Raw genomic sequence first — 72,089 nt, forward strand, 5'->3', positions numbered from 1 at the left:
TATCTCAACGAAAAAAAATAGTCAGCTGGTTACAACATGGTGTATTATACGTCAGCTGGTGTCTCGAACATGAATGTTAAATTTATTTTCCGTTATTTCCTCTCAAACAAAAATTTACCTGATGATAGATATGTAACTGTGGATAAATATATATGTCAGCTGGCTGTATCTTGGTGGAAAAACCGTCAGCTGATACGGGAGGCTACAACCGCTCTTCCCCCCAACCGAGCTCCAGCTGACGTTCACGAGGCTTCATAATACTATACTTTGATGCATTTTACTAATTACCGCTTGAGAGGAACTTGGTCATAAAATCTGCTGCTGGCTCCCGGACCATTATTAAAGTTTATTTTATGCGACATTTATGTCTTCATTGTTGATATTATAGTAAATGTTACCGAACAAAATATTAACCCTATACGTATCAACATAATAATTAATGTGACAAATTTTACAAAATAAGTTTTACTAGAATTTAAGTATTTTCATTAATTGATGATGGTAGAATATGAACGTTGATGTCTTTTGTTCGTGGTAAATGCTATAAGAGTGGCGTTATTTATAGAATTCACATGTTCATATGAAAATAAATAATCATTAGATATTTAAATATACATTATGTTTAATAAGAGATACGTTATTTTCATCATTAAAGGAGATTATTTTATTCACACAATAAATATTCAAAAATTTTCTTGTGTACTTAATAGGCACTTAAGATTTGAAAGATATTTTTTGAAAAAAAAAAATATTAATACGATTATGCGTCCGGTATACAATTGTTAATAAAATAAATAAATAACTTAAACCCACTTTACATTAAACAAACCAAAACAATTATCAATTAAACCAACAAATAGATACAATTCACCAAAATAAAAACAATTAGAAAAGCAACATAATGTGCGACTTACCGAAAGATCTTGGAGTGAGGCGCGCGCGCCCATCACAGCTTCATATATCGTCCCCCTCCCCCCCGCAGCACTTTCACCGCCCCGCTCCTGGCTCCCGTGTCATCTGCCGCTTATGGCTGACCAAGGCACTAATGGTGTAACAAATTTAGGACCTTTTAAGGGACTGAGATGAGGCTAGTATGCAAATCATTTATTCGCTGAAATTGTTCGTGAGAACAGCGTGTAAATGGGTCAGACTAAGGAGGTATATAGAAGGATCTAGAAGAGCTTAAAATATCCAACGACGAAGTGATTCTCTGATCTCGATTTCGATTCTCTGGTAGGAATTGCTAAATCAGTTGCCACTACAAAGCTCTAATGATGAAAGCTTCTAAAAGACGATGATTGACGGTCCAAGTTTTTCAAAGTTAACAATTGTATGTTTATTATGCATCAGGATGTTTGATAAGCTTATTTTAGCGTATAGAAAGAATAAATCTGAGGATATCGGAACTCAAGTGCTAAAGTTCTATAAATCTTTTCTCTTCACTAATAAGCTTTTTGTGAGCTTTTTTCTCGCCTAAATTCAAAAATCTAAAATTTATTCTAGTTTATAATCTTGTTTCAAAGCAAGTTCATCTAGCTTGCAATTTTTGTAGTCAAATGTGAACAAAATGCGAACTTATTAAAGAGAAGTCCTCCGAGTGACCTGTGCGCGTATGCTTGTCTAATTACATGCTATTACTCTCAATTATTTACTAGGTAGTCGTTCTAGATTGCAAGTACTTGATATGTTGATACGAATCAAGTCGACAATTATTATGCATTTTTTTCTACGAAGGTGTTTATATAATATTAACTAGCTCTCCGAACGTGGCTTTGCTTGAATTGAGGTAGATATTTAAAATCTCTGTCAAATGTCACTATAGTATATTTTTTAATGAAATCTGGCTTTTTTAGTGAGACCATATCATACAGCTTTTGGATTTGGGAATAATAACATAATATATTTTGATCAGACTTCATAAATTACTTTTTTTTATTCTTCCTTTTTTTACAGATTTGAAAATCCATGCTAGAACCCTACATTATTCACACAGTGTCACCAAGTCGTGTTACTCTCCACCTCCACCTTTTGCTTCGTGGTCACATTGCACCTCTTTCAGCCTTTTTTAACCTTTTTAAATTACATTCAAAACAAATCTGTATCTTTGATAATAATTTACGGACTTTCAATTTTATGATGATGTAACTTTAATATCTTATCCGGTGAGCAAAAAGTAATGTAAACACTATGTATTTAAGAAAGTAATGTATGTGTATTTACATGCACATTGATAGATCTAACCGGTAACTCAAATAATGACAATCGACATAAAAGCGCCATTGGAAAGTTATTTTTATAAAGTAAATGTTTTATTTCGGTGTCGCTTTTGTACAAGACTGTAAAATATTCGTAGCGTGTAGAATATTTGCATGAAAGTCAGTGAGATTTTATTGCAAAATCAAACGTAGGTCACTACACTAACTTTACTTATTTTCATTTTGCATTACTTGGAGATTATTTTTATTGCTCTGTAGTGTTAAATTAACTATATTTCTATCCAAATTTATAATTATTTAAAGTACAAAACTTAAACTTAAATATGTTCTTAATGCAAAAACCTCAATTTGAGAATCTCTATCTCAATAGTATATTATCTCCAAAATGACGGACAAATCCACGAACGAAACATTATCAAATTTTATTTTAAAAGAGTTCCCTAAAAAAATTAAAATCCCAAGCGTCAGGGAGTATCATACTAATCTATATGCTTCTATATACACAACCTATCCAATACTAATACTAAATCTATATACACAACCTATCCAACTGTAAAATGAATACAGTCACATTCAACATGTAACTGGTAAGTTGGTAACATAAGAGGAGCAAAAGTTCAGACGTTACCTTTCTACTGACCGGCGACCGCTCTCCGACCGCCATCTTCCGCGGTCGCAATCGCTTGCGCAGAACATTCCAAATTTTACTGTTGCATTATTTTAGAAATGAAATAATGTTAACGTTGTTCAAGGATTATGTGTGTATTATCATGTTTTCAATTATATTGTAGCTGTAAAGTTTTCTGGCTTAGTAGTTAATTGATTATTGAAGGCAATATTAGCCATAACTCTAAGAAAAGTCTCTACTTATAAATATAAAGTTTCAATTTCATACAAACATATTAACCTCTTGGTTCTTCTAAAATTATTTTTGTATGCAAAACTCACTGGAAATCTTTTTCTAGATTGAATTTATGATCGAAATAATATTCGACATTTAGACCAAATAAATTTAGAAGTTAGTTGATATTATTCAAACTTGAAGATATTTTTAAATAATGGACCAAGACACTTAAATATTGCATTCGGTCAAAACAATGTGGCAAATTGGTTTTAAAAACAATAATGAGTAATGACGAATGACGAGTGAGGTCAGAGGTTGAAGCGCAAGCGCAGCAGAGGTTAGGCAATGTGCTGGCAGACGCTGTCGTACGGCTAACAAAAAAATATTATATGTATTGCAATTTGTATACACTTTGTGTTGACCGAATATTATAGTAGTTATTGTGGACTTAAATTTAATACTTAGACATTATTTGGAGACAGATAGAGCTAGGTACCATAAAAAACACTTATTAATTTCACAGCAACGTCAATAATCTGTAAGCTTTATAAGCCATAACTGTTACACTGCTTGTTAAAAGACCTCCCCAAAGAAATCAAAAATAATTTCCTTATTTCTAAGCTCTAGTAAAAACCACGATATAGGAAAATAAATTCATTTATTATCCTTTCAATAGTAACACAAAAGTGAACATACTCAAAAGATTATAACTTATAGGTATTCTATTGTTTCGACCTCAGTTATGTTGCGTTTAAAATATACGCAAGACTTAATTAACTAATCGATGCGTATTCGTTGTGTGGATATATTTCATTATATTGATTAGAAAGTCAAAGCAGGCTCGTCAATGAAAATATAATATGATATGAATTTATATAACTCACGACTAATACATTTATTTAAAGCAAGGAACTTTAATTTTGAGGTATGTATTGTACCTATATTGGGGGAACTCTGCAATTTCTGCGTGAAATATACTACATACATAGGTGTATTTTGATAAAATGTGACTATGTTTATGTTCTCCTTGCAGCGATGATGCAGTACATATCAATAGATCAGCTACTATGTATATCAAATTTCAGAAATATTTAAATAGTTTTATTGTATAAATGAAAAGTTTCGATGAGTTGTTTGAATTGAAGATTGAAAATTAAATTTCAATACCAGTTTAATGTACTGTTAATAATCCCACTTTGATACAAAATACATGTTTACATAATGTTACCAACTATTCAATTAATGTAAGTTTTCAAAAATAAATCAGAATAGCAATATTTACTCTTACAAAATTGCTAGCGTAATTCTATGAGGCGCAACAACTTCGAGATATTTTTTTCCAATCCATTATTTACATACGTTACCAGTAACACTTCAATAAATTTACCCTATTAAAAAGAAAAAAAATCCATCATAATCATCATCAGAATTTGATTGTCCACTGCTATGCTGGACGAAGGCCTCTTCCAATGCGTGCCACTGAGCCCGGTCGACGGCCCTCTGCCGCTCAAGAACTCCGCTAGTTTAAATATAAATGTATTTTTTTTTTAATTATATGTTATTTTTAGGAAGGAAGAAACACGCTATACAAGAGTCTTTAAATTTTAATGACCTATTAAATTAGACATTTTATAGGTATCATTACAAAATTTTTCTTCCCAATCTTTAATTATTTAAGATTCAAATCAAATTTTTAATACTTTTAACAAGCCAAACGATCCTGCATTGCAGATTGGTTTGCCTATATATCGATAGTTTGTTAAAGTATTCCCAATTTGAAAGTGATAATTCTATTACTGTTCTAATCAAAGATAAAAAATACAATTTGGAATTGTTTTCTAAAATTTATAATATACTTTTAGAAAGTAGCAGTTCTGTAATGGAGATTATAGTAAAATTTTCGAGGATTATTATTAACTAAAGGTTAAAAATAAAAGACACGTTCAGTCTAATTTGTTTTATTTGTAAAAAAACAATCATAATTGAATACATAATATGAATGAGCACGTGCGCTTGTTGCCCCGGAAAAGAAGTGGTCTTCCGGGGCAAGAAGGAGCACCGGCCGACTCGACTTAGCCATAGAGGTGAACCAAAAGTTTAAATTATCCAAAGAGTCATGATTACTTACTATGTATGAAATCACTTTACCAGTAGCAATCGTCCAATAATAAATTAATCATTTAAAGTACGTTAATTATAGTCCTTTGGCAAATCAAAATCTCACAAGCATTAATATTATAACATCGAAAACAAATTAACTCAATGTATTATCAAAATTGTATTCATCACTGGTAAAGTAATTAATGAAGAGTAAACTGTACATAATATTACATTAAAATTACATAATTTATATTGAGCTTGATCATTGCTTTATACGCGTAGAAATAGAAGATTTATTTGTGCAATAATTAGACACTTTGTGCGTTAAAACTACCACTGAATATCATAAGTTATTACTAGCATTTGTACCAAATTTTGTCACATTCACAGGCAATCGGTCACGGGTCGGCTAAGGAGTGTTTAATCTAAAGGAACTAATCTAGTCGGAATGATTCGCTCGTTCCATCGCGTCAGCTAGCGAACATGGCAACATGGCTCCGGCGGACACCCGCCGTCACTAATTGACTAGCTTGGTTAATCGATTCACGTTTCTCACTAAAATAAATAACTTACACACGAAGCTTTTGCAACGACGAACTACGCTTAGCTAAGATTATAAATAATTTGTCCAACTAATATATTAATAAATTCAACCAGCGACTGGCGGCTACTTAAATTATAAATACGCTAATTCACAATTGACGATACGATTAATCTGTAAATGAATAGTCTCTACAATACTTAGTTTCAATAACGAAACTTAATCGATACGAAATGCTGAAAGTTGAGGTTCCTTTAATTATATTTGCGCCTCTCATGGAGCAACACTCGAAGTATCTAAGGCGTGTTCTGTTGTCTCCTCGTCTGCGGGCGAAGACGTCTCTGCTTGTTCATCCAGTGTCGTGTCGCCTGGTACAGCTTTGTCGTCATTGGACGATGGAGCCTTGTCTGCACTTGCGGATGTTTCGACGTCAGAACTTGGTTGATCATTGCTGTTTTCCATAACTACTTTCGTAGGATGTTTATTTATTGTTGGGACATAAGATTTGGTAATTATTTCGAAGTCTTTCTTGTCAATGGTCCCGTTGTTATTTTGCGGGCTATTGTCAGATACGTACAGATCTATAATGGGCCTTTTAGTTGTCGGTTCTACTTTGTCATTCGGTGGTGGTGAGTCAGTTATGCTATCTGATTCTTCATCTTCGATCTCTACGTTCTTCTGTTTGTTAACTGAGGGCTGGCTTTTACTTTTGAAGGGAACCTCTGTAATGGAATTTAAATTCCAATTATTGTTTTTACTTTTGTAACCAGCGTTCACCGGAATCAGTTCTTCAGAGTCCGAAATCGTGGTAGAGCTTGAACCGTGATGTGCGTCGGGTGAGTCAGTATGATCGCTAATTAAAGCCACATCACCGACTAAATTAATTAAATCATTCAACACACTATTTTTCCTTGCCCGGGGAGGTTCCACTATCGCCGCACTTTTTTCGTTATCGGGAACTATTTTGATTAGTTCGACGGCATCTGTGGCAGTCTCTTGGGAACCAAACGAGGTGAGAATAAATTCCGTTGTCTCCATGTTTTCAAGCGAGGTGTCGCTGCCGAGTTCCATTTTAGGTATCGAGTCTGACGATAAATCGACATTTAATGGATTAGCTGTAGAAGACGATAATTTGTCATCTGAGCTATTGTCGGTTACTTCGTGAGGATTTTGATCGCTTGTTTCAATTAGTAAAGAGCTCGGTTGATTTTCTGAACTAATATCAGTGGTTAATATTACTGACCCTTTTGATTCTAGCACATTTTCAGTTGTCTGTGGCGTTATCACATCTGCACGAGGTTCTTTATAACTATTTTGTCCCTCCACTTCGTCTCCCAATATTGCCGCACCTTTATCCGATGATATTTGAGCCTCATCTGTGGGTTTTAAATCTTCAGCAGACTCTGTGGTAGGAATATCTGTTGTACTCTCCATATCATCTGTTGTCTCATCTGAGATAAAGGAGGGAATGTTAAGGATTTGAGTAGGAAGAACTGATCTTAGATTTATCATAGAATTTTCTTTCGATGTAGAAGATTCCGTGCTAGATAAATCATTTTTAGTAGAAATACTAGCTGATGTTAATTCCTGTTCAGATACATTTTCCGTAGAAATAGGCATCCCATTTGTCACAAATAACATCGTTGTTGGTGATTCTTTTATAATAGGTGCTTCAGTTAATATTTTGTCATTCAATGTCATGACGTCATGCATGGATACGTGTTCGTTGTCTAAGTTTTGTTCTTGTATAATTTCGTCATCGTGGTTACCGACTACAGTAAGATCATCGGGTATCGGTGGAAATGCTGGATTATGATCAAATAGCGATGGATCCTCCTCTTCAATCATAGGAGCTTTTGTTGTCAGCGGACTAAGAGATATAGGTTGCGATGGACCACCCATCAATATCAAATTTGGTACATTTGAAGGATATATTTCGCTGTTTAATGAATCTTGTGTGGAAAAGCTTATTCTTGAAGGCGGTGAATCACTGCCCTTTTCGTTATTATTATCTTCCAATGATGGTTTAGAATCTGAAGATTCGTTTAAAGGTGATTCCGTTTTAAGATCACCAGTTGTCTTTTCAGATGTTACTTCGCGTGGAATAAGTGGAGATTTCGATGATGAATATTCAGCGACGTCCATATTATGAGGTGAGGGTAAGATTTCCTTAATCTTAACATCAGTAACGACAGGTATTTCCGAAACGGGTGTGATTTCTTTGATAGTAATCTTTGGAACCGTGGGCTCGATTGGCAAGGAATCAGCACTGATGTTGACCTCCACAGCAGGTGTGCTCGATACAGATGGTGTCATGCCATGGACCGATGTAACTCCTGTAATGAGAAAATGTTCCAATAAATTTTAATTTTTTTTTTCCATGTAAATAAATTATGCATATACCTAATAATTTAGACTAAACTGATATTATTTGAAATTGTTTGATATTTTTAGTCACATCATTCAAATGTTTTTGGCGAAAGACTCGGGTTCGAATCCCGCCTCATAATCGAATTTTGTCCATCATTTAAAGATTTATATCATTTTTTTTAGTAGTAGAGCTTATACTGAAACTCTGAAATACAAAGATAAACTCCAACATTTCCATTCAAATAACCGTTTTGAAGCGCTTTCATTACAATTTGAATAATTAAAGTTTTGCTTCTCTCGTGAACGAGTTATCCCCTAAATCAAGAGCAATTCCTACCTTTATCAGAATATGTAGAAGAATTAAAATATTTACCTCTAAGCGGGCAGTTATCATACTCCGGGCAGCACCTGCCAGGCACGAGGCGCGGCTGGCAGTCATCCCTCACGAAGCACGCGATGCGGCGACAGACCACCTCGCCGCCCTGGCAGTAACACACGCGGCAAGGGTCCTGCGGGTCTACTAGCTTCTCACCATTGCCGTATACACGACCCTCTTGCTCACATTCTGAAATTAGGATTTCGGGGTTTAATTTTGAAACAGACTCAAAATTCAAACATTTATTAGATAGACTTCTTATAAAAAAAGCACCTTTGAATCATCATAACAATTTTTAACATTTACCACAAAAACAACAACAACAGATGTTATATTTTTTCATGTATGCATACAATTTATGATAAGAAATACATTAATAACATGATCTATAAATAGAGTTCTAATTAACTTCTAAACCAATTATAGTACAATAGAAAAACTGGTACAAATAATAGGGAAAGTGTTTAGTAACTATATATACACACCGGCACAATTAGCGGAACAGAAAAAAAAGTGAGACTATGAGATAATAACGCATATATTTAACGAAAATGTAATTAGACACAAAATAACAAATTAATTAACATCTTTTAACAACGACTTTGAGAAGTCTTTCGTTATTTTTATCGAAAAATAAAGAAATTTTAAATAGGTGAAATTTTTAGATGATTATGAACCATCACAAAAAATAATAAAAGTAAGCATTAAATGATTTAACAAAATAAAATTAAAGCAAAATTAATAACGAGTGTTTCCCCCTCTTGCTCTGATTACGGTTTCCATTCGTCTGGGCATGCTAAAGATTATGTTATCGATGATTTCTTGAGGCAACCGCTCCCACTCCTCAAGTAATGCGTTTCCAAGTTCATTCAGATTGTTGGGGGGTGGCATTCTGGATTTAACCCTTCTTTTTAGCAAGTCCCAGACATGCTCTATCGGATTCAAATCGGGGGAATTTGCTGGCCACTGCATCACCGGTATACCTACGTGGTTCAGATATGCCTGTACCGATTGTGCACTATGAGCACGAGCATTATCTTGCATTAGAATAAAGTCGTTACCAATAAATGGGGCAAATGGTACAACATGTTCTTCTAAAATGCCTCTGATATATCGATCTGCTGTCATGGTCCCTCCTGTGACTATCACTAACTCCGTGCGAGCTCCCAAACATATCCCCCCCCCAAACTATAATCGAGCCGCCACCATAAGCCACTGTGTGTTCAAAATTAGACTGTATGTGGCGTTCTCCTTTGAGTCTTCATATTCTTTGTCTCCAATCGATCTGTTTTAAAAGAACTCTGCACTCATCAGTAAAGAGAACCTGCTGCCAATCGTTCAAATCCCAGACGATGTTCTCGCGCATCGGTTTCTGTTCCGCTAATTGTGCCGGTGTGTGTATTTTATGAAATTTGTATTTTTTATACGTTTTATTTATTTTGTATTTTTAAAATAATCGTTCGAATTATGTTAATGACCGTAATTTACAGTTATTCTATTCAATGCAATTACTAACTGTAATTGAACAGTGCAGATAAATAAAAAAGTATTACCACACTGATAAGTTGGACAGCAGTGGTCCGGCCGATGCACAGCTTTACACCCGGGTCGCGGTTCGCAGCGCTGCTTCTCACACTGCACCTCCCCGCCGGAGCACGCGCAGCGCTCGCAAGCGCTGGCCCCGGGAAACTCGTCCCCGGACATGTAGACCACATCACCTAGTGCGCAACTGCCTGGAAGACGGGGATTTCTTTGTCATTGATGTGAATAAGAAATGGTAACGGGCCAAAGTTAGATCCTAGAGGAACGCCACGTTCACTATAAGTAAAATTAATTTAATAAGAATTATAAATCTGAAAGTCTGTATATGTATATGTTGTTGTTTTTTTTATGAAAATTCTGTTTTCCTAGTAGGTAAGTTATTGATGTAACAAGTCATATTAACAAGCATTCTCACCTTCTTTTAATCCCAAATCCATGCTCGTCACATTCGGCAATGGGCCCAGAGGACCTGGAAATAAAGAAAATTTGTTTTAAATCATTTTGGGAAATTTAAAACTATAGAAACACTGTGTTTTGATAAGGTTTTGGTGTATAATTCTTCGGAGGAAATTATAAGAAATCTTTTCAAAAATATCTCACATTCAAATTTTAATATCAAAAAGCAAAGAACATAAAACTCTTAAGTTACAATATTATCAGCAACATACATAAAAAAACATGTTGGCATGTTATAGCCTAAAGCCAACGGTAAAACCCTACAAACTTTTAAGCCCACTTGATTCTCCTCAAAGACTTCATGGAAGGACCCTCAAGCAGAACCGTGGAGCATATAATGATGTCAACTTCGGACCATCCTATACGCTTCCTTGATTATTTCTTATTTGTGAATTACCATAACAAATACTGAAATATATAAACAAACTCATGTTCTAACTTCTTGTATATTACGTGATTTTTGATATTATTAAACCTGTAATAAATGAGGTAAGACAAATAACTACATATTAATCGAGTAATCACATAATAAAGTCTGACAAAGTACTTTTTTCAAAGAGTATTAATCAAATTCAGCAATATTATATTTATAACATACTTATTGCATATCGATTAATGTTCTAATGGAATCTTATTATTTAACTTGACACGTGTAAACTGTTATTTCACATATTATTTGTATTGTTATAATGGCAAAGCAATACTCATATAGTTGATTTGAAATTAATTGCCATCTATAGATCGGTCGTCATCTATTCCTTCCTGTGAATTTCTGATTTCGTAAATTCTTGTACATTCTAATTTTTTTCTAACATATAAGATTATATTTATAAACCGACAGTGCAGTTGTCTAGTCTCAATCGATAAAGGTTACCGTAGCCGAAATTCTTGAGAAGACTCCTCCGAATAAATCGCCACATAAATGACTTTTCTTGTACACAGGACGACATTATAGCAGTATAGCGTTCCACCGTAATTATCAAGCAAACGTAATCACATGATTTCTGCTCTAAATCCGTCGACTGCGAGAGTGAGAGAGTGATCCAAGTCATTATTTTCCCGCACTTTCGTTCCAAAGCCAATTATTATTTTTTTGCAATTAGAACTTATCTTAATCTTTTCATTTTCACGTCAATTTATCTAGCTTTAACAATTATTTACAGTTCACTCTTCATTAAAATTAGACGAATTATTTACACTATGAGAAATGCATGCAATTAATTTGTTTTTCACGGGTTATTAACACTAATGAGTTACTTATATCAATGTATCGATGATATTAAGCACGATATCTAAAATATTCTTGATTCGATTGTAATAGTAATTTCCTAAAGTTACCCAGGAAGCCCAACATTGCAAAGGAAATATTTCCTGCAATATGTTTCAATTGAAAAACTGTCAGCTTAAGCATTCGGTGTATGAGACAGATTGTTTTCATTGGAAACCGAATGATCGGAATAACTGAAGCATTGTATCCATTCAGCTGTTACCAGTTTAAGGGTTCACTAACTTCCCTCGTCGGATTGTGGAAAAACATCGTTTTCCGAATTCATAAAACGCACGTTAGCATACGAGTTACGTAAAGCCAGGCACGAAGGCATGTACAAATGCTAACCCAATTGGATTCCTACTCGCGGGCACTGGAGCGTGAGCTGCGTCAATGCAAGCGCGTGACGTAACGGAGATTGCTTTCGTGTTGTTCTTTGCAAAACGAGAAATGAAAATGCGTGTGTTGTCTTTATATTTAGGTAGGACCAATTTGGTAGGATCAATGGAAATCTTGGAGAAGCGGTAGGTCGGTCCAAGGAATCAATGTCTCGGAAAAACAAGCTGGAAAATACTTCTACCTCTTCTTTTTTATGGCATCTACATATTTGATTTGGAAATTCATTCACAGCAGTTTTTATAACATCTTCTTTATCGATAATATTGATTGGTAATTGCTAGTAAGAAAGAAACGACAATCCGGTCCTATCGGATGTTGTGCAACTACGAAATCTTCCGTTCATATTGAATGCTGAACTTTTTGTAGGTAACTTTTTTATTGTTTGTTTTCAACTTATTACATCGTTCAGAATCTATACTAAATATACTTTAAGATATCTACGAACAAAGTTACTAATTAAGATGAGATATTACAGAAACATGGTAGGCCTTCCTGCAATGGGAACTGGAAACAAAATATAGGATCATTATATACTCAATTGTACATATTAAGGAAAAGGCGTAAAAGCAATAATTAAATTGACCACAATAACACGCAGTAATCGATCAGTGAGGTTTCCTGGAGTATAGCATGTCGGTGTCGGGTGTCTGCTGGTCGCGAGGCATTGAGCCGACCCCGCCCTTGCGTGAACCCTAACGTGCCTGATACAGATGTAAGGTCAAGGGAATGATATTGACACTGAGAGTTCGTATTATTGCAGAATCTGTTATGTACGTAATATTGAAATTAATTTTCGTCTGCATAAGAGGGAATTAAAAAGTAATGCGCAGTGTTAGCGGCAAAATACTGAAGGAAAGTCTAATCCCATTATCTGCTCAGCAAATTCCTATTTCGAAAAGTATTAAAGACGATTGAAAGCAATGTCATTGGTTATAAAAATGAAAAAATACGTAATCTTTATTTTTAATACACATACCTACTAAGCTCGCTCGCTATTTTCCATAAATCCCCTTAATACACCAACACAAATGCCGCATATAAAATAATAAAATAAATAAAAATAAAATAAAAAACCTTTTATTTCATGTAAAGTAATGGAAAAAAAAATATTAAATAATGTAAGTATATAAATTTGTGCAAAAGTTGATTACATGAACCCCTCCTCAAGTGAGGGTGAAGGTCTCCTCTAAAGAATTCCATGTATCTCTGTCTTGAGCTATTTGTGGCCAGCAGGTGCCAGCTGTTTTTATCAAATCGTCTGCCCACCTTGTGTAGGGTCTGCCTTTGAGACGTTTGCCGATAGGGCCTTTCCACGTTGTTACCCTGCTGGTCCATCTCTCGTCCTTTAGCCTCGCTACGTGCCCAGCCCATTTCCATTTTAGTCTCTTAGCGTGGGTTAGAGCATCCTTCGCTTTGGTGGTTTCTCTAATTTTTGTATGACGTATTTTGTATATCTTTTTAATATTGAGCATACTTCTTTCTATTCCACGTTGGCAGGTAGTGATTTTGTTTTTTGTTTTTGTTGAATATTTCCACGTTTGACATGCATAGGTTAGACAAGGTAGGAGGCATGACGTCATGACTTTCGTTTTGATACTTGTTGGCATGTTACTTTTAAAAATCTCTTTCAATGACCAGTACTTATTCCAAGTGCTTTTTACCCTTCGATCTATTTCTAGTTCATTTTGTTTTCTGTTGAAGCCTATTTGTTTTCCAAGGTAGATGTAATTTTCTGTATATTTCAGATTTTCGTTGTCCACTGATATTCTTCTCTGTATACTATTTGTTGTGACCATTGTTTTCGAAAGATTCATTTCCAGCCCTACTTGCTTGCTAGCTGTGTTTAGTGTACCAATCATGTTTTGTAATTGTGTGCTAGATTCTGATAACAGGACTAAGTCATCTGCGAAGCGAAGGTGGGATAAGTACTTGCCATCAATGTTTAGTCCTGTTTTTTCCCAGTTGAATCTTTTTATTATGAACTCCAGTATGGATATAAATAATTTTGGAGACAGCGGGTCGCCTTGTTTCACGCCTCTTCCGATAGGGAACGTAGGGCCCGTGGTTTCCAGTTTTATTTTTGCTGTACTATCTTTGTAAATGTTCCTGATTATATTTATATACTCTTGTTCAACTTGTTGAGCTTGCAGGGCCGTCCAAATACTTGAATGTGACACGGTGTCAAAAGCTTTTTTATAATCGATGAATGCGATGTAGAGCGCTCTTTGCTGCTCTTGGTATTTTTCCATTACTTGCTCTAGAGTATGTATGTGATCAGTTGTTGAATAACGCTTGCGAAAGCCGGCTTGTTCTATTGGTTGGTTTGCTTCTATTGTGACACTTATTCTTTTGTTAATTATAGAGGAAAACAGTTTGTAAATACATGAGAGCAAGCTTATAGGCCTGTAGTTTGTGATATCTTTTGAGTCTCCTTTTTTGTAAATTAAAATTATTTCCGACTCTACCCATTGCGATGGTATTTCAGCAGTTTTTAATATTAGGTTAAACAAGAGTGTTAATGGCGAAATCAGCAGCGGCCAGGCAGTCTTTATGGCTTCGTTTGTAATGCCGTCTGGTCCTGGGCTTTTATCTGTCTTCAACCTTTTAATTTCTTGTAAGACTTCTTCTTCCGTTATAAAAATCTAAACACAAATATAGAACCTACGTCGTAATAAAGTGTAATATGCCTGATTAAGCCGGTTCTACACGAGCTATTTATGTCCGAAGTTAATCCGGCACAATTATCCGGCCTGCTGGGCTATGGACTCATTTCACGCTCGTGTGTACCGGCTTAACGCCTAATTACCTTATGAAGTATTTAGGGAACGTGCCGGGATGTTTTGGGCATGTTTCGCTTAATCACGGTGAAGGTATAAAGGTGATAACTTCTTGTTGGATTACGAAATAGGGTGAAGATTTGCGTTTAAGTACCTATCTTCTTCAAGGCGCGGCATTTTTATGTAACAACTCGCTTTGAAATGTTAAAATTAAAACATTTAAATGAAGAATTACTATATATTATGGCCTATAATCAAAGAATCTTAGAAATAGCTTATTAATTAGTAAAAAGGTACTAAAAGTGATGGTTATGAAGCAACATATTTTTGCCAAGCTACAAGTTATAGAAACTGAGCAATTTATTTAATAACTTAATTAGTCGGTTTTTCCTTTAATAAAAACTTAAGTGGATAAGATGTGGCTCACATGTTTTGACATCTAAAATTATTCTACACCTAGCCTGTAATGTTTTAAAGTTACAGCAAATATAAATAAATTGAGATTCAGAAATTTAAAATGTGTAAATCCTCGTATCCCCGTATAGAGAGCATGGAGCAACTGCAGTCACATCTTATCTGTTGATCAATATACGTTATAGACTTCGGTTTAAGGAGTAACTAGATCAACATCAGCATCTTACATCATCGGGAATCTTATCCAAGAACTCATAGTTCTTCTTTAGTCTTAACCACTGTACCAAAGAAAGGTTCATTAGAAATAACAGAACATGAATACTGCAATGATAAAGATATTGTTCTTATAGCCGGATACGTTCATCTATAATGAAGATAAGCGATGGGGAAATCTCGCGTATGCCACATCACGTCCGACTGTTCACGGCGTGTCAACACTTTCGTTTCCGCTTATAATAATAATTCTATGGATTCTGGACCTTTCTAGAAGCATTTGAGTGAGAAAGTTCATCTGTTTGTTGGTTTATTGATTTGATAGACATATATTCGCTATAGTTGTTTGTTTAATCTCTTGAAGTGTAGTAAGAGGTACCTATGATATGGTATAGTATGTTGAAGTGATATTTTTGATGATATCTGCCCCCCTATGCAAGTGGCTTTCTGTTAGCGTAGCGTTCAATAGAATAGACTACGAATGTATGAGATTGACGTAACCTGTAGATACGTTTATCTACAGCTTACGTCAATCTCATACATTCGTAGTCGTCTATTCTATTGAACGCTACGTACGTAGTCGTCTATTCTATTGAACGCTACGCTAACAGAAAGCCACTTGCATAGGGGGGCTGAGCAACCAATAGAAATCGAATTTCGATATAAATAAATGACCTAAAAGGACCGATTCCTACAAACAAATTACACTGGTCATCGTCTTATTCATACAAAAAAATCAATGTTAAACTCAAACATTTATTAATTTAATTACACTTCTTCTAGAAGCACTTTAAAACATAAAAGAAGGCCTGCAATTTATTGAGGGCGTGGCTAGTTATTGCATACAATTTTTGTCTAAACTGCTTATTCATGTAACCCCCAATATTGGCACATATTGCTGAGTTGTTTTATATTTATCTACTAGCTTTCCGCCGGCGGCTCCGCCCGCGGTTTCAATAAAACCTCGCATAGTTCCCGTTCCCGTGGAATTTCCGGGATAAAACCTATCCTATATTACTCGTGGATAATGTAGCTTTCGAATGGTGAAAGAATTTTTAAAATCGGTCCAGTAGTTTATGAGCCTATTCTTTACAATCAAACAAACAAAGTTTTCCTCTTTATAATATTAGTGTAGATGACACGTGCAACAACAATTTGATGACAACTTAATTCATTATTAAAATATATGAGGTAATAAATGTGTTTAGAGATACATTATTAATTATATTTTACTCGCCTCATAAATATTCAAAAATAAAACTTTACATATATTTTATAAGCTTTAAATAAATATTCTCGTCTCTTGCATCGATTATTTTTTTAAGGAAATCAGAATTAAGATGCGCAAAATAAAAAAATAATGTTTCCCCTTTTTTTGAGAACAAAACTGCTTTCATACGCTATCAGCTATCTTGATATTATTAGGCAGTGCTGGGTGACAATCCTACATACGTAACCGTGAATCATAAACTTGGTTTGTAATATTATTGTTTATTTGAAACAAGTTACAGTCGAACAATCAAAATTAGGTATGTAATAAAGGTTTATCTTTTCATGAACTTTATAGCAGTTTTATGGTTTCGCGAAAGAAAACAACCGAAATGATTCATCAATGTTTGCTCTGACGTAAGTTATTTGAACTATTCTGTATTGGAAATAGATTGTTCAATATAACATTATTCATAAGATAAAGCTGCGTTTACATTGGCTTAGTTACAAAATACAGCACGATACTTAACTGATCCTCATTAAGTTACATTATAATAATAAAAAATTAATTTTCTTAGAAATCTCTAACTTTGCTCATATAACTGAATTTTTAAAATATATAATAATTAATATAATATAGGGTACACGAAAATTTAAAAACCGCAACTAATAAATGTTGGCTGCACACAACACGCTACTCGGAAACAGCGCCTAATTTATTACATTATTATTATATCTTTAGTATAGTAGATCTTTCGCTATAAAAATCAGTAGGTATATTAATTAAGAATTAAAATAAGTTTCCTTATTTCTGATATTCGTTTTAGTTACAAGTATATAAGATTTACACAAACTTTCTTAATTTCAAGAATAGTTTTAAAGAAAAAAATTTAAATTCAGAACAACAGATTTTGAATTTGAAACCACGTTTGAAAACATGTGAATTTATCTAAAAAGTTACACTTAGCTTAGTGACCCAGTGTATACCGAGCTTTATGACCGTCTACATGATTCAGCGCACAGACTCATCTTCTTTACAAAGGTCACGTATACCTAGTATCATAATTAAGGCATATGCTTTGATTCCACATGATAATAGTGTTAAGGTTTCTACTTTCTAGCTAAAATTGGTGTTAAATTATGTTACTTTCCGAATATTTTCTGATATTCTCGGGTTAGTTTAAGATTGTATAACAGTTTGTTTGTAAACAAATATCTCGAAAATTAAATATTTCTTCATAAACTCACATTCAAATAAGAATTATTTAAATCAGTCGAACTATTTTATCGCGTAGCTGTCTATGCATTCTCCCAAATTAAAACTAAAGAAAACTGTACATTTCTACAGCATAAGAATTGCTCTTCTTCCTAAATTCTCATACCCAGTCATCAATGAACACGTGGCAATGTGAAATTGTCGGTTTCCTTGTCATAATATCAAGGTGCAAGTTACAGAGTGGTACGTGGCCGATCAATAGGCCTTCGCCCCGAATGTTTATCCAAATATCTACGCAAGGTTTCACAATATATTTATTTGGGTGAAAGATGACTCAGTTTTTATTGAATAACGACGTCGTTTGTTCCATTAATTGAAAATTAGGTAATCTATTCATCATCATGCATCTTTGTATTAGTATAAAAATATATCAATAAATAGATTGTAGAGAGAAAATCTTACTCCATCGCCTTAATAAAATAATAAATTACTAGCGGTCCGCCCCGGCTTCGCCCGTGGTACCTGCATGTTTAAACTATCCTATCTCAAGTTGGATATTTTATTATAATCGGTGGTTTAGGACACGAGATTTATATATACATATTAAGATAATTCGCAATGCTCCAAAAAGTTCTAGAAAACATGAATGAGTTGAAAATTGGAATTCGCGGAACCTCATTCAATGATGCGTCACTTGGGTCAGTAAATGGCAAACTTTTGTTTACAAGCGTTTTCGAGAAACCCAATCAATCAATACGATTACAAGTTTTTGGTAAATATTTACAAACCAAATAGATTTGGGAATTATTTGTTTGGTTTTCCTAAACTTTATTCTATTAGCTAAAAGAGCAAATAATTTACCAGACGTCATACTTCAAAACTTTTGGGTAAGAACTTGAAAATACTTTCGCATAAAAGTTTGTGCCGAATAAGGAAATTTTTTCATTTAGGTACTTTTTATTTGTTTAACAAAACAATTAAGTGCAATAATACAAGACGTCTCTTGTAAATTACCTTTCAACTAAATGGCAAATCTATAATTATATGATGACAGAATATAGACATTAATTCTACGAACATACATAAATATTCAATCGGCGATAAGCCTCAGCTGATTTAATCATAATGATGCGAGCCATTATTCATTATTGACCCCTAACACTGCAATTTACAAAACAAAATATCTATTATATTGTGGTTATTGTACCTTAGCCCTTTGAGTATAGGGAAGATGCAGATCATGTGTTTTAGATACCTACTGGAGGAATTTCTTTACAAGCATAGCCTAGACCCTCTTAGATCAGTCTTCTGTTCTGACACTTCGAAGAGTTACAATTTAGTGTAAGTTGGTTCAAAAATATTGTAAAATTCGAGAAAAAGGATTTTTTTTTATTCTATTGCTGCTGCTGTTATGAAATAAATAATTTTCGGTAAATGTATGAACCAGGTGTTTGATTCCGTTGAATCTTTTGAGTTTACATTGAGTTTAGAGTATAGTAATAGTTGCAAAAGTTATGATAATCCGATTTATAATATGTTTGAAATTCGTAAAATATTGAAATAAAAATAAACATTCCTCATAAATTCATCTCTCATAAATATAATTTCAGATCAGTCAATAACAGTAAATACGAAAAGCTTATAACTCGCAATATGGCGCCAGACGGCTGTAAATATGTTTAATTACCACCAACAGTTCCTGGCTTCGTTGGAAATCTCTGATTTTCCCCGTCTTGTGTAACTGCGCGTTTATTTCTATGAAAATATTCTGTTCACTTATCAGAGGAAATGTTCATGTTAACAATATGTGTGACAAAAGATTTGTAAATAAACGCGTAATAATTGTGCTGGTGCAATTTACGTCAGAAAGTAAAATATACGTCATATTTAAATAATAAACAATAGTTAATAGCTATTATGAAGTGTTTATGTTCTTTCATAAAATAAAGGTGTGCAAAATTTGTAAACAATGTTAGAAGTCAATTTAATCTCTAAACTTGTAGAACCTGTTGTGAACCTGCGAACCTGTAGTACCTTTTGGGATAAATGCCTCAAAATAAATAGAAAAACGTCATAAAATAGATTTTGTAAAAACAGCATTACAAAATATGTTCTTATCTACAATACATCTAACGGTAGAAGCAATGAAAACTACAAAGTAAGTGGCACAGATAACGAAGGAGGGCGAACCTCACGTTTTCTGCATTACGCTCTTAGAGCCCTCCAGATCCTCTTATAAGAACATACTTATGTTTTTCAACGAGTCTTAAAGAAAGAAGTAGGCATTATTATGTATGAAACAAATACATAAATGCAAATATTAATATCATATCAATATTTTAACCGTTTAAAAAAACAGTAAACCAAAATCCAATTGATAACATTAGACCTGCTTTAAAACTATAGATTTATACATTAATTGAATACTTATGTCCGGTTTTGTTGTGTTAAAAAGTAGCCTGTCACTTCCTGATCTTAAATTATGCGTAAAAATTGGGTCAATCGGTTACACCGTTGGACATACAAAAAATCCTTTCACACACTGCATATTCAGTGTTTGCAAAATGAAAGATTTGTGCAATAATACAAAAAATACCCTAATGCAATATTTTAAAGGCAGAAAAAAGGAATAAATAAATTTAAAATTTAAGCCAATGATACAGATGAAAAACTTTAAGATGATAAAGCTTAGCACTTCGTGTTCATTGTAAACAGGATTGGAGACATCACTTTACAACTACAATATTAAAGAAGAAGACGTATGATACAAAAGAAACAACTGCAAAAACCTGCAACGAATTGATGCAACGATGATGCATTCGAGTAACACTATGTAACGAAAGCGAGTGCAGGCTGGAGGCTGGCATATATTCGATCGCAGGCATTCCTCCAGATAGCGAGATGTCATTATGTAGCGAACCGCGTGGGGTATGTAGCTGTTTGTGTTAATTCATGTTTATTTTTGGTAGTTATGTTTGCAGATTCGAGTATGACGTTTTTAAATGTATTTATTTATGAGTACAGGTTTCTTTGAATTGTAGCAATTATTAGCTTGGCAGAATTATACCCTATGAAGGTTATGTTATAGAATATGGCTATATCAATAATAATTTATATGCATTCTTATTGTTTCATTCAGTGTTGGTTTACTCTGTTTCACTGCATTATCTACACAGTCGTTAATCTAGCTGAGAAATTTTATAAAAAATTAATGTTCAATTTACTTAGACTAAAGAATAAGACGTTACGTTATTGCCTTATAAAGGCGTATACACGGGTCCTGGGAAATATAAAACAGTGTGGAAAGGCGTTTAAATGCTGTCACGCATTAATAACATCGATTAGCGCACAATCAGCCGTCAAATGGCATAATAATCAACAATCGACAATGGCGCAATTAATCACGCACTTGAGACCGGGCGCTTTCAGCTGTTCAAATACTTTCAAGTTTCATTGTTCGAAATCATCTTACGAGGATACTACAACTTAAAACTAGTGGGAGTAGATCCTTGGCAAAAAGTAAATTGTAAATCGAATGGAATTTTTAGTTATGTCAACTAATGTGTGGAATGTAAACCCAGTCAAGACGAATCGGAATATTACTCATCGATATTTAACTAATTAATCTCTCGCAAATAATCCTCTATGAACGCTTAATTCATGTACGGCGTGGTTATTCACAAACAATTTCATTCAATATAAGTGTTTAGATTTCTCCCATTTTTTTATATTCACATACCACGACGCATTTTAATAACAGTTACTATGAAACGGTGCAAACAAATAGCTTCGACATTCTAGTATCTACACAGGCTTAACAAAACAGGCGGATTTGAAGAATTTAAATCCGCCAAACCTTCGAGGTCAAAGTGTAACCGTGAAATTGTCAAATTAAAGACCTGGCAGTAACTGACCACAGCGCGCTGTGAGTCCTAAGTGTGAGTCACGCGCGGAATGCCGCTCAGCAGGACCCCCCCCTCGCCTGTCTAGTACGCATGGGAATCGCATACCTGTGCCCGCAACCGGCGTCGCGCGCTAATCAGCGTGAGGCTATTAGTTTTGGTGATTCATAGATATCCGTTTTGGAAGATACGATGATTTTTGAAAAGATGGTATTTTATTTGGGATTTTATGTATGAAAAATGAGATTATGGAACAAAATTAAAAAATCTGTTATTGCACTACTGTAAAAAGTATATCTCCGATGCTGATGCCAAGGCCACTTTCTCCATTGCACTTTTTCACTTACACCTTCTTCCCTCTTTAGCGGAACGGAACATGTGTTATATGAATATTTATTCGTAAAAATGAATATTTATATGTAAAAGCAACTAGTACTGTCTGTTACTGACAAATCATTTAACAGCTATACATGTCATCTGACCCTGACCCTCCCACGGGGGCGGAATGTGACGTCACACGCCCACTCTCCAGACTAGACAATTGGGCAGGATGACTGCGCTAATCAACTAAATTAACTTGCAAGTGAAGCAATTTATAAACCAGACTATTATTCAAAACGTTATGAAGACTATAGTTTAAGAAGATCAGTATTTGCAAACAATAATGTATAACAATATAAGAAACAAGAGCAACAACAATGAGTAGACCTTGACTCAGGAAATATTTGGGGAAGGGAAACTTTAATAATGTTTAATCGACCAGTAACCAGAAAGGTATCATATTATATTTAATTATGAAATCTAAAAATATAAAAACTTTAAATTGAACTTGTTAATAACTCATGAATTAATCTACAATTAAATACTTCTACTTCCACTTCTCTACTGACTAACAAAAAGATTTAGGAATTTGAAACTGCACCATCCTAAGTAAGACATAGAGTTAAATTATAATAGTTAGCGATACTATGAATGATTTCAGCCCGTGGTTTTGTCAAAATTAGTTCCAAGTTTTAGTAAAAAATATAAATTGATTGCCACGATTAAAATCGCGTGTTTGATACATACATTTATTAATAACTTAAAAACTATCGAGTTATAATAAATAGTTGTTAATACGACCTAAATTAAAAAGAGCAACAAGTGGAAAACATTCCTCACTCGACGAAACCTGATCACTAGACAATGGTGCAATGTGCTGACTGCGACTGTTACAAAATAGATAAATGCTCACTAATAAATAAATAAGCTTATTAAATAATAACTATTTAATTTATGTCTTATACTTGGTTTATAACTTTTTATAGAATTGCAACGATTACAGTATTTATGGCAATTTATGTCATCACGTGGCATGGTTTTAGTTATAACTAGCTGTTGCCCGCGACTTCGTCCGCGATTACGTCGTTTTTCGTCATTCGTCGTTTAAAAAAATACGTGACACTTTATTTTTGAATGTTCTTAATTGTCTCTTATAAAAATAAACTACATTAAAATTTAATACTCTGATAAGAAAATCTTAAAATCGGAGGACATCGAAAATCTGAGGAAAACATGAATTTGATTTAAATTCTACATTACTTAGTAATTCAAATAATAATAATAATGTAGAACAGTTTGAGCGCATCATTATACAGGGTGTAATCGTTAAGTGTGCACAGGCGATTTTTCCGTAAGTATCACAGATAACAAAAAACTTTAAACTGATATCGAAAGTACTTAACCTAATGAGTAAAATGGCGGTAGTAAATTTTTAAAAATAAATCGAGAAATATCAAAAAAATTATCTTTATCCCTCCCATACATTAAGTATGAAATATGAATATCCCATATACCTACATTTAATATGAAAGATTTTAGCTTTCTTTTTCTTTTTTTGTAAATGTCTGGAAAATCCCCGGGAAATGCTCGGAAAATCCCCGGAAAAGCCTGGGAAATTCCCGGAAAATAACCGGAAAATGCCTGGGAAATGCTCGGAAAATGCGTGGAAATTTCCGGAAAAACCGTGGGAAAATCCCTGAAAAATGCCTGGAAAATATCCGGAAAATGTCCGGAAAATATCCAGGAAATGCTCGGAAAATCCCCGGGAATTGCTCGGAAAATCCCCGGGAAATGCTCGGAAAATCCCCGGAAAAGCCTGGGAAATGCTCGGAAAATGCGTGGAAATTTCCGGAAAAACCGTGGGAATATCCCTGAAAAATGCCTGGAAAATATCCGGAAAATGTCCGGAAAATATCCAGGAAATGCTCGGAAAATCCCCGGAAAATGCTCGGAAAATCCCCGGAAAAGCCTTGGAAATTCCCGGAAAATAACCGGAAAATGCCTGGGAAATGCTCAGAAAATGCGTGGAAATTTCCGGAAAAACCGTGGAAAATCCCTGGAAAATGCCTGGATAATATCCGGGAAATGCTCGGAAAATCCCCGGGAAATGCTCGGAAAATCCCCGGAAAATGCTCGGAAAATCCCTGGGAAATTCCCGGAAAATGTCTGGAAAATCCCGGAAAATAACCGGAAAATGCCAGGGAAATGTCTGGAAAATATCCGGAAAACGCGTGGAAATGTCCGGAAAAAGCGTGGAAAATGCCTGGAAAATGCCCGGAAAATGCTCGGAAAATCCCCGGAAAATATCCGGAAAATGCGTGAAAATGTCCGGAAAGTGTGGAAAATGCCACTTCAAATTTGCGAAGTAATTAAAGCAGAAAACCAAAAAAGAAAAATAAAGCTAAAATCTTTCATATTAAATGTATATGGGATATTCATATTTCATACTTAATGTATGTGAGGGTTTAAAGATAATCTTTTTGATATTTCTCGATTTATTTTTAATAATTTATTACGGCCATTTTACTCATTAGGTTAAGTACTTTCGATATCAGTTTAAAGTTTTTTTGTTATCTGTAATACTTACGGAAAAATCGCCTGTGCACACTTAACGATTACACCCTGTATAATATGTACCTAAGTATTAAATTACGTTAGTTTACATAGTAATTTTACTAAAAACACAATGACTTTCTTTCGCGCTCGGTACAACAAACTAAGCATGTTTGTGGTACGTGGCACGCATCACTTGACCCCCCGCGAGTTCCCCTCCGTTACTATGCGAAAATACATTCGTCGCCCTACTGTAGGAAAAATTGTAATATTTTAAATTCGAGAAATATTGATTTCTTGTATTCGACTATTCGTTGTAGTCGAATACAAAATATATTTGAAGAAACTTAGGTTGGCCTTCATGCAAAAGGGATCCTATCAAATGATAAACTTGACCTTGTATCTTAAAAGTAAGCATGAAAGGATCCTCTGATAATTGTTGAGCACCAAAGGATCATTTAAAACGCACTATTATAAGAGCGAATATTGTCTAAGAACTGTTTAGATTGCACATGTTCCTCTAAAAGTAGTCATTTCAAAGGTTCTGGTGTATCTTCAAACGAAAGCCGACTCCTTACTCCTCTTTAAAGCATTACAAAAAGAACATACTACGTTAATATCGCCTATACAGAAGATGATCCATAATCAATTGTGAGGTTATAAGCAAACCCACTTTTATATTTGTCGGACCACACCACCGAATTCGTAGATTGATCTTCTATGTTTACCTCTTAAGTCATTAAGACTGTCGAAATCTGTCTACAGTATGACGGGCCTCTCGCTATTCGTCCGTTTCAAGAGACCAAATAGTTTCAATTCTTAATCTTTCATTAAACAAACTTATTAATCGTACTTGTCTCAAATAATCTTGTCTCAAATAATGGTAATATTCGCGTCCCTACTCTAGTCATTGCTTATGCTCATGTTCATCTTCAAGAGATCGAATAATATTATGGTGCACCCTATCATTTGTCAATCGGTCTTCATATTGAATAAAAGTTTCAGATTATCGAGATAAAATATGCCATTTGCGATCAGCTGTGAGACGTTATACCCTCTCAGTGAAGGTTTCGGTCTCACAGGATAGTACATGCCGTTCGCGGTCAGCTGTGAGCCGCAATTCTCGTTGTGAAGCGGTTTCAGGTTCTCGGCATAACACAATATGTTGTTTTCGGTCAATAGTAAGCCTCTTACCTCTAACGATCCTTGAGAACTCTTATTTCTCATTTTCTTAGCTTTGCTCGAATTTCGATATAAAGATTTTTTAGGTGGCACTGATGCGAGTAAATAAAAATTAAGTTAAAACGGACTGAGAGTGTTATAATCATCAATCATCATCATCATCAATACATATAATAAAATTGTGGAAAAGCGATGTCTGTACAATGAAAATATGTAGAAAAAAATTAGCAGGTGTTATTATTAAATCGATCTTGAACCCAAAACTGTAGTTAAAATTTTTTTTGTCTGTTTGTCTGTATGTTTGTGCACGTTAATCTCAGAAACGGCTTATCCGATTTAGATGCGGTTTTCACTAATGTATTGTGGTAATCTTCATTTAACAGTTAGTGTTTATTTCATGTCAATCGGTTCATAAATAAAAAAGTTATGACAATTTATAAGTAATCACGGCGAACATTTGCTAAGGCATTCTATTGTACACTGTACAGTGTACGATAAAACGTAATTTATCTGTTATACGCTACAGTTATTCCTTTACATGTCCAGATAATCATATCAAAATTCCCCAAGGGTTTGGGGGTTAAGCTGAGGTAGTAGGGGGGGCGGGGTCAAATTAACATTATGGTTACTTCTAATAGGTAAATTTTCCACACAAAATGTCCTTTAAATTATGTCGTATTATATTTTTAACCCCCGACGCAAAAAGACGGGTGTTATGTGTTTGACTGCTATGTATTTCTGTGTGTGTGTGTGTGTCTGTCTATGGCACCGTAGCTGGCTAACAGGTAAACCGAATTAGATGCGGCTTTTTTTTGTTAGGCAGCATATTTTCCGACGCTGGTTCTTAGATAAATTGTATCGAAATCGGTTTATCCACTTATTATACCTACATAGGGGTAAAAGTGGGAATGAAAAAAATGATATAATAATTTATTTTTAAAGATCGTTGGGAAGTTTATGAAATTATTTATTCCTTTTTCTATACACTTTTCTTCGTCTAAACGGTTAAGTTACGTGCTCCCTCTCTCTCTCTTCAGCCTTTAGTTACGTGCGTGAGACAGGAAACATCTAATTTGGATTTGTTGCTGGATTTGATAAAAATTGAGTATCGATTAAGCTGATCAGTGGCTACACCATACATTATTAAAAACATCCATTTAAGAAAGGAAGGAAATAGAATTTGCTCCTCTCCCCCCCTGGTTCCTAAAAAATAATATGACATAATTTAAAAGAAATTTTACGTAGAATTAGTTAGGCATTTCTTTTTTGATTTTCTATATTATATACTAATCATAATTTTTAATTACAATATTATGTAGTAACTATTTGGTATAGGTTAGGCATTTCATTTCTTGATTTTCTTTAATTAGTTGGTACGTAAGTTTTTTAGCTCAGTTTAGTAAGAAATTTTAATAACAATTCTTTTAATTATTTATGGTAGTACGTATTTACTCAATAATTGTATGTTAAGTAGTAATTCAGCATGGGCGTAGCCACGGTGGGGCTGGGTGGGGCGCTTACCCTGGCTTTGATCTGGTAGGTACCAATTGTGAAGGTGTGAACCACTCCGGGCGTGGGCGTTGGCGTGGGCCTGGGAGTGGGCGTGGGAGTGGAAGCATGAAAATAAAAACAATTATTATTGCCCCACCCTGAGCCCATGGTCATAGGTCCCATAGTCACTATTCCACGCGGACGAAGTCGCGGGCACAGCTAGTAGACAAATATAATCAGAAAGCTTTGAACTCCTAAGCTCAACCATAAAAGATAGACATTAATTATGATGTTGGGAGATATTTTTTATATAATATGGAGAACATTTCTTTCATACTAATAATTGTACCAAGTTTCGTTTAAATCCGTCGAGTAGTTTTTGTTTCTATAACGGTTATACAGACAGACAGACGGACAAAAATTTTTGGCGTCAGTGTCGATCCCTAATCACCTCGTGATAGTTATTTAGGAAATATATTTCATGTACAGAATTGACCTCTACAGATTTAATATAAGTATTATTCATATAATTAGATGCCAATTTCCATGTAACGTTAAATTCGACTATACAATAACTAACAGACAACGCAGGTTACTCTCGTTTCCGTAAGTTGAGGCGGCTACATATTCGGTCCTCATAACTTCACTTTTTGTGAACGAAACGACAGCGCGGTTTAATTCGATGCCAACACCATCAAAAAAAGGAAATATTTTTAATTGTGAAAAAATATTATGATTTACACTATAAATACTATTTTAACATTAACACAAAATATAAGACTGTGAGTGTGTAAAAATAAATCCAGCTAGTTTCACATCAAACTTATGTTTTTAATTAGGTATACGACATGAAAATATATTAATTACCAAGCAATAATCATACAGGTAAATACTGAACAAAAGTATTAACAGTCAAAGTAAATTTTTACTTACAACATGTAAATGATGAAGGAATAATAATTATCAACGAACTAACCTTTTTGTATTATTGTTTATAAATATAAATTCATAAACAATAAATTTATAAAGAATAGAAAAAATTCGACCACTAAAGAATGCTGGTTCGAGTCCCGCCTCGTTATCGAATTTTTAAAACACGAAGATTTTTAAAAATGTAACCAATGAACACAATCAATATTAGATTAACTGTAATGGTGTCTAGTTTGACTTAAAATAATAAACATCTACCCTCACTTTTAAAAATGTAGTATCTATATTCACACGAATTATAAGCGCACCTTATAGGGAAGGGAAGATATGGGTTAAAGAGTTAAATAAATAAATAACATAATTATTATATTTAAATTATTAATTTTTAACATTGTGTTCAGTAGTGTTAACATGTAAATTGATTTGATTTTTACGAAATCTCATAGATGGCGCTGTTTCAAATTTGTATACTAATAAATTCATTAAACTGATTCTCTGCCCAAATTACGTAAATGACATAGTTTTTATTGTGTAAAGCTAGATAATAGCATGGCTTACCCGAAACCAACATTTAAACATGAGTCTTTAGATTGTACGCTGTCGTAATACACGGAATACGTAAGAAAAAAAAGGTTCACAGCTCCTCCCCCGGAGGTGATAGCATGATAATATGTTTAAAAAAGCCTCACCCGACCTGTTAGTAATATTCATGCAAAATTTGAAGTCAATCTATGCAGTACTTTTCGAGATTAGCCTGGACAAACATACAGACAAACAGACAAACAGACAAACAGACAAACAGACAAACAGACAAAAATTCTAAAAACTATGTTTTTGGCTTCTATATCGATTATAGATCATGGATTATGTATTCTTTTAAAAAAATATTCAATGTACAGTTTTGACTTTCCTACGATTTTATTATATGTATAGATTTCACGTGAACTGAAATTTCAGCTATATCTTCTGCTTACGAGTTATAAGCATCGGAAGGTAAAACCTTAATGAAAAAAATATTAAGGTTTCTACACTAAAAAACTATTCATTTGCTAATTAATGAAAAAATTTACAAAAATCTCACCTGCATGACTGAAGGCGATATGTAGAGCAATGAAGAGAAACAAGCACTTCGGCGACGCCATGTCGCCTTTCGATCTGAAACAATTACATATTTTATTAGTACTAAAAGTACAATACAAATTTAGTACCTATAACAGAAAAACTAGACAAAAATATTTTTAACTGCCACTGTAAGCGCGTAACTGTAGCGTCAAAGCGCTTTCAATTGAGCTTTCTTTGTTACTGCTGTGCCCACAGACTGTGCCCTAATTTTTAACAATACCTAGTCTAAAGTAAGATTTTAAAACTTTGTATTCATAGTATTTTGTCAATTATCATAATATTAATCCCCTTCATCCATCCGAATGTGTAAACCTTAAGTAAAATAAAACCTAACTTCGTTTGCAGCGCACCAAACGAACAAATTGAACATAGGTTGAAAAAAAGTGCATTTATTTTTAGCTAAGCGGTCTTATACTGGATAGTGGATATAAATACCATGATCGACATAACTACGATCTAGTCGGATGCAACGCAAAAAGCCTGCGGTCGCTGACCCCGCACGAGATGGCTGACGTAACTTGTGGTTAGCTGCGATCCTGTGATGCTTCATATCGACCCCGTAGCTAAATAGACCTCTGTATGGCTTTGTACAGAGGTACTTGTAGAATAGACCTTTGTATGGTCAGTGGTCTATAATCTATATTATGCTATCATACATAAAATAATACTACCAATAGAGTATAGAATTTTAGATGTTCTGTATTGGTGGTTGAAGATTGTGCAGATTCATGAGTTTTAAACTTTTTGTCTGAACTACCCTCTATAATAACAAGTAGTGACGGATTGGTTATAAATGTTGTAATTATAATTTTATGTTGTTCACGTAAATACTGCATTGATTGGTCAAGTAGAGAAATGCAATTAAATAAAATGATACCCCGAAACTGAAAGCCTCAAGGATGACCTCACCCTGCCTTCTTTCTGTATATTTTACATTCCAATATTTTAATAGAGGTCGCTATATTCCAAAAAGCTTTGAGAATGGATGCAATAAGGCTAATGTATGTTTTAATCAAATTATTTATAGAACACTCTCGTTGATAATACACTTGTGTACATAAATATATACAGTCTTACAACTTGAGGAAAACCGTTATTCTTTTTGTATGATTATTCCATATTAAAAATAGTCCATTGAATGAGTCCCTCCAAAGGGGGTCTAGAGTGCGTGAGTTAGTAACGTAAGATGTTTCTTCGGAAACATGTCAAGAGTCCCTAGGTAATAAACATACTAAAACCCCGGGACACTAGGAGGAGCCCCGGAGTGGGGGGAGGGGGGAAATGGGTCCATTTTTTCATTTTTCGCTTAAATCTCAAAAACGGTACATGTTAGAGAAAAACTTTCAAGGAAAAGTTGAAAGGCCATAAAATTATCTACAAGTTGTACCTAAATCATTTTCTCCTATATCCTACCGTTTCTGAGTTATACGCAGTAAAAAATGATTTTGGCTCAAACAATTTCCCCATACTACACATCAATCGATCAAAAAATATTTCCTTCTTCCAAAAAACTCAAATGTGCAACTTGTGACCGGTACTGATAGATTGCTCTTAATTAGGTCTATAATTGGTAAAATAAACACATTCCTCCATGGAAGCTTTTAGGAGGAATCGATTGTCAAAATATTATATTAGGGCAGTTTGAGTTACTGAACTTGATCTTTTTATTTTTTCTTCCAAAAAACTCAAAAGTGCAACTTGTGACCGGTACAGATAGATTGCTCATAATTAGGTCTATCATTGATAAAAATACCAGATTCCACCATGGAGGCGTTTACGGGGAATTGAATTTTATCAGGGTAGTTACGATACGTGAACTTTTTATTTTTTTTCTTTCAAAAAACTCAAAAGTGCAACTTGTGACCGGTACAGATAGATTGCTTATAATTAGGTCTATCATTGATAAAAATACCAGATTCCATCATGGAGGCGTTTACGAGGAATTGAATTTTATTAGGGTAGTTAGTTAAAAAGTTCAAGTATCGTAACTACCCTAATAAAATTCAATACCTCCTAAACGCCTCCATGGTGGAATCTGGTTTTTTTATCAATGATAGACCTAATTATAAGCAATCTATCGGTACCGGTCACAAGTTGCACTTTTGAGTTTTTTGGAAGAAAAAAAATAAAACGTTCAAGTATCGTTACTACCCTAATAAAATTCAATTCCCCGTAAACGCCTCCGTGGTGGAATCTAGTATTTTTATCAATGATAGACCTAATTATGAGCAATCTATCTGTACCAGTCACAAGTTGCACTTTTGAGTTTTTTGGAAGAAAAAAATAAAAAGATCAAGTTCAGTAACTCAAACTACCCTAATATAATATTTTGACAATCGATTCCTCCTAAAGGCTTCCATGGAGGAATGTGTTTATTTTACCAATTATAGACCTAATTAAGAGCAATCTATCAGTACCGGTCACAAGTTGCACTTTTGAGTTTTTTGGAAGAAAAAAATAAAAAGATCAAGTTCAGTTACTCAAACTACCCTAATATAATATTTTGACAATCGATTCCTCCTAAAGGCTTCCATGGAGGAATGTGTTTATTTTACTAATTATAGACCTAATTAAGAGCAATCTATCAGTACCGGTCAAAAGTTGCACTTTTGAGTTTTTTGGAAGAAAAAAAATAAAAAGTTCAAGTATCGTAACTACCCTGATAAAATTCAATTCCCCGTAAACGCCTCCGTGGTGGAATCTGGTATTTTTATCAATGATAGACCTAATTATGAGCAATCTATCTGTACCGGTCACAAGTTGCACTTTTGAGTTTTTTGGAAGAAAAAAATAAAAAGATCAAGTTCAGTAACTCAAACTGCCCTAATATAATATTTTGACAATCGATTCCTCTTAAAGGCTTCCATGGAGGAATGTGTTTATTTTACCAATTATAGACCTAATTAAGAGCAATCTATCAGTACCGGTCACAAGTTGCACATTTGAGTTTTTTGGAAGAAAGAAATATTTTTTGATCGATTGATGTGTAGTATGGGGAAATTGTTTGAGCCAAAATGATTTTTTACTGCGTATAACTCAGAAACGGTAGGATATAGGAAAAAATGATTTAGGTACAACTTGTAGATAATTTCATGGCCTTTCAACTTTTCCTTGAAAGTTTTTCTCTAACATGTACCGTTTTTGAGATTTAAGCGAAAAATGAAAAAATGGACCCATTTCCCCCCTCCCCCCACTCCGGGGCTCCTCCTAGTGTCCCGGGGTTTTAGTATGTTTATTACCTAGGGACTCTTGACATGTTTCCGAAGAAACATCTTACGTTACTAACTCACGCACTCTAGAACTTTTTATTCAATGGACTAAAAGAGATATACAAGGTTTATGTTTTAGGCTAATAAAGTAGAAAATAAATTGTTTTCTTTCAGTCGTTTTTTGAAAGTTGCAAAGTTTTGAACACAATGTTTGAGGTTTTTTTAAAAATATAAATAGACTGTTGCACTTCAAGTGAAAGTCCTGTATTATGGGCATAAATAATTTAAATATGATTTCTTGTAGAAATTCACAATTAGCTTGTGTTCAATAGAGCAATTTATAGTTGTATTTAAAATGAGTTTTAGTAATTTGAATAATTAAAATTACTATAAATTGAAAAAAGTTCAATATTCAAATAATAATGGCAATAAGCGCTAATAACCGATACTGAAATAATAGCAATTAATAACCATTTAATAAATAAATTATAATAAATCATGTCAAGCTTACTATTATAAACTTTTGCAATGACTGATTTGTTCCTTTACTACCTAATAATGAAAGATGTAACACAAAATATTAATCAACGCCAATTTATAATAAACATAATTGAACATCAATTTATAACAATATCCTGTCAGCAGTATCTGGATCAGTGGTTGCAACGAGTAATAAATATTAATCGAAATAAATTACAACAAATGGTGTATGAATAAATTCGTTCGCAATTGAAAGTATCCATCTTTCACTTTCAAGCTGTCGCGGCTCATGAAGAGTGACAGCGGAATCGAACCCACGACCCATTTGCGGCGTATCTGATGTAAACTGTGCCACAGTTGCCGCAGGGTGCGCGTCCAGTGAAAGATCTGCTATTGGATGCTATGCTGAGAATCATGATTTAGTAATTACAAATCACGTTTTAGTTCTGATGAATGGAGGATTATTTCTATTTTTAAATTGTTATTAAAGCCTATCTGTTAGTGATGATCGCATTTCCACATTTTCATTCATTCATCTACAATTATAGTAACAAGAAAATTATTTCTGTATGCTTCTAATAAAGTAACTCGACTTATTCAACCGATTTTGCTAATTCCTTCACTTTCTACATCACTCCCACCATACCCAAGTTAAACTCAGCTACATCACATATAGCTTGGCAACAACAGTGGAGGTTTGTCGGATTGACCGCGTGTGTCCGGCCAATCATCCAATCGGTCCAATTGAATGATGACCGTGGGTGACACCGTCCCCTGCCGGCTTCCGTGTGAAAGCATAGATGCTGTGAGATTGCATACATCGATACTAATGTTATTGTTACTTTTTAAATCATAGTTGTTTCTAATGAACGTGAATTAAAAGTATAAGAAATAAATAAATATACAAATAAAGTAGTAATAAAGACGAATGTCGATTGTCACGACTACCACAAGTTGTTAAAAATGTCTGGCTACATAAATTTAATGAATAAAATAACTCGTTATAAATATTTTTAGCGCGTTGAAATTTAGGCAAGGCAGTTGTAATTACATTCTATATAATATTTTTTTATGATTAAAAAGACGAACACAAAGACCTTCTGATTTCCGAACCGTTGTTAAAATTTCAATTTTAAAATGTCTAGACTCCAGATAAAAGATTGCTTTCTTCAATTTGTTGGTATAATCAGTGATTTCAAAATATTCGATGACTTCATCATAAGTGAAAATTTGAATAATGACAGTTCAAAAGGTCTTTTAGTTTTTTATGATAGCATTTCCTCAAACAACATCAACTTATTACAACACCATATTAGGACGACTTTATATATTACTACAGTTAACTCTTCCTTTACTAAAATATTTATACCTTGAAGAAATTTAACAAGTTCTTTGAATAGTGTCAAAGGTTATATGATTTTTATGTAAATCATTGTTATTCCCTTTTTTATTGTTAATCATAAAGACCTCTTAATAAAAAACACAAAAGATAGAAATAATAATATCCTCCTCTTTTTTTGAAGTCGGTTAAAAAATAACACAATAAATACAATTCAAGTTGCATTCATGAACTGATTATGAATTAATACAGGGAAATAAAAACCACAATGCTCTAGAATTCTAGATCTAAGTTTAAAATCTAACCACTGTGCCAAAAATTAAAAGTAGAAATAAGAGAAAGGTCCATTATTACATAACTATTGGCACCACTATTCGGATCGATGCCAGTAATATTGTCTAATCGCCCAAAAGCGGAAAAATACAAAAAAATATTGGTTATTTTTTTTAACACGCAACCGGAATGCAAGTAAAATCTCAAAGCAATAAAACAATTAGATGACCTAGAACGCCCAGCGATCAGTTTTCACTTCTTTTCATATTCATAATCAATATCCTAAATGAATTAATTAGTGAGATTTTTTAGTTTCAGTTGAATAAAGCAAGATACTTTGCTAATCCTCTGTTAAGCATTATACAGGGTGTAATCGTTAAGTGTGCACATTCGATTATTCCGTAACAATTGCAGATATCAAAAAACTTTAAACTGATATTGAAAGCCCTTTACCTAATGAGTAAAATGACAATAATAACTTTAAAAAAATAAAACGGGAAATATCCAAAAAAGTTACATTAAACTTCCAATATCAGTTTAAAGTTTTTTAATATCTGCAATAGTTACGGAAAAATCGCCTGTGCACACTTAACGATTACACCCTGTATATACTAGACAAAGCATTTTTCGATTAGGATCAGGAATTATGCCTGAACACAAACACAAAAATGCATTAAAGGTAATAAATCTACTAGAGAAGGATATTTTTGTGGTCTGATTTTTAATAAATTGTTTCCTGATTTAATTTGAAAAATCTCTATAATGACCGAATTTCAATTTCAAGAATATATTTTCTACTAAGCAATGTAATAACTAAACCTAATCATAAGGATATCATAACCCAGCCAATTTAAAAAGCGCCACGGACCAAGGAAGATGCACTAGATAAAACCTAAGTATCGGATAGGATGGGCGCTATTTATAGCAGAGTGGTTACCACGGGATGCAACCGCGTTATTATCATTACTCTGATAATGGCCCCGACGGACATTGCTTCTTGAGGAACAAATGATTTAGAATTCTTGGACGTGATGCGAGTGCCTGTTGTTTGAAAGGTCGTTTGTTATACTTTGTCGCTTTGCATGTGGTGTATCTTGTGGTGCGCTTTGCATCTTTTGGTGGATTTTGGGTGTTGAAACTATTTTCTGCGTGAAGATAAGTTTAAGCTATGTTTTACTAGGTGAAGTGACTACTTCGATGCGTAAATATTGATTTGTATTCCGTGCTCCGTAGCACCTGTGGTAGCACCTTAAAGCTTTGATATGATAACACAAATACTTTGAACTTCCAATTTATAATTCGTGCTTTTGCTTTTTGTGTTCAAAATTGAGGAAATTAAATTTTTCCAAATTAAATTTTCATATAGATTTTATAAAAAGCTTTATTTTCGTGATAGAAAATCTATGAAAATTCGTCGACTTTGATTTAACTTTTCTAAAGTCATAAAATTTCTCGACATCCACTATCACTCCGAGTTCCGTCTCATCACAGTAATGTGCTCTGGGGAAATCTGATAATAAATAAATTTAATTAAAAAGCCGTGTAAATGAAATGTTCGGTGCATTGACCCGAAAGCAAAAAGGCGGGTAGCGGTCGAGGCGCCAGCGAGAAATCGGAATAACGCCGCTTTTGTTATTTTTTATCATTTTCCAATCGTGCTACTTCATTAGATTCTCGGAGGTGTAAATACCTCGTGGAATACTGGGTATTGGTTTTTTCAAGCTTTGTGTATTCGAGGAATAACTGTAACGAGCTTTAATAGTATTATACTTTAAATTAAGTGTCAGTAATGTAATGAGGTAAAGAGGAAAGACTTGGACTTGTTGTAGGTACTTATCTCCGTTCAATAACTTAATTAATCTCTGCCGAATAACATGAGCTGCATATTTTACTAATGCCAGTTTAATATAATGTATTTGCTTTTGACAAACTATTTAATATTTACTAGATGTAGTATTTGATTTTGGCGAGTCAAAGAATAAAAAAAAATTCCGCGCCATTAAATGTCTGCAAATATTGGTACACCCAGTTCTGAAAGAACGCGAAAAAAGGTACTATTACTATAATATTAGAGAAGTTATAAAATATAATTATTGGTAAGTACCATTTAATCAGAAAATAATCTAGCTTGTGACACAAAATATTTCAACGGAAATAAAAAAAATTATACACTTTCCACGACCTTCCTCGATAATCGAAATGTTTATTTTATCACTAGATTTCCGCCCGCGGCTTCGCCCGCGTTTTCAAAGGAAAACCCGCATATTTCCCGTTCCCGTGGGATTTCCGGGATAAAACCTATCCTATGTATTAATCCAAGTTACCCTCTATATGTGTGCTAAATTTCATTGTAATCGGTTCAGTAGTTTTTACGTGAAAGAGTAACAAACATCCATACATCCATACTTACAAACTTTCGCCTTTATAATAGTATTAAGATATACATATGTATATTATACAGAATCGCCAATAAAATTTATCCTAATTGTAATAGTGCCCTTATACTAATGGCATATTAGATCATGCCCATATATTACATTAATCATTCATAAAATGCAAAAATGTTATCAAATGATTTACTACTCAAATCGATAGGCCACAAATACAAAATAAGCAGATAAATCAGCGCAGCAATTTGATTTTTTTTTTTAATTTTATATCCGCATTCAAATGTCAGTTTAATTTATTGTGTCTATAATAATTAGGTATACGTTTCGAAACTACATTTGTATCTACAATAACGTTCTATCGAAATGTGCCAATTTTTTATATTTCTTCAAAATTTATATTTGTATTTACACTTTTTTAACTCGATAATTATTATTTAAATTACCCATTAATGAAAACGCAGCATTACACCGATGCGAAAATTCAAAACAAATTTATAAATGCTTCTTCTTAACTCTGTAAAGTTGCTTTGCGAAGCTCATACATAGATCATATGTTATAGTTAATTTCATGATTTTTTTATAACTTTGAGCTTAAGTCTTGTTCAATTAACATGCGATCTTAAAACGATCTCAGCAAGACCTATCAAGCGTTGTATCTACTATGGTCACCAAGACCATCAAGCAGTTAATATGGAATGCGCAAGAGCGCGCGCCGCGTAAGCGCCGCTCGTCTGCGCATGCGTCAATGAGTGTACGCCGTTAATATTCACTTGACGCGCGCGAGAGCGTCACGCTGCTGCTGTATTTGGTTTTGTAAACCTCGGCTTGGCGATGAGCTGCTGAATTATTTATTTTTCTGAAAGTTTTTGTGTTTTTTTAAATGATTAGGATGCTAAGAAGGAATTGTAAAATAACGCATCTAATGCGTTTATTTTTAAGTTTCAGACGACATTTCGCGGTAGTTTTTGAAAGCTTTTGTTATAATTACTTACCGTGTAACCAAAATATTTCGGTATATGATGTATTTTAAACATTAAACAACAATATTATATAAAAGAACACGAACTAATATAGTAATGCAAAATTTCCTTTTTTTACTACAGTAAATTAATCTTCGACTGTTATCTTCAATCTCATCTAATTTTTATCTATAGGATCGCGTCAAAGATAGCTGTAGCCTAGTTTCACACCAGTATAGAATGATTGGATGTTTAGAAGGGAACTTTCGCAAAATAGGCTATCATTTCTATGATGAATATAGCGGCATGTGTGCGAATCCGAGCTGTGCAAAGAACAGTGCGAAAGCTCATAGAATGGAGCTTTGGGCTGAAATTTCTCTCTCTTAAAATTTTGTTACCTATGGACAAAAGGTCATCTCAATCTCTGCAGCTGCAGCAGTTACTAGCCCATTTAAAATGTATACGGCTAACGCAATAAAACTAAAAATTACCCCAACATAGTACCGATTTCTAATATACAGAAATTCAATCATCAAGCCAAATAAATTATTCATCTCTTGGTCTATAATTGTAATTCAAATGACGTCATCTACTTAGAACATTACCTAAGGTTGCGTCTTCGTGTGCGGACAGAATGACTTACTTAGCTTGATTCATTACCACTAACTTCTACACTACTTTTACCGTGGGATTAGCAAGGTTCAGTGATAAATTATTGAGAAAATCTGATCTAGAAATGTGTGGTAATTAAAAAAGACGTGTGGCACTCGGGGACTGCCGCGGTAGAGCTATTGCATGCTATATATGCCTTCAAGCCACACCTCCGCACCCGTCGGAGTGGGGAGCGTGAGGTTTTTCGTTACTAAATTTCTGGATTCGGTCCCTGCGCTCAAGGCCCGCGATAGAAGCTTTGCCATAGCTTAAAAATGTATGTTATCGCCTGAAAAAAAACCTTCTTTAGGTACTGGAGGCCAATCACCCGGCCAACCCATATTTCGAGAAAAATAATTGAAGTCATAACTTGGCCCCAAAATAAACTGACCTAAATGCATCTAACCGTTTACGATGCAATTATACAAACACACGTTATTGTTAACTGAATAAATAATTTAATTCCTAATCATTGTTAGCGTATATATTTAATTATCTCATTTTGTATAATAATTTATACGTTAATCGTCTCTATATTTCACCGTTCACGGTAATCAAAAATTAAATGTCCGACGATAACGCATATGTTAAAAGATTTTGAAACATCGTGTACTTTCTAGTTTATTTAATAGCTAAACGAAACTTAAGTAATATAAAATTACTGTACTGGTATACCCTCTTTATATTTTCCTATTACATTATCATATTAAATTTACCTTAAGCTCGTAAAACTTATGAAAGCAACTACTATATTTGAATAATAATAATTATAAGATATCATGCTATTCAATCATATCGCAATCTTCAAATAATATAGAGACGATCACGCGTAAATACAGTTAAGGTTCAAAGCTGCATTCACAAGGTATGTACCATATGTAGTCTAATAAGCATTAAAGACTGTATGCTAAGCCAGACATCAATCTTTCTCTGTGCCAAATTCACCAAGACCCTATCCGTCATTTTTTCAAGAAAGACGATAAGTAAGCAAAAGAACAGTTTAACTAAATACAAACAAACAGAAAACCTTCACAAAACTTTCGCGTTTATAGTAAGCAAAATAGTATTACTAAAAATACATAAATGACTTCATTTCACGCAATACAGCCAGCTAACCGCACACGTGACTCATCGCAGGATCGCAGTTTTTTTAGGGTTCCGTAGCCAAAATGGCAAAAACGGAACCCTTATAGTTTCGTCATGTCCGTCTGTCCGTCTGTCCGTCTGTCCGTCTGTCACAGCCGATTTACTCGGAAACTATAAGTACTACAGTGATGAAATTTGATGGGAATATGTGTTGTATGAACCGCTACAAAAATATGACACTAAATAGTAAAAAAAAGAATTGGGGGTGGGGCCCCCCATACATGTAACTGAGGGATGAAATTTTTTTTTTCGATGTACATACCCGTGTGGGGTATCAATGGAAAGGTCTTTTAAAATGATATAAAGTTTTCTAAAAAACATTTTTCTTAAAGTGAACGGTTTTTGAGATATCAGCTCTCAAAGTCGTAAAAAGTATGTCCCCCCCCCTCTATTTTTATAACTACGGGGTATAAAATTCTAAAAAAAATAGAGGTGATGCATGCTAATTAACTCTTTCAACGATTTTTGGTTTGATCAAAGTATCTCTTATAGTTTTTGAGATAGGTTGATTTAACTGTAATTTATTATATTTGCTGCTACGGAACCCTTTGTGCGCGAGCCCGACTCGCACTTGGCCGGTTTTATTCTAGACTTTTTTCAGCCTAGTCCATACTTGGCGCTGCAAGCCTCAAGCGCCTCAAGGCAAATGCGAAACTTTTTATAAATCTTATTTATATTTATTCAGACGATGAGGATGATGTACGCGGAAACTTCTTAATTGAACGATGTTTTAACTAATTATTTATTAAATACATTGAAGATGCTTGGATTTGCATAAATACGAGACGAATATTTGAAGCATTTTGTTTAAATATTAAAATTTAAATAAATGTTAAATATTATCTAACTTAAGGACACATCGTATAGCAGTAATAACTAAAATGCCTAGACTTTAGGAATTTAGAACATTTAAAACATGGGATTGATCTTAAGATCTCAAGTTTCTTGAAAACTCTGTTTATGTTGAATAAATCGAGCATACATTTAGTCGTTTCTCAAAGATTGTTCCTCAATCTTTTCGCATATCTCATCCTTCATATAACCACCGAGTCTCGATGCCAGCGATTAACGAATAACCATACAATAAAAGATTACCTCCTCACAATGACACACAAAAAGACAAACTGGAATTCGTCACAAGAACAATGCGCATTGTGTGCGATACGTCACACCTGTTGCGTTACATTCGGACCCGTTACAGACAATACGATAATCGATGTTTGTTTTATCAACGTTTAATTAATGGTTTTTATTTAAAAACTAGCTGTTCCAAGCAGTTTCACCCGCATTGCTTCGCTCCTGTTGGTCTAAGCGTGATGATATATAGCATATAGCCTTCCTCGATAAAATGGGCTATCTAACACCGAAAGAATTTTTCATGTGATTAGCTTATTTGTAGTTCCTGAGATTATCACGTTCAAACAAACAAACTCTTCAGCTTTATAATATTAGTATAGATTAACAAAAACTAACTTTAGTTAAGATCGAGTGGTATCTGGACAAAAAATCGTCTTAATCCAGGTCAGTGTCTTAATAAACAAATCAGAACAGTAGATTCTGCGATTCAGTGTCAGAAATATGAAAAAAACTCATAAAACTAAAATAGCCTTAATAATGTTTATGTAAATTAATGAAAAAAAATACCTACTTATGTTTTTTTTTTTTAATAATATGCGATAATACTTAAGAGTTAACGGTACTTTATTAGTTTAGTAGATATCCTATCACACAAATTTAAAAAGTGAAAGTATATAAGAATGCCTTTAAATGATTTTATATTTTTAAACCAGAACGGCTGAACGCATCTCGATGAAATAAGGTAACAGAGATTTCAGCGATACAAGTTTATGGGTGGTGACGAAGAACCACCATGATGATTGCTATGGCATAAAAAATACTATGGATTACAGTCGGTACTGTATGAACAAAGCCGCGGGTTTCAATAAGTTTACAATTTTTAAATAATAGAAGCAAGTTGCTTTTTATTTCACTGATTACTTAGCCTTAATTATTATTTATTGCATGTATTGTACTTTATAGGAAGTCGTAGTAGGTATTATTGATTCTATAAAAATAAGGACAGCAGACAAAGTCTAGACTGAACTGAATTTAGGATAGTGTAGTTTAAAAATTAAAGCGGAAGACACACTGTAACAGATACGAGCGTGTGCAATTAGCGGGCATTGTTACAAAACCAGCGGGTTTCAGGTGCCGTTGCTATGAAAGGTTCGACAATGAATGCAATGCTAAATTATTGGCATTTCAGTATTTTTTCAGTGAAAAAATTGTGCTCTCATTTCAATATATTTTCAGTAAATGAGAATTCAACGTTGTTACAATGTTTTTATCGACCTTTCTGAACAAAATAAAACAATTTATTTTTTTTATTTTTTATAACTCTTCAATAAAATAATTGTACAAATAAAAACCTCCTACCATGAATTTTAATCTAGCCACATTGACTCCCTTTATTTCAACAATTAATAGCAGATAATATAAAATGTAAAAATTATATTTTCACACTAATATTACAAGGACTTAAAATTTCGATTGTTTGTTACGATTTACACCAAATCATGTTTCCCGTCAAGCCGGGTCAAGCCAAGCAAAGCCAGGACAAGGTAGTATTATATAAAACTACCAAATATTGGAAAGTTAAAAATTGGAAATATTAGAGCAATGTTTCACGTTATGTATTGGATAACAATCTTGACACGCAAACGCAACGCAAAGTATGTATACATATAGTTGTATCGTCTGTTTACATATGGCTTACTCATCCTCTTCATTAACACAAGGTTATTTTTTATCCTCAACATCCTAATGTGGACCAGTTTGTGAATATGGTCTTCTTTGAGGTCTTAATGATTTCCGAACGAATATTTGTACGTAATGTATTCTCTTCGTGTATTCTATAATATGTTATGACTGTTACGAATAATAGGTGGTTTAATTTAAGGGCAACAGGTTGAAAACATATTGGCACTAATATTGCACGCCTCATAAGCGAAGCGTTGAGGTGGGTACTACTGTCACTTCGCGCAAAACATCTGATTTTTCAATCTTAAAATGTCTTTATGTATCATACATTGCACTTGTAAGATAACACATACACACACATATAAAGAAAAAACACTATTTTTAACGTTCATGATATTTTTGATGTCATTTTTGTTATTTAAACTAGTTAAAAAACAGTTTAAAAAAGTTCTGTCTTGGACGTCCGTGTGTCTGTATGTGCGGATCCTTTTTCTTGTTAACACGATAGCGACCGAAATACTTTACTAATCGAGTCTTTTTTTTTCTCTTACGCTTGAGTATGCTCAGGAATAGAACCCTTTCATTTTTCAGGGTCTGATTCGATGTGGTTTAATTGTTATTAAATAAACAAAAATAATAATTAATAAATATTTATTAAAAAAAAATTATGAGGCGTGCACTTTTGGATTTTCCAAATTATCTCTGTTTACTACGCTTTCACAGCTACACCACAGTAGCAATTCAGATGAAATTTAAGAATGTGTAGTGATGGTGAGACTGTTTAGATTAAGGTTGAAATAATGTTAACTTCTCCAGTATAGAATCATCCATACTATAATATTATAAATGCGAAAGTAACTCTGTCTGTCTGTCTGTTACTCAATCACGCATAAACTACTGAACCACTTTGCATGAAATCTGGTATGGAGATATTTTGATACCCGAGAAAGGACATAGGCTACTTTTTATTGCGAAATATGTACCACGGGCGAAGCCGGGGCGGACCGCTAGTAACAAATAAAACAATCTAAACAAACAATGACTTTAAATCTCGCCTTATAGGTACTTCTTCATTACAATTTCAAAGTGGAGATTCCAATACTTCGAGGTCAATAAAAAGCCCTTTGTTGATATCACAAAATTCGATTTTGACGAAAACAATCGATTAATCATAATTTTCTTAAGCTTATAAGCAGGTGCTAAGAGCTAATAAATTCTACACAAACACACGATATTGACATGCAAATTCCACTTCAATTGCAATGCAGTAAAGTATACATTTGCACACACATGCTAAGAAATCATTTACTTATCAGCCAAGTGATTATAGGAAAATTGTCTAATATTTGTGGACAATTGTAAGTCTTATCACTGTATGATACGGGTGACATTTGCGTGTGTGTAGATGAATTTATTTGATGTATGTGTATAATTGTATTGAAGTGGGTCATTGACAAATATGCCGTTAAATCAACGCCTGCATGCGGGGACGATGCACAAATAATGAGGAAATCATATTTTGTTTATTATGAAAATTCGTGTTAAATATTAGTAAACATGGATTATACAAGATTTATTAGTACCTAAATATTATACGTGTAAAAAAAATAGAACAGAATTATACAGAATAGAATTGAAAACAAAAGTTTTATTATTACATGGACAGTGTATACGCGCACTTACTTTCTTTAAGTTAGAGACCAAAATTTCGAGAAAGTCTACACAGCTGAGGTGTCCGAGTGGTTAAGGAGTTGGACTTGAAATCCAATGGGTTCTACCCGCGCAGGTTCGAATCCTGTCCTCAGCGAATTTTTTTATTTTTTATTTTTCATTTAGAATTTAGATTGTCCATTTTAACATGATTCTAATTAGCTAACTAATTTAAGCGAATAATGGTATCCCGTTCTTTTTTTCTAAAAATATCCAACATTATGAAATGTTATCTTTTGTTATGTTCTTCTTATTCCAAGAAGTGTAAAATATTTGACTTGTAAGGTCAAATACGACCACCTACGAGTTCTGAAATTCCTCACATGTAGCCGCGAGTCTAAGAAGTACCAAGAAGTCGCGACTTAAATGTTCATATTAAAACATAAATAAATATTAGCAATACAATACAAATACCTGTGCAGTGACCTTCGAAAAACTACGAGAATCGAATGCGAAAACTAGTAGGTTTTTCCGATCGTCAACGTTATTTGGTATTCTGTATGACAAACTAAATCTTTGTTCCTGGTCAGATGTTTCTAGACTCAATGTTTGTTGATTTAAAAAATAGATTTAAGTTGTTTTTTCAGTTTATATTTTATAGACTTGAAAGAATGCCCAAACGTCAAGAATTATGGTAATATATCGAAACATTTTCCAAATCTGATAATCTCAGAAAAGGCGACACGTTATTCGGATGAAGTCTACTCAAGCCACCTCAAGCTGTAACTTAGTTAAAATATAAGGAGAACTGCTAGGTTAGTCCAAAGAATGCACCGAACTTGACAGAATCGTTGGTAAATATTAAAAAATGTTATGGCGATTCAAAAGTGCTTTTATAAGAAGCTTTGAATAAATAAATGTTTGAGATTGAGTTTATGTTATATGTATCTTCCGAGTTTAGTCCCTTTCGCATCATTAATTACCTCTTAATTCAAGTACAATAGAGAATTTATGTCATGAAAATTATCACATACATACCCAACGAACTTACTCCCGACATATATTTACAACGCAACAATAGCAAATAAGATTTCTACACCACCATCTTGCAATAACAAAAACATCAATTGTATTTACCTCAAATATTAATTTAAGTCTAGCAAGGTCACTTCAGCTTGACAGAATTCGATATAGCTCCGAGCGTAATGACTGAGTAATAACTTCACGGTCACCTAATTAGTATGCCCCGAGAGACGTCCCAGCTTCAGGAAGCTGAGTCAGGCGTTTTCCTTTGATTAATACTTGACCGCTTTGTACACGAGCGGACGAGCTGCGGAGTTTTGTTTGGCTAAAGACTAGGAATGAACTATGTATACAGGGTGTCCGTACATTGGTATACTAAGCGCGAAGGGACTTGTAGTTTTGCATACACTGATCACGAAAAAAATACTTAAACAACAAAATTACGTCAAAAATTTTTTGCTACATTTTTCCTGAAAATCCATGTTTTCTTCTCTAGCTTCGCGCAGCCGGCATATACCACTTCTCTAATGTGAGCATTTTGTCTATGAAAACATAATCTTAAACGATAGCTCACGTTCTGGTGGCAAAAATGGGCGGGTTGCTTGTTAGGAGTGTACACATAGAGTTTTAAAAATTCATCTAATTGAAAAAAAAATGCGTCTGGGATTTTTTAAGTATTTTTTACGTACTCAGCGTATGCAAAACTATAACCTCCTTTGAGCTTAGTATACCAACAGTGGGACACCCTGTATAAAAGCTAACTGACTGGTGTATCAAAGCATATAAAATACACATGCAAACGTCAACTTTTGTATTAAAGTTTTTTGTAAAGACTATGGCAATTAATGCAATTATTTAAAATTGAAAATGTATTTGCAACCTACCAAACTTGAAAGATTTATAAAAGGTATGGCTAAAAAAGCGAATAAAGCTAGATTGGTCCCATCCCAGTCAAAGAATTAAAACGAATTATTAAGTGGTTATGAAACCAAAAACAATAAAACAATTTCAAGTAATCTGATCTCTGAAAACCAACTCTTGTATAGACGCCCTAACTGACCTCCACTTATCTCAATGTCAACTAATTCTAATAGTTTCCACAAATTCAATGCATTTATGTAACAAATTGTCACAGAGGCTTCCTTATTGTCGAAACTTTGCGATGGTAGCCTTGCGTGTATTATGCTCGTGCTAAATCGTTCCTAATATGTGACCGACACTGTTGAGACAATTGTCATTCTATTGCAAATAGCCGTGTAACCTCTATAAACTATTTTTAATGATAGATTTGAAATACAGCACGTACATATCGGAATATGTGAGATATGGCACATCGATAATAGTGGAGATAGATCGGATAAGGATGCTGTTGCTATGACTAGAAATTAATTTATGCTGGTAACTTGATAGGAATATGTAATTGAGAAAATAATGAAAAAAACGTCGTTATATCTATAAAAATGTAGGTACATATAAAAATATTATTTATATGAACAATCTACTAAAAAATTTATGATTATACGGCACTGAAAAACTTATTATGTCTTCAAAGCATAAACTACAATAGAAATATTAAAAATCAAAAACCAAATTTAATTCAACCACCGTCGCGCCAATAAAAGCGATGGCGCCTCGTCATTAAGAGAGAAAGGAAATAAGTCAGTCAATCAAGGCAAAAAGCATCGAGACAGATCACAGAGTAAGTGACCCAGATCACTGCATGACCGATACAAGGTCAACATACAATGGGATGTGAATCCAGTACACTTTCACCGATCGGACACTAACGGTAGTGCGTAACGGTAACATTCATTTTGTTTCGCTTTTTAATTAACAAATGAAAATCGTAGTCCGGTCTGACGGCTTCCCTAAGATTTGTAGACGGCAGTGTGGCAGACATTGGCATAAATATTCAAGAAAATGTGATGATAACTTGTTCTTTGGCGCCTTTTTTAATATGGACCCCAAAAAGAAAGAAATCCAGATATTATGAGAAAATATCCTGCCATTAAATGGAAATTATTTCCCCGAAAGAAGTAATGAAAATTAAAACAATTCTCGCTACATTTAATCCATTAGCAAAATGAACCTCTAACCTAATTTATTATACTTAACGGAACGTCGGAAGGCTCGGCGGTATGATCTCCGTTATCAGACATAGCGGTGGTTTAGTAGTGATGGGAACACCGAAATAAACTCACTATTTTCTCAAACGCCAATCAGATAGCTTATTAAAGTTTACAGTACTTCACAATTTTGCGTAACAATCAAGATGGAAACGGATTAAGAGCCAATAGGTTAGTACGCGTGCGCCTCTGTGCACAACTGACAGTAGAATGTCAGCTGTCACCATCGTGCCAACCCACTACCCCATTCGGGACTACCCGCTCTTATTTTTATCATGTCATGTGTCTACCTTACTTCACAATATTTTCATTGCTGGCAACACAACATAATACTTTGACATTGACAATCAAAACAAACAATTTAACTACGTGAAATCAACTATGCTAGATAATTATTATTTAGTACAGTAATTATCGGCGCGCCGTCACGGCCGTCCTGCATATTCACACGTCCTCGTGTGTGGAGTCATTTCGCTCATCTTCATCATCTGTAAACAGGCAAACGAGAATGGTTTACATCAAGCACCGCTTGGGCATCCTGACCAAAGTGGGTCACACTCAAAACTAGGCACACAGTTCAAAAGCGCAATATAAGTCCAATTACGTCACATAAGCTTAATTACAAACTACGCAATATTTTGAGTGTCACACAGACTATAAATCGTCATAAGTTATCACACACAGCCTACAAACTGCCACACAGGCTCCAAGCAGCCACACAGGCTCCTAACTGTCACACAGGCTCCTAACTGCCACACAGGCCCCTTACTGCCACACAGGCTCCTAACTGCCACACAGGCTCCTAACTACCACACAGGCCCCTTACTGCCACACAGGCTCCTAACTGCCACACAGGCTCCTAACTGCCACACAGGCCCCTTACTGCCACACAGGCTCCTAACTGCCACACAGGCTTCTAACAATGCCACACAGGCTCTTATCTGCCACACAGGCTCCTATTTGCCACACAGGCTTCTAACACTGCCACACAGGCTTTTAAAATACCATACAGGCTCTTAAAATACCACTCAGGCTCTTAAAATACCACACAGGCTCTTAAAATACCACACAGGCTCTTAAAATACCACACAGGCTCTTAAAATACCACACAGGCTTGCAACTGCCACACAGGCTACGCACCGCATAGTTATGAAAAGCCACACGGGCTTGTATTCGCCACTTAGGCTAACTGGTACTACCAAAATAGTGATAAACTCTAAAGATAACTAATTTAACTCACCATTGCCGTCACTGGCGCATTCTGACTCGGCCTGGTTGACAGGGACTTCTAGCCCAGCGCTAAACTCCAAGGAAACATAACACTCAGGCATAGCACGAGTAGATCTCTACTTACCATTATGTCATGCGAAATACTACTATCCGGCACTATATGAAACAACAACTTTACCGTATAGGCTTGAATCGAGACCGTTGATAAAATTTGGGTGTTACAATGTAGGTATACTAGCGTTACCTAGCCACAGCAATGTCACTGCAACATAATATGATCTTTTACCAGAAAGTTGTTCTGCTAAGCTCTGCCTTATCAAAAAACATTCGACACCAGAATCGAAACAAAATGAAAACTTCTCACCGGTTTCGTCCGAAAGATGATCAGTAGCTGGTTTGATGGCGCAGATATCCACACGACGTTCCACTCGAGTCTCGTTGGATTTCGCCTCCTTGCCAGGGCACCGCGTTGCGATATGGCCCTGTTCACCGCAGTTGAAGCAGGTTGAAGTGATGGTCTTCTTCGGTGCACTGCCCTCCTTTGAAGCATGAGTTACAGAGTTGCTTGAAGTTTCGGTTTGTGCTTTAGTGTCATCACGATTACTAATCCATCGACATTCAGTAGCCACGTGTCCGGACTTGTTGCAATTGTAACACCTACGAGAGTTTTCGGGACGCGGCTTCTTTGCTTCTACAGCTGATGTCGCCTGCTCTTGAGCTGGAGGTCCTCTTTTTCTAAACGTAAATGCCATAAGTTCTTGTTGTAATTTTATACGGTTGTCTATTTCCGTTGTAAAAGCCAATCTCTGCAATCTTGGGTCGATTTTTGCAGCGTGTGCTAGTGTAACAGCAATGGCAATTTGTTCCGTTGATAAAGATTTCCATCTTGCCATTATTGCGCTCATAAATCGGCAGGCATAAGAGGATAAGCATTCACCTTCCTTTGGATTTCCATTAAACAATCGCCATAAATTAGCTGCAGGAGTTTCAACGAAATCGAATCTAGCTAAAAATAGATCCTTTAATTGGGCCCATGTTATTCCAGGATAACTAGACTGTGCTAGCCATGATGCCGCAGTTCCTTTGAGTGCTTTACTCATGGTTATTATCAGGTCTCCACCGGAAAGTGGTTTTTTTTGCAAGCATAGGTCAACTGTTTCGCACCAAGCACGAGCATCGCTACCCTGAAGGTCAGGATTAAATTCGGGTAATGCTATTTTTGATACAGATAGCCGAGGTTCTTGAATTGCCCGTATCAAATCTGTCAAACTTCGTTGCTGCAATTCAAACAATGTTTTCCAACGGTCGCACTCTTTTTCTAAAGAAGGTTGTTCAATCTGACCTGAGTGGGCTGCATGCTGCTCCTGAGATGCACGGAGTAATCCCACTTCTGATAACGGAACGTCGGAAGGCTCGGCGGTATGATCTCCGTTATCAGACATAGCGGTGGTTTAGTAGTGATGGGAACACCGAAATAAACTCACTATTTTCTCAAACGCCAATCAGATAGCTTATTAAAGTTTACAGTACTTCACAATTTTGCGTAACAATCAAGATGGAAACGGATTAAGAGCCAATAGGTTAGTACGCGTGCGCCTCTGTGCACAACTGACAGTAGAATGTCAGCTGTCACCATCGTGCCAACCCACTACCCCATTCGGGACTACCCGCTCTTATTTTTATCATGTCATGTGTCTACCTTACTTCACAATATTTTCATTGCTGGCAACACAACATAATACTTTGACATTGACAATCAAAACAAACAATTTAACTACGTGAAATCAACTATGCTAGATAATTATTATTTAGTACAGTAATTATCGGCGCGCCGTCATACTTTTATTTAAAAGCCTACAAAAAGATTCTTAGAATAATAATTTTCTCATAAGCAGGCAAATTTTCAATTAAGAACCATTCATTGTCTAACCATCCATAATTTTGTGAAGGTTAATTAATAATTATCTGTTGACTTTTCTGTCTAGATAAAATTTTATTCGTCTAGATAAAAGACGAATAAAAGCTGGATCCCAAGAAGAGAAAAGGCAATTTAAATAATTGTGGAGTAAAAAGTGAAAAATGTAGGTCACATTGCAAGTGGTGTCATCTTTGTAGTTTACGAGAGTCATTGTGTCAGCTCTGATGAGGTCGCAATGAGCACTTTCAATGACATTTGGGTTCACCGCATCAAAATATAAATAATAAAAATATTTGTGGAAATATGTAAATATTCATGCATTACCAACACTTTCAGAGTTGCATACAAATCAGGGTCAGACTAAAGGATGGATAATTATTGTTGTTTGCCAATATTTTAATGATGTCAAAAATATCCTGTACTAAATAAATGAAAAGAATGAAAAAAGTTCAATATAAAATAAGAGTTATGCGTAAAAACTATTAGTCTTTATATCCCAGACAGATTGCATCCAAATAATGCTGACTGCATGAAAATAAGACTATATTATCCCACTACTACACTATAGTACTGTGATCAACGACTGTGTCAGTACTGCCTACCTCTCCTTCCTTGACATCAAGACAATGTCACATTTACTAACCCAAGCAACAAATCACCAGACGCAAATTTGATCGATAACCAGAAATTAATAAAGCAGCGTCGCCCAGCAACCGTAACTCAAATTAGCATATAATGAGAAGCACAAAGCAATTATTTGCATCACACTGCAATGATCGATTCGCCACGCAGCACGCCTCAGCTGGGCCTTGCAAAATGGACACGAAATAAGCACTAGGTTTATTAGTTTTTAGATTACACCTCCTTGCGTCAAAAGAAATTTAGTTTTTGGTTTACTTTATTTTATTAGCCAGTCGTAGCTCGTATCCCCTTCGAGTTGAACCAGGATGGAAACAAAAGTATAATAACCCATATATACCTATAACCCATGTTACGTATAGAAATAATGTTTTTTCTACTTGTGAAGGATTTTTCGAATAGAATGATAGTTTTTGAGTTCATTCTTTACAAACATTAAAAGTACAAATATTCCTCTTTCAAATATTCCTAAAGATAGACGTCCATGAAGATAAGAAATAAATTCAAAATTTAAAATATTTGATGGATTAACTCCCAAGTCGTTTCGGGAAACCCAAGCGAGTTATGTGTGTCAGCATGAATCAGCCTGACTAACGGACACAACTGTACTTCGCAACACAGACCCGTCTAGATTTACTCTCAAGTCTAGATTTGCTTTTAAACGATGGCTCTATTTAGAATTATTAATTATTAGACAAATCTTTATTTTGTTTAATATTTTAAAATGCAAATTTAGAAAGACGTGATCCCAACCGGTTCATTAAAGTTTATTGATTGATTACAAAGTATTTGTCTATAAAAAAAAGTAATAATAAAAATAATTTTAAAAAAGTCATAATAAATATAATTTTGTGAATTAATCTTATAACAATGTATAAACTTATTCAAATGAACTATAAAATCTCAGTAATCTTCAAGAACTGCGCCAATTTAGTGCACAATGCTCATAATAATAGACAGGTAATTCAAATCATTACAACAATAGTCATTTGATCCTCATTTCCACATCTGGCCCATATAACACATTTATGGCATATTTGCACGTGACAATGAACCCAACAAAGCAGTTGTAGAATGCAGTCGCTAATATTATAGTATTTATAATATAATATTGGCATCACATGCACATGCACTTGTTAATACATATCAATAAAAATCCCATATCCAAAAGGAGGCCAAAGCAATTCAACGTAAATGAGCATTTCACAAATATTCTCACAATTATTACCCACGTTAGTATTCTTTGCACAACTCCATTTAACTCTGAACCTCATACTGATCTAATTAGTGAGATACAATCTTGACATCGTAATAGGAAGCTGTTAACATCGTCTTTGTTTAATCTATTCAAGAAGCTACCGGATTCATTATGCTAATTCTAAAAATATCATCCTCCCTCCATAATATCTAGTGCGATATACATACATACATATTATAATAAGATTTAAATGTTTAAGATAAAGAATGTTTGCGAACTTATTGATTTTAAAACATGCTGTATCTTACGCAATTTTTTTCGTATTCTTTTATCGCAATTCTAGAATCTGCACATGAGTTCTTATCTGAACCAGAATATAACCATTAACATATGAAATTATGGAATTTAAACAATGGTCAACGCCAAAGTTGAACGCGGCTCGATAGGTCTTACTTGCAAAATGCGTCAAGATTTCCCTTACTACAATCCTAATCGACCTTGAACACCCATAGAAAGAGTTACTCACCGCATCAATTATTAGCATGGACAGTGTTATACAATGTAATCCATCAGGTTTCTCAACTTTTACTATTGTCAAATTATATATGTACGATTGACACTCGCGCGCATGGCGATCGTCGCGCATACCAACCGAGTTTCTGTATGCAGACCATGCAGGGAAGGAAAGTGGAGACAATTTTACGACACGCTGTGGATCTCTATCACTTTTTATAAAGCTTAAAAGTAGCAGACATATCCAGTGTTGAAAATATACAGGAATGAAGCTAGCAATGGAAGATGCGATTGATTCATCAACAACAAGTAAAAATTACTATATTTTGTCGACATTGTAAAGATAGAGTAAAACCAAATGCCAAGCAGCAATCATCGTGCATTCAATCATAATTAAAATTAATGCTCTCTGATGAACACAAGGACAAGGGGTTGGGGACAAGAGAGGGCTTAAATTTTACGTCTAGACGTTACCTACGGACCTACGGAAATGATAGCCTACTGCAAGCGTTCGACGGATTACTGATGGAAGTGTTCTTCCATCTGATAATATTATTTTCTTTTGTTTAACATTAAGCTTTGGAGCCGTTCGAAAAATGACATATTTCTGAAGAACATATATAGGAGCAGAAAATTAATGCAGTATATGCAAAGAAAATTAAAAAGCTATTAAGTAGATATAGGTACAATTCAGAAGGAAAAAGGGATAATTATTTTCTTGAGAATGATTGGAATTTTTAAGTAGGTATCATTTCTCTGAATGTGTGAAAAATTAACTCCAAATAGAAAGAAAACTAATAAATACAAGTTAAAAATCAACAGAATCGGTAATAATCAGATAAACATAGCACTTCTAATAATAGAATTGGCAAATATTGTCAACAGTGTTATATCAAAAACCACAAGGTTTACGATATCAAGACATTGATCGGAACATATAGGTAGTGTTAAATAATATGGCAATAAACTTGCCTGCAACTATTTGCAAATTGCATAACAAATTTATTTTTAACATTAAAATATTGTACTAGAACCTGCGACCTGTTTAAACAACCTTATGAGCTTATGGACTTTCAATCAATTAAGATCTCTATATTTGAAGATAATCTAATCTATTCTTTAGGTATATTTATGCGATATCTTTTGAATAAATCTCTAAGATTTTGTATAGTAAATACCTATTCCAATAAGGGCTGATTTTTCAATACTTATTCGTCGAATAATGTATAAAACTACCATTTTAAAAACGTATTCTAATTGCCCATATTTGACAGTTTACGTGACATTTTAATATTACTGTGTAATACTTTATTGGACGGATAAGTTTTAACCAAGCATTGAAAAATCGGCCCTAAAACATCATTAACATTCTGACAAAGTTAAACTAATGGAGACTGTTCATTATAATTATACATCATATACAAAACGAAGACTCTTATGCGAAAAACAAACAAAATTAGTTTAGTTTTATCTTCAGATTTGACTATAAAATAAATTAGTTCAAGGCATCCCAAATTATCACATTTATAACTTCCTAAAAGAAATCCGCAGATAAATTAAACCTCATAAATATTAGATATCAATATTCTACGATGTATATTTCCTTTGAACATTAGAATATTTTGCGTGATTGAATAACATAATTTGGATTCAGGTTATAAACGTAATCACTACAACAGAATCTAGACTGAATAGTGCTAATTGTGCAGTTGGCTGACCATCTTTGCATATATTACTTAATTGTTACGTGTCTCCTTCACACAAACAAACTGAGGTGCAAATGTAATATTATCAACAACCAGGGGTCAGGTCGAAGGTGAAATATTATGTCACTGAAGAATTTTTGTCTATTTGCATACAGACATAAATTAGTTGTTACAATATCCTCTCAATTTTATGTAAATAACAAAAAAATGCGTTGTTCTTTTATTTGATTAAAGTTTTAGATGAAATTATTGCAAAAGAATTTGTTTTATTACCAACGTTTTAAATATATGAACACATTTATTGCAGTTTACTCTTTAAAAAAAGTTCTTACTTTGTAAAATCACTCTGACTAACTCTGGCTCTCAGATAAACCTTGTGCACAGAGAAAAACCAATGCACAGAGGTCGGCACTGAATAACCAATAACTACACAACATTCCTAACTCCTATTCAGTTAGAGTACCCATAGCTTCAGAACTAGAAGGATTGGCGCCAAACAAAAACATTACGCAACACTTCGCTTCGTATTCGCCGCGCGCCGCCGCTCAATTACGATCCTAATAATAGGCATGACGAAAGATTTTCAAAACCTCTTCCATAATGTGTGTATACGTTTAATAAACAAGAAAAACCCTATATTTCGCTAATATACTTAAATTTAACGAAGATAAAAGCCATTTTTCAAAAAATATTTATTAACTGTGCTAAAACAGCTCACAGGTGTCATGGCGTAGGCGTGACGTCACTCTTACGTAAATACGTAATTATCTATATGCATAGCGAAGTAAAATTAAACAAATATTTAATTATAAAGTGTTATAGAATCTAATTTCAAAGTTTATAAGTGGTATGCAGTATTGCAATGTAAATCTACATAAAAATAATACCCAAAAAAAGTGTTAGTAATTGTTTAAAGTGAGAAAATAATATGAAATGATTGTATAAATTTGACGCAGAGAAACCCGAACCACATATTCGTGAATTCGCAATTATATTTCTGTTCTGAGTCGATAAAGCCTACGTGAAAAAATAGAAAATAAATAAAAATGCGTATTCTCAGCATATTCATAACAACAAAATACACCTGCCGCGAAGTTGTTGTGAGTTGTTTACGTAGACGTGACGTCACGCGTGTTTCAGTCAAAATGGCCGACTGCAGAATTTCAATGTTTTATTTTATTGATAATCTCATTAATCTTAATGTTTTTAATATTTCTAAGTCACTATTTTTAATTTATATATTATACATTTTCCCTAAAAAACACTAATTCGAACATTTATGGATACTGTCGTCATGCCTATTATATAAGTGACTTATCGGCTTTAACCGACTGCGCTGAAGGATATTCCAGTCAGCTCACGCAGGACTGAAGTACGCTGTTGCGAAAGTAACCTTTTCGACTATTGGCAAGGAATTTAGAGCAACCACCTAAAGCTACCAACTATGATTCTATTCTATTAAAAAATATATTTCTATCCATTTGTTTAAAAATACTCTGAACTGAAATGTATAATTGACTGCTAAACTATCACTGAGATGCAAATAATTAACCAAAATAGATCTAGTAATCTAGGTCCTCAAAATTCAAAGCGATGACGACAACACAAAAGGACTCGAAACTTAATAAAAACACATTCCTGAATACATATTACTCATTTGCTGTAAAAACTACACATCATACATTTTTTATGAATCGCGAAGTGTAGCCGTGACCACGGACCCAGAATTAAGAGCAAAAAATCATTAATTAAATTAAAATAATATAATTTATGATAAATTTAAAATCCTTGATCCAAATCGTGCTATATTCTTGAATATAAATTAAAAGAATAACTCGTAATTATATCGCACACGCATGATGTAGACTAGTTAGCATAAATTGTAATGTTACACACAAAGTGACGGAAAATGTAAACAACATAGAAGTGCCGGAATCCATAATACATAATAGAAAAGGAAGACTCGTGTAGTTAACAATTCACACTTCAAATTTTGAATTCACGACGAAGCAGCTTTTACAGTTCCATCAATCTCACAGTTGCTAAAAGCACAGAATATTATTCAAGTTCAAGATTTGTAAACTTTGGGAAATAGAGGCTATTGACTGTCGCTGAATTAACGAAACGTAAATTCATGATTTTTTACGTTCCTAGGTATTATTATTATCAAGCAGCTTAATCGATATTCGAACAGTTAAAAACCCATAAAAATCATTACAAACATACGAAAACAAATGGATTAGCAAACAAATCCCACCTAATTCGGGTCTGCATGACGTATTCCGAAATTTCCAGCAACTTACTTAATTGAATTCACGTCAAATACTCTGTGTCAAATACTAATCGGCGGCATCTCACGCGCCACGTGACGTCACGGTGCAATATTTTGGAAATACGCGAACCCGAGGTCATTGCGTCAACAATTAAAATTCCTTGGCGCCGCAGCCTTCGGAGATCGACGCGAGATCTTCAATAAATAAGCCTTCTTTAGTGCGGAATGCGAGCAGAGGATCCATAACGGTACTTGGATTGCTCCTGGACTTGTGTGTGTACATTGCTGCTTGGTAAGCGTATTTGAACGTATGTTGGTTGAAAACCAGCAATGTAAGATGAAGCTCATAAGCCGCTTAGCGTAAGGAATGCGAATGTTTTAATACCTTTACTTAATTGTTGTATAACGATTATAAAATGTATACAGCATATTATAAATACGTCATAATAAAGTACCTTTTTGTTGGATGAAATGTTTGTAATTATATGCATAAAAATTTCAGAAAAATAATTAATTTAAGCATGCAATTATAAGCTATATGGCACGAAAAAAAGTTTAATTCAAAAATCCAGTTTGAAAATAAAATATCCACTGAAAACTATATAAACAATGACCATAATATATTATAGTTATTTTATTATAAATATGCAAACAATTATATTATGTATAGGTACTCTAGGAGAAACGTAACGAGAGAAAATTTATACATACAAATATTAATATGGATAATAGACCATTCAATAGCAAGGGAAAGTTTTGTTTTATTGTGTGAGGCTATAAACGTCTATAAAATATTATAATTTCTACGTATACCAGCATTACCAACGCTTCCCAAAGTGGGCTCAGTAAGTGGCACTAGTTTTGCGAATTTATTACATCTTGTGTTGTTTTATTGTTTTATCTATTAAACGATGACACATATTTTGTGTTAAACTTACTTTGAAAATCATTAAACCGAATTTGTAGTAATTTTGTAATTTATTGCCTATTAAACCTTTACATAGTGTATAATATTATAGTGTAATCGGATTGATTTTGTAAACAACTATAACTAATTGCAGCCAAAACCATCAGGATGACCTAAACGCTGTATTACTATGTATTTCCATTTTTAGCCCATGATTTTCAGGCCCTTTTTGTGTTTCTTAAGAGCTTTGCACGTAATCTTATCTTAATACTATTATAAAGGCGAAAGTTTGTAAGTATGGATGTATGGATGTATGGATGTTTGTTACTCTTTCATGTACTACTGAACTGATTACAATGAAATTTAGCACACATATAGAGGGTAACTTGGATTAACACATAGGATAGGTTTTATCCCGAAAATCCCACGGGAACGGGAACTATGCGGGTTTCCCTTTGAAAACGCGGGCGAAGCCGCGGGCGGAAATCTAGTTGCAAATAATGATAATAATCTCGCTGAAACACACATGCCACAATGTAGTCGAAACAAATTGGTGCCTTAACTAAAGTTATAGAACCGCCGCGCTGGCCTACACCATTGACCATAACATAACGTATAAGCTTAGATCCGTATAAGTATGTGTTTGGATACAGTCCAAGTGTACTTAGAGCAGTAACATCACAAGTATCAATTACGATTTCCTCAAGTCGCAAATGACATTGTAATTACGTGTAGTTATGTTTGTCTTTTATTCTTCATACAATAATATCATTTATCAATTTGGCAAAGACAAAATAAACAAGATAAACTGACATAGGGACATAGGTACTATTTTTCCCCATAGGTTATAGCTTCCGTACATTTAGTTAACCGCAAAAAATTTCATCCCTTAGGTACCTATATCATTTTCTTTTATAACGTCTATGAAAGGAATCATCATACCATCTTGTTAACTAATCTTTTAATGTATGTATACTAAAAAGTAATTAAAGAAGATGGAAATCCCAGGACTACTGACCCTCAAAAACCTACAGATAGACAGTTCGAATAAATTTATATACTTATAATATGATTTTTTTGTAAAATATAGGTACCTATACGTTTTTAAAAATAAGCGATAGATTTTTCCGGGCATTTACTATGAGGGAATTGGTTACTACGTCTCGTCATAAGCTCTACGAAAACAAATTTCTCGGAAGGAACTCACTCTAATTTGGCTGTCTCAGAATTATCGGATAGAAATAAATATACCTCGTTGGTTAGAAAATTAACAGTAGACAGAGACTGGACAATGGACATGGTAATTGCTGCATTGATACAGATAACTGGTGCAAGCGCCATCAAAGTCTGACATATTGGCAGAATTTGATATTGATATTGGCTAGAATAATAAATATTAATACAAATAAAAATAACTTGAGAAAAAGAGTTTATTTTCATTAATTAACAACTTAGACTGCAACGTTGCCAAAATATGTAAAATTGTTGAAATTAAATTTTACTCCGAAATAGATATATTAAAGATAGATAGATATTAAATAGATATGATATGTATTAAAAGCAAGGAAAAGAAAAGCATGCACACTTGAAACGTAATCAATTCTATGGAAACATATAATATTCTTACCTTTTACGTTACCAGTTTTCCTGGAGGTACCAAGTTAGTTCTTAGTGCATTTTAAAAATAGTAAAATCAAGTAAAATATAAAATACTGAAGAAAATCTAACTCAATACATTAAAATTGCGTAGCATATTTTTAGGGTTCCGTACCCTGTACCCAAAGGGATACTTTGGGTACGGAACCAAGAAGATACTTGTAGGTATCTAGAATTAGATAACCACGATAGTGTTCTCTTTGGAATATTTGCATCCTGGCGATATTCAGGTACCTAGGTACCTAGGTAGGAACTTCAGCTTTTTTGTATTAGGTACTTAAACTTACTACAACCTTATACCTACGTAGGTACTGAGCCTTAGAGCCTATAGAACCTTCAAAATATTTTTTTCTCGATGGGTCCAGAACAATTAAATTACCCGGTAGCTTAGGTAGGTAGGTACTTAATTTGCAAAATTTCATCTAAATTCTGATTAATGTTACATGAGTCAAAATGGTCGTGATTTATTGTGTCGTGAAAGGTAAATTTGCTGTATAATTGTATAATTTTATGGTTTATTTGATTGTGTAACGTCTGCTTGCACATGTCAAAACAATAAATGGTTGGCAAGCAAGTGATTCATTAGAAACAGACATCTCAGTTGAATACTTACCTAATAATATTATGAGTGAAAATACTGCTCGTAAGGTCGCAGCTACATAAACCCATGTTTTATATTTTATTGTTTGTTTATTAGTTCCTATTTTAAACTTAACCAAGAGTTCAAAGCTTAGAAGAACACGTCGCAATTTTCAAACGCAATATTGTAACTATTTCTCGTAATTTCATTAAAAAGGTAGTAGGCATGTAATCCTTATGAACAGCGAAATAATATTATAAACAATTCATTATTCGCTTAATTGTTTACGAAACCCAGATAATAGCGCGAAGGAAATTGATCGCGCTGACAAGCGCGCCGCATAACTTTTATGTTCAATCACTTACCGATGCATAACGTTGTCGTCGGTGATGATCACAATTGATTCCACGTTTGGGTTATCACAGCACACGCGTTAACGGGATGATTTATTTGTTTTAGGGCGAGGTCGCCATGACGTGCGGTCGCGGCGGAGTCTCGAGCGCGAATGGGCCGGGAGGCGGCCGGCGGCCGGCGGGCGCAGGCCGAGCGGGCAGCGGCCCGAGCCCCGAGGTGGTCGAGGGCCGCGGCGATGCGCTGCGCGGAAGCGACCTTCCGAATCTACAACCTGCATTTTGCGAATACCCCGCAGGTCATCGACTTTACCTAAATTTCCAAATATATTTTATTGTTAAAGGTATGTGCGTTAACTACCTACGTTATGCGTAATTCGCAGATATAATATGTGTTTGATTGATTCTATTCAATACTTTTAGACCGGGAGATACTGACACAAAATTTCGAGTCATTTGTAACAGGATGGCGGTTCTACAAGGGTCTTAGTACGCAATGACAAAAAGAAAAACGATGGTGTGAACGCTGGTACCGGCGGCTTAGTCGCGTGGGCGTTAGTCGAACTCGTCGTAAAAATAGCGAAAGTCAAACGATTTGTAACACAAAAATTTTAGAATTTACCGATAGCCCATAAAAAGAAGTAGGCGGTAGTGTCATGCCATACTTTTCCGGTGTGACTTACAGCCCGCCATACCGACGCAAATGTGTTGATTTAAAAAAAACAATTCAACCATTTGTACCAGGCTAACTTTTGCACAGGTAACCATCGTCGTGTAGCCATTTACGAAAATCACCATACCATACTTTTCGGACGATTCCAAGTGGTCGCCATACCGCCGAAAATCTGCAAAAATTTTTTTTTTCGCCAAACTTTTTGTACCAGTATTGCATTTGGATTTTTGGAGAGTATTTGATAAAATGTGACCATTATTATATTTGCCATACTTCTAGTAGGGAGAAAAAGTGCTGCCATACTTCATAAATAAATTTATTATTAATTTATTATAGAAGTGAAGATTTCTACCACCTAGATCTTTGAAATTTTGTATTTATATTCGTTGAACCTCAAACTTATAGGAAAGATTAATGCCATACTGTTACAAATCGTTCAAAATACGAATAAAATCATACAATAAAAAAAATCTTATACACATTCGCCACCTCCCGCAGATATGGCATTATCACACTTCTATTTATAATCATTCAGGAGTTGTTGAAAAAAAAAATTAGAGTGTTACAAATGGTTCGGCGAAAAAAAAAATTTGCAGATTTTCGGCGGTATGGCGACCATTTGGAATCGTCCGAAAAGTATGGCATGGCGATTTTCGTAAATGGCTGCACGACGATGGTTACCTGTGCAAAAGTTAGCCTGGTACAAATAGTTGAATTGTTTTTTTTAAATCAACACATTCGCGTCGGTATGGCGGGCTGTAAGTCACACCGGAAAAGTATGGCATGACACTACCGCCTACTTCTTTTTTATGGGCTATCGGTAAATTCTAAAATTTTTGTGTTACAAATCGTTTGACTTCGCTATTTTTCCGACGAGTTCGACTAACGCCCACGCGACTAAGCCGCCGGTACCAGCGTTCACACCATCGTTTTTCTTTTTGTCATTGCGTACTAAGACCCCTGTAGAACCGCCATCCTGTTACAAATGACTCGAAATTTTGTGTCAGTATCTCCCGGTCTATTTTTTGATGTTTTTCATGTGTCATAGGCCATAGCCACAGACTTTCACAATTAAAGCTTTAAGCTGCCAAGGTTAGAGTTACCTATCAGATATGTAGCTAGGTACCTATGCATGTTACCTATATTCGAATCGAAAGCACATAGAAAAGAAGTCTAAAAATAGTTAATAATTAAGTCTAATTTATATGTAGTTTGAATATGAACAATAAAAATATCGTAATGATGAAATATGCACAATAAAGCGGTCGTAAATTTTCAGGAAATAAAATTTTAACTGAAAGTATTTTTTAACACAAGTTTTATGTAGGTAGGTACCTACGTAAGTAAAGGCTTTTCCATCGTACTTGGTAGTTACTAGTTACTTATTTACATACCTACCTACCAACATTAAAAATTTCACGAAATTCAATCAATTTACAATGCATTATTCACCATTTAATTCGGTTTAAGTATGTGGTATTTTGGGTCCTGTATTTAATCATACTAAATCATGGTGGACCACCATTTCCCATGAAGGGAAAACTCGTGAATTATTAAAAAGCGACAGCTCATTGTTTTTTGACTTTATATACCTACAGAGCTTGTATTAGATATATATATGTATAGGCCGCAGCTACTAAATCAAAAAGTTTAAGTGAGTTATACCACAGTATTACCATTATTTCCTACAGTAGGGAATCGCCTTTGATGTCGCGCGATGCCGCCGCCAGCGTAGGTAATGACGCTGCCACACGAAAATACGCTAGGGTTGCAACAAATGGGAAATAAAACAATTGTGATTATTAATATTATGATGAAATCTTTATTCATATGTACATTCAAAATAATTGCGATTATTAAATCTGATGTAATTATTTGTTCATAAATATATAATTACAGATATTGCACTGCTAAATATTATTTACGTGGACACTTTATTTTTGGATGTTCTTAATTGTATATTATAACATTTAACTAAGTAATGCATTCGCATTGGGATGTACAATCTGATTAGAAAATAATGAGGACAACATATAAACATAGCTTTGATTTTAATTCAACAGATACAATTAATACAATCTTTCTGAAATATTGTTTCCTTCTGGGATTTCAATGTAGATTTACATCCGTAAACCGAACAGTTTGTGCGCGCCATAATAGAATATGTAAGTACCTATGTATAATAAAATTATTACACAAAAAATACGACTGCGTCATCCTTTCGCGCTAGGTAAAGCAAACTAAGCGTGTTTGCTTTACGCGGCCCGCGTCGCCCGACCCCCGCCAGTTCCCCTCCGTTTCTCTGCACAAGTACATTCGTCGCACTACTGTAGGAAATAATGGTAATACTGTGGTTATACCATTATACTTACTCCAATTTCGTCTTTATTCCATTTTCTTTCCCGAACAAGTACTTACCAACTACTTGATAATATCTAAACGTCTACGTACTACCTACGTCTACGTTTTGTCACTGTTAAAATGCCCAAGCGGACAAGTTACAACTTACAAGTAGGATAATAATTTATTACTAACTAGCTTTCCGCCCGCGGCTACGCACGCTTTGTCTAAAACCTTAATAAATTATAGACCTAGGTATACTGAAACCTTCCTCTTGAATCACTTTTAAAAAAAAACCGCATCATAATCTGTTGCGTAGATTTAAAGATCATAGGGATACTTATAGGAACAGTGTTTCATGTTGAAAATAATACAAATATTTCATATTAAATATGCACTGAGGTAAATGCTTTGAAGCGGCCGGCAGCGGATATTTTCCTTTTCCAAACAAAAATTTAAGACAACATAAGTATATGTACACACAGTAAACTAACTGCATAACATGTATTTAGTATTTACCTATCATTATTGTCAAGCGATCCATCCTTGACCTCAACAGACTTCAAAATATATATGTTTAACTATATTATTATCTTACCATCTTTTTCGGAATTTTGCCAGAATAATTTTAAACTCAACGCTGTAGATCCTATCCGAAACAACAAAGAGAATTTGATGAATGATCCAAATAATCTAATGACTTTAAGACAAATAAAAAATAAACGTTGAGACACAAAGAATAGACATAAACATTATTTTCATCATGTAACTTTGCTTCTTTATCGCCAACTATTTATCCACTATATTCTTATTTTTATTTTCATCATCATAAACATAAAAGTATACAAAAAGTGATAGAAATATAATAGTGGTAACTGTAAGCTCTATAGAAAAAGCTCGAAGAGCTTAATTTGCTTATTTAAAAAAGTGATTTGGTAGGAATCGCTATTCGCTACTAAGGTCACTCGCACTTATTATTTTGGCGCAACAAAGAAACAAACATAAATGTACATTCCTAATACAATATTCTGTAGGTAAATAATTCGAAGATAAGACAAGAACACTCTCCGATTTGACCTTTTGATTAACTGTGTAAATCATTTATTTTAACACTCGAAAAATCTTACTTTTTAACATTATCTATTTTAAGTACATATACGAAGCTTGTCTACAAATTTATAAGCGTTTGCAATTTATTTAGACCACAAGCACGTGTAGATAGCAGCGTCATATATTTAAACATCAAAAGAAAGTAAACAACTTGCCAAATTCAAGATTCTAACGACGATGACTCGACATTTCACGAAATTCCAGTAATTTCAGTACAATTATTGAATACAATTAATATTTATATGTAGTAAAATTAAGTATTTTAAGTTAAAAAATTAAAAGTATGATTTAGAAAATTCCATCGAAAAATATTATCTATTCTATACATACATATAATAAATCTGTACCTAGAAGGGTCAATTCTGTACATTGAAAATATTGAAAAAATAAGTAGTAGGGGGTGTGATCGATACCAAACCCGAATATGTGAAAAAAAAATTTTTGTGTCTGTCTGTCTGTCTGTCTGTCTGTATGTGAAGGCATCACGTGAAAACTAACGGTTCGATTTCGATGAAACTTGGTATAATTATACCTTATTATCCTGGGCATAAAATAGGATACTTTTTATCCCGGAAAAATACGTAGAAAAAAAATTAATTTTTCCGCGCGGACGGAGTCACGGGCGGAAGCTAGTTTTTAATATTTTTAAAACTGTGCCTAAAACTTTATAGAGCTGCATTTAATTTTTAACTTCTAAGAAACTGAGTCATCAATTTATAACTTGTTTTAAATTCATTTGTTCTAGAACTTCGTTATGGGCAATACTGTGCTATCAGTATAGCCCATAACAACCAATCCATGTATGATATAATTGTTTTCCATAATTAGCTATTCGTTACACTCAGCAAATATTTTGATGATACGTTTGTTTAGATTAGAACAATAGTGGCGCGACTGCTGCCTGAGTCAGCGATGACAGGTCAAGCGGCATGTTATTATTTCACTAGTTTTTAGGGTTCCCTAAAGGAAAATTTTATGATGTTATACTAGCTGTGCTCCGCGGTTTTGCCAGCAGTGCTCCGCTCCTATTGGTCTTAGCGCAGCGTGATGATATATTATAGCCTATAAGCCATTAAGCCTTCCTCGCTAAATGGCTATCTATCACCGAAATAATTTTTCCGAGATTAGCGCGTAAAAACAAACAAACAAAAAAACTCTTCAGTTTTATAATATTAGTATAGAATTTGTAAACTTACTGTTACAAACCGCGAGAAAAATGTTTCTTTGATCCTAATCGTATACTATACATGCAATTTCGTACCTATGCTTGAAAAAGTGATTTGTTGTTTCTAAGAAATGTCCTAACTTCAAATCGCTCTATATAACTTGACATTCGTAAAATGATACTCTACTTGAAGGCTTTCGAAATAATAATTATGAAAAAAATGGTGACTATAGTATCCTGTATCCAATATCAAAGAGGCAGGTAACTATATAACCAAATGAAATGTTCAGTATAGGATCTAGGAGATTTCGAAATTTCATAAATTAATCTGTAATATAATATTATGTACATAAATATGTAGGTATAGAATATATTAGACATCAACGACATCAACTTCGTTTTGTGATGAGATGCTAGTTTTTAAATATGATAAAGTGAACGTGCTTGCGTCGCAGCTGTGGTATAATTCCTAAAATAGTGCATTAATAGAAATATACCAAATTAACTGTAATGTTAAATCGGAACGTTTGTATTTTTGTTTCCTTTTCTTATAAGAAATAGTAGTTACGTGTATTCTCGTAGCACCATCTACGCAGAGACCTAAGAAACTAAAGACATCCAACCTTTCGCTTCATAATAGCATAAAATAGTTAATAAATTGTAATTATTGTCACGTTCTGCAGACACACGTGGCTCGTGACGTCACAGCATTGATTATTATCAATTTATTATTCACTTGGAAAGACTGTGGTGACTGGTGACAACCTCGTGGGAAGATCGCACATACCACATCCTATTGTTGATTTATTAGAAAGTTACTTTTTATTAGTAGCGCTTAGTATCTAACCTAGTTCACATGTGTTTTATGCATTTAATTATTACAAAGACTAAGAAATTTCTTGAATTATGGTGGTTTCCTAATTAATATTAGGACTTCTCCAGCACTACACGTTTCGCGATTAAACGTACATACATTGGATATTTCTTATTTTCTTGCATGTTAGCTTGATAAGTTAAAAAGAGAGCAATTTGAATAACTGCTCTACTTCCCGATATTGAGACATTAAATTCGTATAATAATGTAAATACCTATAATTTATTTAAATTTACTAAATACTAACATCCGTAGTATATTATTATTAGTCTGTGCTAACATTATAATTCTGAAGAATAAAGAATTTGTTAAGCTAAACGCGGACCAATAGAGCGATAAGGCAATTAGTAGGTAGTAGGTTTTTTTTTTTCAAACCGCGGAGCAAGGCATTAAAAAAGAAGATTACAGAAATATTTATTACTAGCTGCTCCGCGCGGTTTCACCCCCGTAGCTCCGCTCCTGTTGGTCGTAGCGTGATGATATATAACCTATAGCCTTCCTCGATAAATGAGCTATCTAACACCGAAAGAATTTTTCAAATCGGACCAGCAATTCTCGAGTTTAGCGCGTTCAAACAAACAAACAAACAAACTCTTCAGCTTTATAATATTAGTATAGATAGTACAACGCAATACATAAAATTGCATAATAACTGTAACTTGTCATAATGTAAGTAAGTAGTATTATGAATTATCGCTTAGACGACATTACTCCGATTTATTTTTGAATATATCCAATTATGTTGATCTTTCAATAATTATAACTACATTAATTATTTAATGCAGAGAAGCGTTTGCAAAAAAAATATTTATTTCTCAACTCATAACTATTTATTTCATTGTGACTTTACACCTAAATAAAAAGATATACCTAAAATGTTTTATGAATTTAAATATAATAAGTAGGAGTACTTTAATATTATAATATGTAAGTACATGTAATTTCGTTGTAAACCGTATACGTTGAAATCAGCAGCTCTTAAGCTAATGAAATTGGAGTTTTTTTTTTATGTTTTAAACAATATCAAAACAAAAGCTTACAAAATAACAAACACAAAATACTTTTACATCACTGGCTTCGCCCGTGGTACATATTTCGCAATAAAAGATAGCCTATGTCCTTTCTCGGGTATCAAAATATCTCCATACCAAATTTCATGCAAATTGGTTCAGTAGTTTAGGCGTGATTGAGTAACAGACAGACAGACAGACAGAGTTACTTTCGCATTTATAATATTAGTATGGATTATCTAACTTTCCCGCCTTTCAATCACTATTTTGGCGAGCGGGAGACCAAAGAGATAATTTCACCGAGTATTTAAGCATCATTTTAAATCTATATCGAATCTGCTAACTGTACCAAGATAAAATTATTTGAAATGTTTATATAGTAATTTAAAATTAAACGCTAACATAGACTTTGTCGGCCAATACGAGGGAATCCCCGTAAAATGCAATATCAACACTATTGTAAAATTAATATTTTATGATTATTAATTATTATGTTTTACATTTCAATCACAGTTCAATGACCTCTGACTTGTTTTCATACTAATATTTCCCATTTCTGTTTTCTCATGAAAATTTTGGTCAGTTTTATATACAGCAGCAGTAGTACAGCAATTTATAGTGATGATAATGACTAAGCTACAGATAGAGCCTGAAAAACGAAGAAATAAAAAGAGTGAAACATCTATTCATGAAGGGTGGTGTTAGAAAATATTTTTTCAGAAAACGCATTTAAATTTTCGGATACTCTCGGATACCTAAATTATTCTCCGACCAATAAAAAAATTAAATTAAAAATATAATTTGTTGTGTCGCTATACTATTGCTGTATGAAGTGCATAAGTACGTGTGTAGAAAGAAAAAGAATTTAGTGCCAACTGCCAAAACTAACATCGATTTGTAGCTAAGGCACAACAAATAGAGCGGAAAGCTACATGCACTACAGTCTACATATGAGAATCTTCTTGACCTACTGCCCGTAGTGCATTGCAGACCTACCTAAAAAAAGTTTTTTAACCTCCATTGATAATGATGTCTTTTCAATTTGGAACTTTATAACCGACGTCGAAGATTATTCGCTTTTTTAACTCTCCCTTCCTAACAATAAATTATTTTAGCTAGCTCAAAAAATTGAAACCTGAAAATAATAAAACTAATTAATTATTGATTACATATTTTGATAAAAAAAAAAACGATCTGTTCTCGTAACATAAAATCCTGAAGAAAATTGAGTTTTATTTTTTGATACGGTCTACTCATTTACTACACTTGTACCACACCACTCTAACTTAATTAAAGTATAGGTCCTACATCAAAAATACAATCCTCTTTTAGTACAGTTGAGTAATAAATCGGAGAGGATCACATTAAGTAGGCCGCTTATGGTCATATTTCGCAGAATCACTCCTTAATGAATGTGTCACATTCACAGAAACACATCAACTTTTTCTCGCCTCTCTTAACCGTATTTGAATATTTTTCCTTAATCTTATTTAATTTTGTATGTTTTTGTGTCTTTGAATAATGATCTTCACATGAGCTGCAGCTCACCGCAATAAATTAATGTTGCAGTAATGATATAACTTCTTATGTAATCTTTTGTATATGTTACGGCTAAAGGTAGAAGAGAGCATAAACTTAAGATTAGCCGACTAAACTTAGGTTTATCTTCGACGAGGTGTTAATGTTAGTTTGTTCTATCTTTAGCCGGCTAAACTTAAGTGTAACCGCAGGCCCTTGGCTAAAAATGTAGAAAGAAATGGAAAAGGAAACAATGTAATAATGTTTACTATTTTGACACGAAATATGCTAGAACTGACTCGTTATTGTTTTACTTGCCCATTACAGACAGGTTTAAGTGTTAAAATCAAGCCCTCCGCCAGCCCGGCGCGCCCATCGAATACATTTTTAGTCGTTTCGTTTCGGTTAATGTGCACATTAACCGGCTAAAGATGGAATATCACGACGCAAACAAACATGTAATCGAACTTTAGCTGCTTCTCGAAGATAAACCTAAGTTTAGCCGGCTAATCTTAAGTTTATGTTCACACCTACCTTTAGCCGTAACATATATTATATATTTTATGATAATAGAATAATATTAATGATCTAAGAATAATATTATGTTTGTAATTATTAGTAGCTAAGCAAAAAAAATTTGGATTACTTTCCCGTTTTATTAACAAATGGAAGTAAAGCGTTAACTATAATAACAAACATATACAAAAATATATTCGCTGAGGACAGGATTCGAACCTGCGCGGGTAGAACCCATTGGATTTCAAGTCCAACTCCTTAACCACTCGGACACCTCAGCTGTGGTGGTTCATGTGAAAATAAATATCATTAAAATCGTGTAAAAGTGAATATATACCTGCAACTTTATTGACATAGATGGTTCATTGGTTCACTCTATTATTCGTTCATTATGCTTATACGTTTACAATCACGTATGAAGCGATATATAACTGCTATAAAATCTATGCTATTTTTTCAGCTGTTTGCAAACGAATTCGTCCCAAATCAAAATCAGCATTGACATAATTTCGCTAAATTGTGCTCAAAGCAAAGCAAGTGTCTTTTCTCTCGAATTTCATCCAAATCGGTTCAGCGGATTAGCCGCGAAGAAGAGACAATAGGCATTAGGCATAAAGCATTCTGTCCAACAATAAATCTTAAATTATATTACCTATATACGTAATGCACATATTTGTCCTTGTTGAGGCGAGAGAAATATAAATATGTATTAGAAATATGCGCTATTGTTAGTTCTGTTGTATTCAAACATTGCTTGTTTAACGAATATAATCGATTTCAACACGATTAGCAAAGCATCTGTTTTAAGTTGAGACGAGCATTTAAATAAAATACAAACCAACTATGTCAACAAAGCTGTAGGTAAAGCGTTTTTACACGATTTTAACGATAGTTATTTATTTTCACATGTAATTTCACAGCTGAGGTGTCCGAGTGGTTAAGGAGTTGGACTTGAAATCCAATGGGTTCTACCCGCGCAGGTTCGAATCCTGTCCTCAGCGAAAGCATTTTTATATCTTTATTTTCTACTTTTATAATATGAGGTAGGTACATAATATATATTTTTTGTGAAATTAAACATACGAACGTTAATAAAAAGGTACTCTACAATTATTTATTTACAAAAAGAAAATTTAGTATTTTCTTTTTTCCGTTGTCAGGGAATAGATTTAATTCAGCTTGGCAACACTGACTCGTACGTCGAATGCTAAAATGATTATGTCAAATTGACAATCACTAACAAAAGTTGTGCGTGTTACCTGCCCCTGCTCTGCCTCTTGCCCTTCAGGGCCATAAAAACAAGAATTAAACAGGAACGCTGGTTTTCGTTATGTTTAAGTTTCGATAAATTACGTTTTGATTCTAGCAATAATGAATTTATGGCACTGGACGTAGCCCGGAAGTGGGGTTTTTAGTGAAATCCAATGAGTTTCGTGTTGTGATTAGTGAATACAAGGACGCGGATGTAAAATGCCTTGCGAGAGCTGCGCTGTGCAGTTCAGCGTGTTCAAAAGGAAACGACCATGCTCTGAGTGTGAACGGTATTACTGCAGCGCGTGCCTGCGCCGCGGCGGCGGGATCATGTGCGCCCCTTGCCGGGTGCTCTCCACCAGGCCCCTGTCCAGACAAACTATAGCCCACTTGAAAGTCCGCGATCTCCAATGCTTCCTCCAGCGACAAAATGTTTCCACGCGAGGCTGTGTTGGTAAGTTATACAAAATTGGGAATCATCTGAAAACAAGATAAACTCATGCAAACTTTGACCTCATGAAAACATATTACTTAATGTATGATTTATTTGTGAAGTCATTGATGACTTGCTTTTTATCTATTTATATATCACGCATAGTATAACAATTATGTAAATAATAATAGAAGACAATTATATTCATAGTTACTAATGATTAAATACTGTTTATTCTAAGTAATACTCAATATTATTATATTGCAAATGATGAATATGTAGGTACCTATATTCATCGTTTGAAAGTAATAATCTTAGGGAATATATATTATTTTTATTTAATTACAAATGAGTTATCTAGAATCTAGATACTAAAGTCATCCAATATTGTATTTAAACATGTTCGCTATCTATAATATTTTTATAAAAATATGTGTTAATTTTCTCACATACAGCAGTTGATTTTATTACTATCCCATTATGCAATCATTGAGTGTTTATATAAACATAGCGCATGATCCATTTCAACAAGAATTGCTTTCTTTTATGTATTTTAGAGGATAACTTCCACAGAGACATTTATTTTTGTGTACTATGTATTAAAATTCATTTTGGTGTTATGTAAAATTCTTCATGATTCGCATATTGACTGAGAATGAGACGAGTAAGACTAGGTACAATACTATTGGTTGATCTTAGTTTTATTTATTGTATGTCATATTTATTGCTAGACATTTTTCTAATTTGTCTATGTCAACTACACTAGTCTATTACTGTATTCTT

General features: G+C 34.1%; 2 protein-coding genes and 3 non-coding genes across 5 annotated transcripts in view; 3 read left to right on the forward strand and 2 right to left on the reverse strand.

The window, feature by feature from the left end:
- Positions 1-5,002: 5,002 nt before the first annotated feature.
- On the reverse strand, positions 5,003-60,587 carry LOC149485528 (uncharacterized). Its single transcript, XM_089698780.1, has 6 exons — positions 60,432-60,587; positions 29,401-29,474; positions 10,405-10,458; positions 10,001-10,180; positions 8,445-8,636; positions 5,003-8,037 (listed from the first exon to the last, which is right to left on the reverse strand). Exons 1-6 carry the CDS (start codon positions 60,437-60,439, stop codon positions 5,975-5,977), a joined length of 2,571 nt encoding a protein of 856 aa, XP_089554906.1. The 5' UTR covers positions 60,440-60,587; the 3' UTR covers positions 5,003-5,974.
- On the forward strand, positions 44,374-44,455 carry TRNAS-UGA (transfer RNA serine (anticodon UGA)). Its single transcript has one exon. It is a non-coding gene; the product is annotated as a tRNA-Ser (tRNA).
- Positions 60,588-69,820: 9,233 nt separating the features above from the next.
- TRNAS-UGA (transfer RNA serine (anticodon UGA)) lies at positions 69,821-69,902 on the reverse strand. Its single transcript has one exon. It is a non-coding gene; the product is annotated as a tRNA-Ser (tRNA).
- Positions 69,903-70,541: 639 nt separating this feature from the next.
- TRNAS-UGA (transfer RNA serine (anticodon UGA)) lies at positions 70,542-70,623 on the forward strand. Its single transcript has one exon. It is a non-coding gene; the product is annotated as a tRNA-Ser (tRNA).
- Positions 70,624-70,861: 238 nt separating this feature from the next.
- Positions 70,862-72,089, forward strand: part of LOC149485532 (E3 ubiquitin-protein ligase rififylin) — a 7,717-nt gene continuing 6,489 nt past the window's right edge. The window contains exon 1 of the mRNA XM_089698781.1: positions 70,862-71,327. Within this exon, the coding sequence (XP_089554907.1) occupies positions 71,093-71,327 (235 nt within the window). The 5' untranslated portion in view covers positions 70,862-71,092. The remainder of the gene's footprint in view (positions 71,328-72,089) is intronic.

The sequence above is a fragment of the Colias philodice genome, chromosome 9 (genome assembly GCF_061535455.1).
Source record: "Colias philodice isolate Cphi_HAF_F1 chromosome 9, ilColPhil1 Martin Lab GWU primary, whole genome shotgun sequence".
Taxonomy (NCBI): Eukaryota; Metazoa; Arthropoda; class Insecta; order Lepidoptera; family Pieridae; genus Colias; species Colias philodice.

Bases quoted from the DNA above. Each gene is read 5' to 3' on its own strand.
- LOC149485528 (XM_089698780.1), bottom strand. The intron at 10,181-10,404 runs GTGAGAATGCTT...CCCGTCTTCCAG, and splicing joins GGATTTGGGATTAAAAGAAG to GCAGTTGCGCACTAGGTGAT. The intron at 8,637-10,000 runs GTAATACTTTTT...TCCTAATTTCAG, and splicing joins CTGTCCAACTTATCAGTGTG to AATGTGAGCAAGAGGGTCGT.